The 63,995-nt window shown below is 41.3% G+C and overlaps 2 protein-coding genes across 3 annotated transcripts in view; both read left to right on the top strand.

Annotated features, from left to right (window-relative positions):
• Positions 1 to 4,698: 4,698 nt before the first annotated feature.
• Positions 4,699 to 40,756, top strand: LOC113407407 (transmembrane protein 56-B-like). The gene is made up of 6 exons (XM_026655897.1): positions 4,699 to 4,853; positions 14,743 to 14,832; positions 24,524 to 24,582; positions 25,809 to 25,903; positions 33,838 to 33,911; positions 39,862 to 40,756. Exons 1-6 carry the CDS (start codon positions 4,699 to 4,701, stop codon positions 40,175 to 40,177), a joined length of 789 nt encoding a protein of 262 aa, XP_026511682.1. The 3' UTR covers positions 40,178 to 40,756.
• A 22,285-nt stretch (positions 40,757 to 63,041) lies between these two features.
• The window catches only part of LOC113407406 (cytochrome c-type heme lyase-like), a 10,160-nt gene continuing 9,206 nt past the window's right edge, over positions 63,042 to 63,995 (top strand). The window contains exon 1 of one of the 2 annotated variants that reach the window (XM_026655895.2): positions 63,042 to 63,142. The gene's annotated coding sequence lies outside the window, so the exon portion shown is untranslated. The remainder of the gene's footprint in view (positions 63,143 to 63,995) is intronic. The other variant, XM_026655896.1, reaches the window with a different exon arrangement.

The raw sequence follows: 63,995 nt of genomic DNA, 5'->3' as shown, positions 1-63,995 counted from the left end.
TATAACGGCGCTAAAGTCGACATAAAAGCCTAGTGTAGACCAGGCCTAAGTCTCTGGGGGATCCACCTGTGAATCATTTTAAAGAAATTTTTCACTTCTTCACTTGCACAGATGTACAGTCAGGAAGGATTACAGTGCAAATGCTCCAGTAAAGAAAAAAAAATGAGAGGGTTTCTACACAGTCACTTCATGCTTGCCTTGGAAGTAAAAAGGAATGTGTCAATGCAATTGCCTGCTGGTGAACAACCTGGCACTGATGTTTCTAGTTCAAGCCTTTGTACAGCTGTGCAATAAAGGCTTAACAACTCATGTGGCTTGCTGCAAGTTGTCTGTGATAATATAATGTGTTTTTATTTTGTGGGGAGGTTTACTGTGAAGACAGCAGAATAGTCTAACCAAAATTTTTGTTATATTAGGTGGGGAAAAGCCAGAGACAGAAGACTCTGTGTATGATAGTCAAGAGAATGGGGACAGGGAGAGGAGTTGCGGCTGTGGAGGGGGGCAGGAAATGAGGATGGGTGGTAGGCAAGCCTTGAATTGGTTGTTTGGGAAAACCTGTATTTTACTAGCCCCTGGGGGAAGGGAGAGGTAGGGGCAACAATTGGCTACTTTCTGATCTTGGGGCAGATGTATGTGTTTTTTTTCCAAGACACATAGTATGGAAGTTTGGAACTGAAGCCCAGGCACCTGGACTTCTGAGGGGGAATAAATGTGTGTGCTGCCAGGGTTGCCACTATGTTGATTCTGGGTGATTCCTGGATCATGATGTTGCAGAAGTTTGCATGAGAGCAAGGAGTACACCATAACAGGGGATTGCTGACTACAGGCTGATTTGGGTGGAGAGAGCTGGCTAGTGTTGGCATCAAGTTTTGCCCACTCTACAGCATCTAACTGGTGATGAAGAGATTGTGATCTATCGGACATTGTGGTGATTCACTTGGATGGAAATGATCTGGGACTTATTCCTGGTGTACACCTTGGACAATGTATGAAAGGAGATTTGGACCACATCAGAGATTTATGTCCGAGAGCTGTGAAAGTTTTCTCTGATCTGTCTGAGCATCTGAATAATGACTACAGGGGCGATGTGAAAGCTAGTACTAAGTATTGGAAGAACACTAATTGGGAAATTGGAGGGTTCATGGATGACTGGAAAATGTGTACTGTTTGCCATAGAAACATTACAAGCTCTCTTGCCTCACTGTTTCTTGGAGATGAGGTACATCTGTTGGACAGGGATCAGAGGATCTTTTTCTGAGACATAAAATTGTCCGTATTTTGGAACGGAAACCCTATCTCTTGCTGGCACGGCCACACACTCCACCTTCCAATCATTCTGAAACATGACCCGGAATACCAGTCCACTATAACATAGTTATCCTTCACTCCAGTACTCCATGTGAGTCATGTTATTGGGGATAGAGGTTGGAGGAGGGAAGTAACAGCAATAGAAATGTTTGGATACCAAGGAGTGAAGACTTCGGTGGGATGTGTTCCCTGCTCGTTGGTGAGGGCCAGGGCACAGTAATGGGAAGCGGGCCAGGTTGGAGGGGGGAATGCAGTGAATGGGTCAGGAGTGTGGTTGTGGATGTGTGTCAAAGCAGGGCTGGTTTGGCCTTGGTGGATGGGGTGCGTAGGCCTTGCTGGCTTGGTATGCAAATTGTGGGACTTGATATGTACAACTGCCTAAATGACTACTGACTCCTACCAACAACTTATCTTTGCCTGTTCAAAAAAGCTAAAATTCACTGGCAAAAAACTACGTTAATGCAGAGTGAAGATTGCTTGGTGGTATGTCGTCTCCTTGCAGAATGCTGAGTTGAGCAAAATTCAAATTTCTGAAAAACATGAAATGTACAGTTAAAGTGCCCAGGCAACCTTAACTCTGTTGTCTTTTAGCAGTGTCCCAATACACCACGTTAATAATAATATCTTTATTCTGTCAACCCCTCAGTTGCTGAAATGTACAAACTCTTCCTCTCTTTTTACAACCCATTCACTCTCACCCGCAGCATTCCATTTAACACTATTAAAAGTTTGTTGTTTGCTTGTCTGTTTGAAAGTTCTCTATGCCACCTTCCCTCTACTCTCTTTGAGCAATACCTCATGCTGGCCGGTGGCACTATAAAATTCAGGAGGTTCCAGATCCTGGCATAGGCTCACACACTTGGTCAACTCCCCAGAAAGAATACCACACCTGTACAATTTAGAAGTCACTTCACAGCCTTTTATACCTCTCTTACACATACTCACATGATACTGTCTCAACCTACACTTTACTTAACCATCATAAGAATCCTCTCATATTCCACCTCACTGCTGACAATATCTCTTGTAGTAAAAGCCCTATGCTCTGCTACTGACATAACCTACACAATTCTGCATAGAAATTATTCATACTGAAGGTATACATGCATCCCTGTTTTCACATGAAGGAGCAAGATACAGATCTCTTCATACATGATCACAGCTCTGTCACACACCTCAAAGTATTCCACAGATTCACTAAACAGGCCCAACTACTGCTTCCACCAGTTAGTGTACGTATACCTAACACACTGACTGCAGATGGAGTGTAAGCAAATAATTCCCATTGGCTATTGCCAGCTCCAGGGGAACAGAGGGAAGGTGGTATGGGCATTTCCTGCCCTTTTTTTTATATAGAAAGACTCTACTTCTAGGACATTCTGGAGAAAGATGCTGACTATTAGACAGTTATTACCATGTGTGAAATATTAGTCAAAGTCTTGGTTAAGCAGCAGTGCTTTAATTAGATTTAAGGTCTTTAAAATACACTTAAAAGCTATTTCTATATGCTGGTCTCTTAAGACAGTTTAAGAATATTGCCTTTGAAAGTATTTAAATCTTTTAATTACTACGGGCAGGTCTTCACTACCTGCTGGATTGGTGGGTAGAGATTGAGCTATCGGGGATCAATTTATCGCGTCTCATCTAGACGCGGCTAAATCGATCCCCGAACACGCTCCCCGTTGACTCCGGAACTCCAGCTCGCAAGAGGTGGAAGTGGAGTTGACAGGGGAGTGGCGGCGGTCGACTTGCCGCCGTCCTCACGGCCAGGTAAGTGGACCTAAGATACGCCAACTTCAGCTACGCTATTCGCGTAGCTGAAGTTGTGTATCTTAGGTCAACCCCCAGCCCTCCTCCCAGTGTAGACCAGGGCTATGAGTTATCCTGTCTTTCTTTTGTTTAGCTTCTCTTGTGAAAGGGTTGGATTATTTTTGGGATACAGGAATGTAAATGGAGTTCAGTATGGAAGCTCTAGTTGGGGATAACTGGTTTTTTTCTCTCTCTTCTATATGGTGTATGGGAATTTAGTTTTGCAAATCCCTCTAACTTCTGTTGAAGTCAAATGGTTAAATCCCTGAGAATGGTGCTGAAATTCTTTCCATAAGTCTGAAATAATAGTTCCATAACTCAAGTATCAGGGGGTAGCCGTGTTAGTCTGTATCCACAAAAACAACAAGGAGTCCGGTGGCACCTTAAAGACTAACAGATTTATTTGGGCATAAGCTTTCAGATGCATCTGAAGAAGTGAGGTTTTTTACCCACAAAAGCTTTTATGCCCAAATAAATTTGTTACTCTTTAAGGTGCCACCGGACTCCTAGTTCCACAACTGGAGCCTTTGTCAGCTATGTCTGTCTAGAACAGGGGTGGGCAAACTTTTTGGCCTGAGCACCACCTCTGGGTATGGAAATTGTATGGCGAGCCATGAATGCGCATGAAATTGGGGGGTGGGGTGCAGGAGGGGGAGAGGGCTCTAGCTGGGGGTGTGGGCTCTGGGGTGGAGCCAGAAATGAGGAGTTCAAGCTGCGGGAGGGGGCTCTGGGCTGGGGGTTGGGGTGTAGCTCCAGCTGGGGGTGCGGGCTCTGGGGTGGGGTTGGGAGTGCAGGAGGGTGCTCCGGGCTGGGACCAAGGGGTTCGGAGGGCGGGAGGGGTATCAGGGCTGGTGCAGGGGGTTGGGGCACAGGAGGGGGTCAGGCTCTGGTTGGCGCTTACCTCAAGCAGCTCCTGGAAGCAGTGGCATGTCCCCCCTCCAGCTCCTACGCGGAGGCGCAGCCAGACAGCTCCCATTGGCTGCAGTTCCCGGCCAACGGGAGCTATGGAGGCGGTACTTGGGGCAGGGCAGTGTGTGGAGCCCCCTGGTTGCCCCTATGTATAGGAGCCAGAGCCGGGGGGCGGGGGGACATGTTGCTGCTTCCAGAAGCCACAGCACATGCAGAGCAGGGCAAGCCCCTGACCCCACTCCCTGACTGGAACGTCGGAGTGGGGCAAGCCCTGGACCCTGCTCCCCGGCGGGAGCTCGAGGGCCGGATTAAAACGTCTGAAGGGCCAGATGAGCCCCCGGGCCATAGTTTGCCCACCCCTGGTCTAGAAAATATCTAGGAATGTCCAAAAAATTGTTTGCGCTTCTTCCCCACCTCTCCTTCCCTCGCCTCAGGTACAGACTGAACACATTCACTATTTAATAGGGCAACTCAAATGGCTACTTAATATATCACTGTGTTACATCTGAAGATTATTGTGTTCTGTGTAGCACTACATTTTATTTTTGTTTCTACTTAAATTACTATCTTGGAGGCTTAAAATTCTTTTTGCAGCTACTTAAACAAAATTGATTAAACTATGTCTGGACTGAGACAGTAATTCTGCCATTCCAATTAACAGGCTGAAGAATAATGGCTACCTTCAACAAACTGATAATTGGCACTGCTGTTACCAGTTTTACCATATTTCAGCTTCTGTTCCATGTTCTAAGTTCTTGGGCATCAACAAGAATAACTCCTGCTTTTAATAATCTCAACCAAAAAAGGAAGATTGAATGGAATTCAAGGTAAAGTGTTTAAAAATAAATACAAATAATGAATTGATTCAGAAATTTAGTAATTTTCAAGCTCCCAAATATATAACAGCATATAACTGAGGATGTAAAAATTATGAAAATACCCCCATCTCCCAAAACCTATGTGAAGATATAAGCAAAATTCCCTCCAGTTTACTGTAAATGCTGGATTACATCTAGCTTTGTTAAGGCGTGCAAAGAAGGAATGTGTATGTAAGAGGTCTTCTTTCTTCTTTGAGTAGTGTCCCTCTTATGGGTGCTCCGCTTCACATGTGCATGTGTGGCAGGGTGACGACGCACTGGTGCGGCGCCTCCTGCTGGTTGTCTTGGGAATTAGCTCTTCCAGCCCAGAGTGCCCTCTGCAAGCCAGTGTCTCACCTGCCGCTGGCCCCTGTATCCCTCCCCGGACCCCGGTGCCTTTGTATACCAGGGTTCTGCCCCCAGCACTAACCCCTCCATCTCTGGGTCTGCCCTCCCAGGGGAGCCCCCAACCCCCTATCCCCCACCTTGCCTCAGTGGCTACTACCAGTCTTCATCTAGCCCCCACTCCCTGGGGCAGACTGCAGTCTATAAACTACTCATCATCGGCAAGGGGGGGTTGGACCAGCTGCCTCTGCCTATTCCTGGGCTGCCCCTCTGCAGCCCTAGTACCCTTGTGGACCCTTAACTTGGCCTGCAGTCTGGGACTTAGCTAGGCTGGAGCTCCCCAGCTCCTTCTGCCCTTCCCCAGCACTGCTCCACCCAAGGTACCCTCCTTAGCTTCCCAGGCAGCCAGGTCCTTCTCTCTCTAAGGAGCTAGAGAGAGAGTGTGTTTAGAGTTCCTGGCTCACAGCTCTTTTATAGGGCCAGCTGTGGTCTGATTGGACTGTGGCCTCAGCTGTGGCTGCTTCCCCAGTCAGCCTTTCCCCAGCCACAGCCCTCTCCAGGGCTGCTTTTAACCCCTCCAGGCAGGAGCGGGGTGACCACCCCGCTACAGCATGTGTTTTCAATTGGAGATTTCTGCTGGCAGTGTCCATTTGACTTGTGCATGCACCCTACACAGCCTCGTGCCCCGCACTGAGGCTACATCCGACTGGATGGGTGAATCACGCTTAGTTCTTTTTCATCAGCCTCAGCCTGAGATGGAGCTCTAGTGTGTCCACCTTGAGTATGCCTCATCTATTAAAATTTTATTGTTAGTTTAGCTTAGTATAGCTGTTTAGTTTAGTTTTACATTTTTTTTCCTCCTTCCTTTCGGAAGGTTTGCTTTCCTGGGGAGGATATGCTCAGCTCTTTTAAATGATGCCTCACTTGCTGGGAGGCCATCCCGGCTAGCAATGACCACTCCAAGTGTGTTCGCTGCCTGGAAGACTCGCACATCTCACTGGAGCGTAACTTCTGTTTAGCCCTTAAATGCAGGGTGAGGAAGAACTGGAAGATCAAGCTGAGGCTTATGATGGCGTGTTCTCTTTTATCTGCGTCAGAGGCAGGTCAGGAGACTTCCCCTCCAGTACATCAGTCTCCATACACATCCAGTGCCCTGTCAACCTCAGTTCATCACTCCCCCAGAAAAGGGAAGGTTTCTGAGACCTCCAGAAGCCCCAGGAAGAGGAACTCCAACTCACCTTGCAGGGAGTCTCTTCCTAAAAGACATCGATCTCCCACTGGGTCAATGGTCTCAGAATTGTTGACCTCTCTGCCCTGTACCATTCAGGCTACAGGCTACCCTGGCGGTACCAGTGGAGCCAGGAAACCCCATAGCTCTTCTAAGAACAAACTCAGTTCCAAGCAAGCTTTAGTACCATCTGGGCATGTCAGAGATGGCAAGGAGAGACATTCCTCCAGCCGGTATAACTGGACACAACCCTACCTCCAGTACTGCCCCATGACAGGTCTCTTGGTATGCTGTAAGTCGAAGCATCTGCCTCTGTCTGTGCCCTTGTTGGAGCAATCCAAACCTTTGGTACTGTCCACTTTGAGAGAGATCATCACATTGGTACCAATGCTTTATTCAGTACCTCAAGAAGTTAGGTACTTGAAGGACTTGACTGTAGCAGAGGAACAGGAATCGCTGCTGATCATGGGCACCAAATGCCTCTTGGCACCGAGACCCGCTCGGTCACCGGACATTCATATGTCACCAGTACTGCCTGACTCCTTGCACTGTTTTCAGCTGGGGCTCTTCCTCCTCAGAGTTCAATGGAAGATGAAGGGGACCTCCAATGAGTCCATTCAGCCTCTCATATTTCAGTGTAGGGCTCTTCCACCCACCTTTATAGGAACCCATTCTATGTTAGTCATAGAGACAAGGAGGAAGCCTGGGGAGGTCACCACAGATGGTGGAAACAATCCTGGATGCCACCTCCTCTCCCATATGGAGCCCCACAATGGCCATACTGGGATCCCTGGGCTGCCTGCAAACAGAAATTTTCTGGAGCTCTGCACCTAGCCCACCGGGATGATAGGGAAACACAATCTTTACCACCTCAAACCATTCCCTTGCAGGAAAAGACGGAACACAAAGCTAGGACAGATAAGGAGACCACCCCTCAAACTACCATTTCCTTGTACATAAGAACGGCCATACTGGGTCAGACCAAAGGTCCATCTAGCCCAGTATCCTGTCTTCCAACAGTGGCCAATGCCAGGTGCCCCAGAGGGAATGAACAGAACACGTAATCATCAAGTGATCCATCCCCTGTCACCCATTCCCAGCTTCTGGCAAACAGAGGTTAGGGACGTCATCCCTGTCCATCCTGGCTAATAGCCATTGATGGACCTATCATCCATGAACTTATTTAGTTCTTTTTTGAACACTGTTATAGTCTTGGCCTTCACAACATTCTCTGGCAAGGAGTTCCACAGGTTGACTGTGCATTGTGTGAAGAAATATTTCCTTTTGTTTATTTTGAACCTGCTGCTTATTAATTTCATTTAGTGATGTCTAGTTCTTGTATAATGAGAAGAGTAAATAACACTTCCTTATTTATTTTCTCCATGCCAGTCAGGGTTTTATAGATCTCTATCATATCCCCCTTTAGTCTTCTCTTTTCCAAGCTGAAAAGTCCCAGTTTTATTAATCTCTTCTCACATGGAAGCTGTCCCATAATCCTAATTATTTTTGTTGTCCTTTTTCTGAATCTTTTCCAATTCCAATATATCTTTTTTGAGATAGGGCAACCACAACCACATCTGCAATATTCAAGATGTGGGCGTACCATGGATTTGTGTAGCGACAATATGATATTTTCTGTCTTATTATCAATCCCTTTCTTAATGATTACCAACATTCTGTTCACTTTTTTGACTGCTGCTGCACATTGAGTGGATGTTTTCAGAGACCTATCCACAATGATGCAAAAATCTCTTTCTTGAGTGGTTACAGCTAATTTAGACCCCATCATTTTATATGTATAGTTGGGATTATGTTTTCCAATGTGCATTACTTTGCATTTATCAACACTGAATTTCATCTGCCATTTTGTTGCCCAGTCACCCAGTTTTGTGAGATCCTTTTGTAAGTCTTTGCGGTCTGCTTTGGACTTAAGTATCTTGAGTAGTTTTGTATCATTGGCAAATTTTGCCACCTCACTGTTTACCCCTTTTTCCAGATCATTTATGAATATGTTGAATAGTACTGGTCCCAGTACAGACCCCTGGGGACACCACTATTTACCTCTCTCCATTCTGAAAACTGACCATTTATTCCTGCCCTTTGTTGCCTATCTTTTAACCAGTACTCACCAGATGAAGTGGTAATACCCTCTCCTCCATCAATGGCTGATGAATTTAGACATTCCAAGATGTCATTTAAATGAGTGACAGACTCCCTTCAGATACTGCTAGTCTGATTTTATTTTTGATAACATCTTCACAATTCCCGTTCTTCAATACTGGTCCTCCAAGGTACACAATTTTTTCCCATGTGTTCTGGTTTTTTGTCTCTGAGTTTGATCTTTAGTTCTTTCTCTTGTCTTCCAGTTGCCATAATTTTTCTCTTCTCCATGCTGTTCTTCAATCTGAATTTTTTGCTTTCCTGATCTACCTTGTCAATTACTATCTGTAAATCCTCCTTGGCAGGGCCGGCTCTAGGTTTTTTACCGCCCCAAGCAAAAAAATTTTTGGCTGCCCCCCCCCACCCCAGCCCTGGGCTCTCACCCCCTAGCCCCCTGCCACCTCAGTCCTGGGCTCTCTCTTCCCGCCCCCCCCCGCACCCCCTGCCGCCCCAGCCCTGGGCTCCCCCCCTCGCCTCCAGCCAGTCCGGGTCTGGCAGGGTCGGGGTAAGCAGCGGGGCTCCTGGGCCGCGCCTCAGCCCAGGGTCCCTCCAGCCAGGGCTCCTGCCTCCAGGACCGGCCGGGACCCGGGAGGGCAGAGCCGGGGGACCGCCCCGGCAGGGGGCTGAGGAGCCGGGGCAGGGCAGTCCAGGAGGGAGCGGAGTCCCAGAGAGCGGGATGCTGGCCCCACGCGGCAGCACCGCGCCCTCTATGGCCCCGCTGCTGCTGCTGCTTCTGGCCGCCCTGCTGCAGTCCCTGGGTGGCTCGGGCCGCTTCCTCCAGCCCCGGCTGCGGCGCTGGGGGGCGGCAGCCCTGCGGCACCCGCAGGTGGCTCCAAGTGCCCCGCGGGGCGGCCCCCAGCCCGAGTGTCCCCTGCTCGGAGCCTGCCCAGCCCAGCCACAAGGTGCGGGTGCTGCTCCCCTGCGGCGCGAACCGCAGCGGCCCCAGGGCGCCCCCTGCACACCACGCGCTGCTGCTGCCAGGGCCGGCTCTAGGCTTTTGCTGCCGGAAGCAAAAAAAAAAAAATGGCCAGAATGCCGCCCTTGAAAATGTGCCGCCCCAAGCAGATGCTTGGTTTGCTGGTGCCTAGAGCCGGCCCTGCTCCTTGGTCAATATTGTCTGCGAATCTAAGGTTATGCATTATCCTAAAACGTAACATGACTCCTCCTGTTTCATCTTTCAGTACTACACTAATTACGGCTTCTAGTACCAAGTTGAACAAAACTGATTATGGTGTGTATCCTTGCCTCACTCCTACGGTTGTCCTGATCCACTCTGCTTCATGTCTATTCTTACTGCACTCATCAACTTGCTGTAGAAGTTTCTTTGAGATGCCATATATTGTCATAAGTTGCCATAACTGTTTCTGCCAAGTGCTGTCAAAAGCCTGTTTTGAAGTCTATACAGGTGTTGTAACAGGTCTGGTTGTGTTCTATGTACCTCTCCTATATCTATCTTATCATAAATAACAGATCTACTGTATATTGTTCTGATCTAAATCTGGCCTGTTCCTTTTCAAGTGCCATTTCCACACACCTCTTTGATCTCTGCAATGTCTTGGTGAATGCTTTTCCCAGCACAGTCAATAAGCTGAGTCCTCTGTAGTTCTTGCATTCACTCTTATCTCCTTTTTTATAGATTGGTATTACTGTTGCTTTCCCCCATTCGCTCAGCCCTTGTTCATGTTTGTAAATCTTGTTGAATAGCTTGTGCATTGCCTTTACCATGTGTTGCTTGCTTGCTTGCAGCAGCTTTTGGTTATGTTGTCGCTTCCCTGGCTCCTTTTTCTTTTTGAAACTTTCCATTGGGATATTTACTACTTCTTCTAAGAATTCCAGTATTTTCTGTCCCTCATTTGTGCTGGGAAGCTTGTTCAGGACCATTTCATCTTCTGTGTTCTGCACATTGTATGGCTCTTCAGAATATTTTTCCATCACTTATTCTTTGCTTGTTAATCCTCAGTTATGTATCCACACTTGTCTTTCACCACTGACATCTGCAATTCATATGTCTTACACAGTTCTCTTATCTTGCAATACAACCCTTGTGTTGCATTTCTCTTTGTGTATTCTTCTGCTTCTTTACAATGTTCACTTATCCAGTTGTTCCTGTCAGTCTTTGCTTTCTGTTTTATCTCTAGTCAGCCTATTGTACTAGCTCTTAAACTCTCCATCCTCCTCTTTATTCTCCTTCAGCTTCCTACACTTGTCACTCATTTGCAGTATTTAATCCATTTTCTACCTTTCTTTCTTTGTTTTGGCCTTATAGCCCAACATTTGTTCAGCCACTCTTGTAATCCCATTTTTTACACTGTTCCATGTCTCTTCAATGTTCATTTATTCTTTTACCAGATGTATGATGATTTTCTGCATGGCTTCTCTGTATCATTTCCTCATACCTGTCTCTTTCAATTTGTCCACATCATAGATCTTAGTTCTTGGCACTTTTTTTTCATCCCAATTGATGCCAGCACTAACTTATGATCAACTGCAAATGATCTGCACAACAACAACAATTGATTTCCACCTGTGATTCACAAGTACAAAGTCTATCATGTTCTTTAATTACCCATCAGGTGATTGTCACGCTGTCTGGAGTGGTTCACGACCATGAGTGCCAACCTCAGGGCAGACTGTCAAGAAACAGGGCAAGGGTCCCAAATTGGGGGGAAATCGATAATTAGATTTCACCAACCCAGTAACAAATGTGAACTCCTAAAGCACTATAACAGCCTTACAGAGTCACAGACAGTCTCCTTGGGCCTTCCAGTCCATCTTGCTACCCAGGCAAGCTGGACTTAGTGATAGTACACCAAAGATCACAAAATATTCAGGTTTCTCCCAGTCCCAGGTCACTTTGTACTTTAGATATCTCATCAAAGACAACACTTGTAGCCCATCCTGTAATAAACTAACTAAAGATTTATTAACTAAAAAATAAATGAGAGAGTTATTATAAGGTTAAGAACAAAAGAACGGGCATACTGGGTCAGATCAAAGGTCCATCTAGCCCAGTATCCTGTCTTCTGACAGTGGCCAATGCCAGGTGCCCCAGAGGGAATGAACAGAACACGTAATCATCAAGTGATCCATCCCCTGTCGCCCATTCCCAGCTTCTGGCAAACAGAGGCTAGGGACACCATCCCTGCCCATCCTGGCTAATAGCCATTGATGGATCTATCCTCCATGAATTTATCTAGTTCCTTTTTGAACCCTGTTATAGTCTTGGCCTTCACAACATCCTCTGGCAAAGAGTTCCACAGGTTGACTGTGTGTTGTGTGAAGAAATATTTCCTTTTGTGTATTTTAAACCTGCTGCCTATTAATTTCACTTGGTGACCCCTAGTTCTTGTGTTATGAGAAGGAGTAAATAACACTTCCAAGTAAACTTTTATACACAAATGAGTTACAGTCTATGGTTCCAAAAGGTGACAGAGTTGTAGTAATCTGTCCACTCTGAAGGTGTTTTAGGTTGACCATGGAGATCTGTGTTTCTGTTTCATAGTTCTCGCCCTGTCATAGTCCAAACAGCAAAAAAGATAGGAAAAATTTTCTTGTCAGCTATTCTTATTTCCTTCTTCCAGAATTCATGCTGATGGGATGAGCCCTTTTGCATGTAGCCGCTTCATGGGTGTAAAGGGGCAATTAACAAAGTCTTTGTATTGTGATGTCCCACAATCGCCCATTTAGTTTTGATAGCTGCCTTGATGAGCAGATTCAGTTTCAGAACAAACTTTTTTTTTGTTTTATAAAGCAAAAACTTAATTATCATCTTATACCGGGTGATAAATATACTATAAGTGAGATTAATGCATACAGCAATTAACAGGTGTTTCATAAATTCTAAACACATTGTTACAAGTTTAATACCCATTTTAAACATACTAAAGCACAGGTGAAACAGACTAGTTTCCAGCAATTAATTTGTCAGTGCGCGGCTGAGGTCTAAAGCCTTGGCAAGAGCTGACACCTGATTTGCCAGTGTCACAGTGATCTCTATGTCCACATCCTCTGCAGTTTTCTTTGTTGAAATAGCATGTTTGTTATCACCAGGTTGTTGCTTACGCAGAGATTTAGGGCTTGTCTACACCTGTTGCAGTAAATACACTTGTCCAATACAGCTATATTTAACTGTTATTCTGAAGATTAATTAAAACCGTATTCTATCTATTTGATAGAACATTCCATTAAAAGCAATTGCTGAAAGCAGCACAATAACACAAATTAAGTGGAGACCATCCAGACTCCTCTTATTGGAGATTTACAGTATAATCCATTGGGGTTGGAAAGAATGGCTTTTGTAAATAGGGAGAATAAGAAAAGTAACTTTGGGGAAAGGCTTGAGAGGAACAAGTAGTTTTCCATTTAAATCCTGCAGAGCTGTGTTTGGGACTCTGATGTTGATATATATGGAAAAATGATTTTTCCAAATTATTAATATTTTAAATGCACAAGTCAAAGATAGGGTCCCCCTTGCCTCCTTACACACGTGTGCGTTGCATTATATAGTGTTAATTGTGTAATGTCCGCAAAAAGAACAGGAGTACTTGTGGCCAGGGCCGGCTCCAGGCACCAGCCGAGCAAGCTGGTGCTTGGGGCGGCAGCTTGTAGGAGGCGGCATTCCGCCCAATCCTAGGGTGGCACAGCCGCTTTTTTTGTTTGTTTTGTTTGTTGTTGTTCTGCTCCGGCCGCCCTGTAGGGGGCGGCGGCGCGGAGGACGGGAGCGCCCTGCAGCAAGCCCGGCAGGGCAGCCCGCATCCTTCCCTCCCAGCCAACCGGAGTGATGTGGAGCCCTCCCGGCAGGGGGCACGGCGGGAGGGGCCGCGTGGCAGCGCCCTGCTGAAGCCCTGGCCGCCCCCCTTCTCTCTCTCCCCCCGCTCCCTCCCCCTGCCCCCGCTAGCCGGGGCCCATCCGCCCGGCAGGGCGTCCCCCTGCCCCCCGGCCCCGGCCGTGCCGCCGGTTTTTTTTTGGCCCTGCTGTGCTGGCCGCCGTGGTTTTTTTTTGCTTGGGGCGGCCAGAAAGCCAGAGCCGGCCCTGCTTGTGGCACCTTAGAGACTAACAAATTTATTGGAACATAAGCTTTTGTGGGCTACAGCCCACTTCTTCGGATGCATAGAATGGAACGTATATTGAGGAGATATATATATACACATACAGAGAGCATGAAAAGGTGAGAGTTGTCTTACCAACTCTGAGAGGCCAATTAAGTAAGAGAAAAAACTTTTGAAGTGATAATCAAGATAGCCCAGTACAGACAGTTTGATAAGAAGTGTGAGAATACTTACATGGGGAGATAGATTCAATGTTTGTAATGGCTCAGCCATTCCCAGTCTCTATTCAAGCCTAAGTTGATTATATCTAGTTTGCATATCAATTCAAGTTCAGCAGTTGTCAGACTTGAATCATTATCATTTATACTATAGCTTCTACTCCCTCAGCACACCTATGATGCTCATATTTGTGTATTGAAGTCTTGCAATTGCAGTCTTGTACTATTCAATTTTGTTCTGAGAGACCTAGAAGCTGGGTCATATGCACAAGACTATCCTTCTCTGAAGCTGTCAGTGCTAGAGTTTCTGTTTAATCTACGGCCTTCCCCACCCACCTAAAAAAACAAGAACAGAAAAGCATTCCAGCTGTTAAATTTGGTGCTTACAAACAGAAATCTGCTAACATAGCATATATGGGCCAGTTTGAATTCAGTATGAAGTACAAGAAGTCTCCTTTTGGTTCATTTAACAAGTTGATTACTGCTGGAAGAATGAATTTAAAGAGCTTAGTCATGAGTTTGCTTTTGCAGATAAGTGTCAGTAAATGGGACAGCTATCAAGGTATGTTAATTTTATGTTTTAACTACTTTGTCATTATAAAAAAAATGAAGCATTGATTGCACCAAAAATATTTTCCTCCTTCCCTATGTATACTTTTGCTGTCTATATTAAAAACAAGTCATTCCATGAGCTGATAGATATAATATACAAATGAAATGTCTTTATAGTACAAGAACTTCTGTATGTCATTCAGAATTTCCTTGGAAATATACCATCTTGCACTTAAGATGGTATATTCTAAATTGTGGTATCAGTCAGAATGGTAATCACAAATGTAATATATATTTCTTTTTTTCAGGACAGTATCCACCTTCCATGCCTTGGTGGTTGGTGCTTTTTGTGTATATATCTTGTTGTATGATGAAGCTGTTAATGCTGACCATGTCTGGTAAGACAAGTTATATCAAACTGACTTTAAGAATATGACTTTTTTCTTTGTTCCCATTTTCCCACATCTTTGTCTCCCAATGTTGCTATCGTGTTAGAGTATTAACTAGCTAAATTAGCACTCAGTTTCTCTTAAAATGTGGCGGGCCATTTATATGTCTGTCCTGATTATCTGGTAAAATCCAAATTATTTTGCCAATTAAAATGCCATTATAAGCCTACTGTATAACAGTTTCTACGAAGTAGTATGAACGGTTAGAGACACATTTCTCAGGACAGTTAATTGAAATTCAACCTCCAATTTTAATGCACAGCTCTGAAAATACAACCGTAAACAATCAAAAAGGTGACTGCAGATTTAACATCATTTGTGTCTATTTACTGTTTTGCTTGAAAAGTGAAACAGCGAAGATATAAAATTTTTATTAAAGCTAATGTTAAAAAAATTATATAATACACTGGTTGGGAAAAGAGTTAGTTTTTAAAAGTCATATGCTACATAGTGTACATAATCAGCAATAACCCAAATTTAGGTGAATAGATTTAACAATACAGTTTAGATATTAGAATCCGAATACTTGGGTACATCACTTATGAAAAGTTGTACAGAGATTTGGTTGTGGAAAGCAAAATATATCAATGAGTGGAGATTGTCCCTTAGTAATTGAGAATTAGGTTGGTTGCACACTCTGAATGTCTGTAGGGGGGAAAAATATGATCAAAAGTTAGATGAGATTTTAAGTGTAAAATGAAGACACTATATCAGTTTTTCTTCAGCTCCCCCCCCCCGCTCTGAAAAGGTTTTTCTCAATAGTGGTACAGCAGAGGTTCTCTCTCTAATAAATGCTGCTGCTCTCCTCCTGTCAATGATTTCCAGTAGTTCCTCAAACTAATTAGAAGATCTTCCTGCATTAGAACTTAAAAACTCAAAAGAAAATAAGTTTTGGTCCTTGGTGTTTGTCTCTCCCCCCGCCCCCAACAGACTTTTGCAGTATAATACAGGATTTTGTTTGAGTTGATTCATGAGATTGTTAGCAGAAAGTTGAAGCTGTTACCCTTTATTGGGACTGACTTTTTCCTTTCTTTAAAGCTATGTAAGAAGAACTGTTGATTTTACCTGTATAATTAAACTTATTTTTTTTTTAAAGCTTTAACTCCTCTTTCCACCATAACTTTATTTTAAACTGAATCACAACATGGGAATCAGACTAAACTTAAATGCAAAAAATATTTCATCTGGTTTTAAAAGAACAGAACAAAGGTCTGCATTTCATACTGCTCAGTTGTTTACAGATCAGTAATAGAATGCAATATGGTCTGGTGTACTGAACAGGACTGGATGCTATGAAGTTATGAGTTCTAATCACAGCTTTGCCACTGACTTGTTGTGTGGCTTTGGGCATGTTCTTTAATATTGCTGTGTTTGTTTTTCATTGGTAAGAATGGGATAATACTTTCACTATTTTCTCACAGGGATATTATTATAATTGTTTAGGGTTCTGTCCTGCAAGATTCTAAGCTCCCTTGATTTCCACTGGTTTCAATGGAAATTGAGAGCATGCAGCACCTTCAAGAAACAAGTCAAAATTTGAATTGCACTTTGAAGATATAAAGCGCTAAGTATTTTTATTTTGCATAAACTGATTATTGGTATTGGCCTGGAGCAGTCATTACAGAGAAAGTCCTTTGAAACCCAGTGTTCCTGGGCTCCATTGCTTTGTGGAGATGGTGCATGCGCAGTCTGGTCAGCATTAGTAGCTGCGAGAGGCTTGAGCATGCTCTGTGAGGATAAAATTTTCAGAGACTTTTAGCTGTTAAACTCTAGAAAGTCTCTACTGAGTACGTGCAAACTGCAAGTTTTCAAAAGCTTGTTATAACTTGGCCAAATGCTTCCTCCCCAATTTCACTTCCTTGCTTCTGCCACATGCCCTCTCAATGTATAGTTGTGGGTGGCTATGTGATAGTGTCCAAATCAACCCTGTCCTTCAGAGTTAGTTGTGTGTAAAATCTTAGGTCCAGGGCCTTTAGGGTAGCTTCGTCTGAAATGCTTCTGGATCTATGTGTGGCCCAGCTAGGTGGGTTAACTTTCAGGGTTTTAATGCCTGGATGTGAATCTTAAACTTAATTGTCCCTGCACCGAAGAATTTAGAATCTAATTTCAGGCATTACACATAATTAAATGTAACAAACAATAGGGATAAGTGGATGGACAAGAGTTATAATGAAACATCAGGTGATTATTCAACTGAGTTGTGTGTACTACTTGATGGTATAGAAGGTTCCATAGTAGTAGTTTTTCCTTTCTGCTTAATACCAGTTGTGACTTTATAGACTACTTAGGTATTGTTTTTAAGGTGATGAAAATGAGGGAGAAGTCAGAGGTTATGAGAATAGGAGAGAGAAATTGGTGGGAGGAAGAAGGTCTTCAGGTCATAAGTAAATCACTAACTGACAGGAATTCATATGAAACTTCACCAATGAGCAGGCTACTCTATAACTGTTCACTATGGAAGTTTTTGAACCTTCCTTTGAAGTATGATATTAGAATAGAAAGACCACTGGTCTGATGTGATATGGCAATTTTGTGTTTCTGTGAAGGAAAAGGAAGAACTGCAGCTCAGTCTAGGCAGCTCCAGGCAGGTTGAGATGGTGGTCTTTTACTGGTTATATCTGCACTTGCATATTGCTGCCTGATTCAGTAGCTATATAAACCTCCTTGGCAATATGTGACTCTTGTCCTACTGGTTCCTCAGGGAAATATCTTGTCCTTTTTGCTAAACCAAATCATTGTCAGTCTTAGGCTACATCTTCACTACGGGGGGGGGGTCGATTTAAGATACGCAAATTCAGCTACGCGAATAGCGTAGCTGAATTCGACGTATCGCAGCCGACTTACCCCGTTGTAAGGACTTACCCCGTTGTAAGCCGACTTACCCCGTTGTAAGGTGGCAAAATCGACCTCCGTGGCTTCCCATCGACGGTGCTTACTCCCACCTCCGCTGGTGGAGTAAGAGCGTCGATTCGGGGATCGATTGTCGCGTCCCGACGAGACGCGATAATTCGATCCCCGAGAGGTCGATTTCTACCCGCCGATTCAGGCGGGTAGTGTAGACCTAGCCTTAGTAACTTCCTTGGATCTGAAATCAGGCTACAAATGGCCTGATACCTTTCCTTAACCTTCCTGTCCTAGGAGATGGGTCAGCAAACCCAAAGAGCATTAGTGAGACTGTAGATTCCAACCTTTCAGACTGTGAGATCACCCTTCCTCACCCAGGAATTATGATAGGGAATTGCCTGCCAGATACTAGCAGGACTGGAAGCGACAACCTTTGACATCGCATCCATATTGGCCTTCCTCTAGGTATTACCCTAAATTTAAAAGGGTTGAAGAAAGGCAGCCGCAAAGAGAACCTTTTCCCAGAAGGGTCCAAGGGAAATGTCCTGTACCTCAGTGGTTCTCAAAGCCAGTCCGCTGCTTGTTCAGGGAAAGCCCCTGCCGGGCCGGGCCGGTTTGTTTACCTGCCGCGTCCGCAGGTTCGGCCGATAGCGGCTCCCACTGGCTGTGGTTCGCTGCTCCAGGCCACTGGGGGCTGCGGGAAGCGGCGTGGGCCAAGGGATGTGGGGAACCCCCAACCCTCTCACCCACCTTGCCTCAGTGACTACTGCCAGTCGTCATCTAGCCCCCACTCACTGGGGCAAACTGCAGTCTGTCATGGCCACTCATCATCGGCATGGGGGTTTGGACCAGCTGCCTCTGCCTAACCCCAGACTGCACCTCTGCAGCTCCAGTACCTTCTTTAGGCCTTTAGCAAGGCCTACATCCTGGGGATTTGCTAGGCTGGAGCTCCCCAGCTCCTCTTGCCTTTCCCCAATCCTGCTCTACTCCCAGTACCCTAAGCTCCCAGGCAGCCAGATCCTTCTCTCGCCACAGCTAGAGAGAGACTGACTTAGCACCTGGCTCACAGCCCTTTTATAGGGCCAGCTATGGCCTGACTGGGGCATGGCCCCAGCTGTGGCTGCTTCCCCAATCAGTCTAGCCTTTTCTTTCAGGAGCGGGGTAACTGCCCCGCTACAAGGCCCAACTTAAATGTATACCCCAAATTAAAAAACACAGTAAAAGAATTAAAAAAGAGCCACCGTGGCTCAACAACCATGTAAAAGAAGCTGTGAGAGATAAAAAGGCATCTTTTAAAAAGTGGAAGTCAAATCCTAATGAGGTAAATAGAAAGGAGCATAAACACTGCCAAATTAAGTGTAAAAATGTAATAAGAAAAGCTAAAAAGGAGTTTGAAGAACAGCTAGCCAAAAGCTCAAAAGGTAATAACAAAATGTTTTTTAAGTACATCAGAAACAGGAAGCCTGCTAAACAACCAGTGGGGCCCCTGGACGATCGAGATAAAAAAGGAGCACTTAAAGACGATAAAGTCATTGCAGAGAAACTAAATGAATTCTTTGCTTCAGTCTTCACGGCTGAGGATGTTAGGGAGATTCCCAAACCTGAGCCGTCCTTTGTAGGTGACAAATCTGAGGAATTGTCACAGACTGAAGTGTCACTAGAGGAGGTTTTAGAATTAATTGATAAACTTAACAGTAACAAGTCACCGGGACCAGATGGCATTCACCTAAGAGTTCTGAAAGAACTCAAATGTGAAATTGCGGAACTATTAACTATGGTTTGTAACCTGTCCTTTAAATCAGCTTCTGTACCCAGTGACGGGAAGATAGCTAATGTAATGCCAATATTTAAAAAGGGCTCTAGAGCTGATCCCAGCAATTACAGACCAGTAAGTCTAACGTCAGTACCAGGCAAATTAGTTGAAACAATAGTAAAGAATAAAATTGTCAGACACAAAGAAGAACATAACTTGTTGGGCAAAAGTCAACATGGTTTCTGTAAAGGGAAATCATGTCTTACTAATATTAGAGTTCTTTGAAGGGGTCAACAAACATGTGGACAAGGGGGATCCAGTGGACATAGTGTACTTAGATTTCCAAAAATCCTTTGGCAAGGTCCCTCACCAAAGGCTCTTACGTAAATTAAGTTGTCATGGGATAAGAGGGAAGATCCTTTCATGGATTGAGAACTGGTTAAAAGACAGGGAACAAATGGTAGGAATAAATGGTAAATTTTCAGAATGGAGAATGGAGAGGGGTAACTAGTGGTGTTCACCAAGGGTCAGTCCTAGGACCAATCATATTCAACTTATTCATAAATGATCTGGAGAAAGGGAGTGAGGTGGCAAAGTTTTCAGACTATACCAAATTGCTCAAGATAGTTAAGACCAAAGCAGACTGTGACGAACTTCAAAAAGATCTCACAAAACTAAGTGATTAGGCAACAAAATGGCAAATGAAATTTAATATGGATAAATGCAAAGTAATGCACATTGGAAAAAATAACCCCAACTATATATAGAATATGATGGGGGGCTAATTTAGCTATAACTAATCAGGAAAGAGATCTTGGAGTCATCATGGATAGTTCTCTGAAGATGTCCACGCAGTGTGCAGTGGCAGTCAAAAAAGCAAACAGGATGTTAGGAATCATTAAAAAAGGGATAGAGAATAAGACGGAGAATATCTTATTGCCCTTATATAAATCCATGATACACCCACATATTGAATACTATGTACAGATGTGGTCTCCTCATCTCAAAAAAGATATACTGGCATTAGAAAAGTTTCAGAGAAGGGGAACTAAAAGGATTAGGCGTTTGGAACGGGTCCCATATGAGGAGAGATTAAAGAGGCTAGGACTTTTCAGCTTGGAAAAGAGGAGACTAAGGGCTGGTCCACACTACCCGCCCAATTCGGCGGGTAGAGATCGATCTTCTGGGATCGATTTATCGCGTCTCATCTGGACGCGATAGATCGATCCCAGAAGCGCTCCCCCGTCGACTGCGGAACTCCTGCTCGCCGAGAGGAGGAAGCGCTGTCGACGGGGGAGCCTGCCTGCGCCGCGTGGACCCGAAGTAAGTAAATTTAGTTCGATATAGGAAACGTCGACTTCAGCTACGCTATTCTCGTAGCTGAAGTTGCGTTTCCTATATCGATCCCCCGCCCCAGTGTGGACCTGCCCTAAGGGGAGATATGATAGAGGTTTATAAAATCATGAGTGGTGGGGAGAAAGTGAATAAGGAAACGTTATTTACTTGTTCCTATAATATAAGAATTAGGGGCCACCAAATGAAATTAATGGGCAGCAGGTTTAAAACAAATAAAAGGAAGTTCTTCTTCATACAGCGCACAGTCAACCTGTGGAACTCCTTGTCTGAGGAGGTTGTGAAGGCTAGGACTATAACAGGGTTTAAAAGAGAACTAGATAAATTCATGGAGGTTAAGTCCATTAATGGCTATTAGCCAGGATGGGTAAGGAATGGTGTCCCTAGCCTCTGTTTGTCAGAGGGTGGAGATGGATGGCAGGAAAGAGATCACTTGATCACTACCTGTTAGGTTCATTCCCTCTGGGGCACCTGGCATTGGCCACTGTCAGCAGACAGGATACAGATGGACCTTTGGTCTGACCCAGTATGGGCATTCTTATGTTCTTATGTACTGGAGTTTTGAGAGAAGAGCCACGCTAGTGTGCTTTTATGGATTCTATAAAAAACTCAAATAAATATGAAGCTAAACAACTGTCACTAATTTACTTCTAATTTCCCTAATCAAATGTAAAACAATGCAATGATCAAATCAAGGTTACTATCAAAATTCTATCAACATTTAATCAGTAGATCAATGATTCAGTTTATCTGGCTTGTCAATTACTACAATGAGTAATTAAATCAACTTGTAAGGTTAACACAAGAATTACTTTAATAATTCAATGAAAAATTAAGAAGAAATGCCTTTCCTTTAATCTGACCAAGTGAGCTAAGAGGCTACTAAAATCAGAAGCTGACTCTTGCCTTTACTTTAAGGAAGTACAACAGAGGAGAGTTTTTTGTCCCAGAAGAAAGGTACTTGGAAATACTACAGGAGAAACCATGGCAAACAGTGATGGTCTTCCTCAAGCTGATGAGCCCTATGGATTCTGAAACATGCGTAACTCTACATGCAGATCTAAAGATAAGACCTCTTCAGTATTAGCTAGGAAGACTGTATGTTAATGAAATGACCTGCCCAATGTTCCTATCCTTCATATGGTGGACTTAACATCACACTGTCTTAAAAAAAGTTGTATTCAACTCCCCAGCTCAGTCAGCTGTAGTCACCTCTGACCCTTCCGAATTGCTGGAGGTCTCTTTACAAGAATTTGACAATTCACGGTATCTGGAATTTTTGAGAGAAAAATTTCCATTCCAAAATACACCTCTACCCTGATATAACGCGACCCGATATAACACGAATTCAGATATAATGCGGTAAAGCAGCGCTCCAGGGGCGGGGGGCCTGCGCACTCCAGTGGATCAAAGCAAGTTCGATATAAGACGGTTTCACATATAACACGGTAAGATTTTTTGGCTCCCGAGGACAGTGTTATACCGGGGTAGAGGTGAAATTACTGACATTACAGCAATGTTTTACATGAATAAGCAGAGAGAGCATGTTCCAACCAGCTGTATAAAGAGGCTGAAGCTCTGTGGGAATGGTGCATGGCATACCAAATTTATCATATAGCTCCTCACTTTGCAGACAAGGACAACATACTGGCAGATTAGTTGAGCAGAGACTTTCATGATCAGCACAGGTGGTCACTTGGGAACTCTATAGAGAATGACATCCCTTCCCCATGGGAGTACCTGGAGATGGACCTATTTGCAACAAGACGTAACTCTAAATGTTCGAGGTATTGCTCCAGAGCAGGAGTGGACAACCAGTCCATCTCTGATGCATTTCTTGTAGACTAGGGAGTAGGTTTCCTCCTCTGTGTCCCCTCAGCCCCAAATTCTTCTAATTCAGAGTTCTCATGAATATTTGAACAAGAGAAAGCTAAAGTTACTTTGGCCTGTGTGAGACAATAGCGGTTGTGGGATCTACTGTAACTATCATAAACAGTTTATCTGTCTCTCCCTCGAATTCCAGCCTCCGGGCCCAGCAGAGAGGTCAGATTTGCCATCTAGGCCTCCATTTGGCAGAATAGTATTTCAACAGATATAGAATAGTTCTGTTCTGAGTAAAAAGCACAGGAATTCTGTTAAACTCCAGAAAGCATCAACTTTTACAATCATAAGTGGAAAAGGTTCTCTTTGTTGGCAACTAACAATAAACCTAGATTCAGTTCCTATTAAATCCATACAGGAGTATCTCCTTAATCTGAAATGCTTGGGACTCTCCATATCATTGGTAAAAGTACATCTCGCAGCCATGTCTGCTCACTATAGCTTAGTTGAACAAAATACCGTATTTAGTCATGATATATTAAAAAGATTTTGAAGGGTTTAATGAACATCTATCATCTCCATCAATCCATAAACTTGCCAGTATTTTTTCCAAGGCTACATTCTTAGCTTTCTTTAGGTAAGCTCCATACCTTGGATGCTAACAGAACATTAGCCTTCTATATGAATGGCAGAAAATTGCCTGGACTGTTTGTCTCTTATGGGGAAAGAGTAAAGTTTGGGCAGTCACATCCCAACACCTTTCTACATGGGTTGGACTCTGTATTGAAGAGTGTGTTAAATACACATTTTCCAAAAGAGCTTAGAGTGCACTCTGTGAGAACAAAGCTGCATCTGTACAGCTTTTACTTAGTCTCAATTCATACTTCATAAAACATTCCTTACATGTGGCATCTAGCTCAATTTGGTAAAGCAGTGTTACAATCTCTTTTTAATGAGACCTCCTTGTATCACTGTACAGAGTGAAGAATACTGCTTGCCAGACTCCTAAGAGTGAGAATGTGCATAGGCCATTCAAACAACAAATGAAGGTTATTCACCTGTAACCAGAGCTTTTGGAGATGGATTCTGCATAATGACACTCACTTCCCACCTTTCCCTCTTTCTCTGAGTCCTAATTACAACTTTGGACTTGAGGTGGTAGAAAGAACTGAGAGGGTTAGCACACCACGTACGCTATTATGGCTTTGCCCTTTTGAGGAGCCATGAGGAGAGGTGCAGGGGGCACAAGAGTGCACCGGTGGGCATTGCTGTTAGAAGGTTCCATCAGTCCAAGCTACAATTTCAGCACATCCCAAGAGTAAGAATGTGCTGAGGTCCTCTTAAATAGCTTGGTTACAGAAGAGTAACTTTCATTTTCCCCTGCACTCTAGCTGTCAACATGGTATCCCATGATTGTGATTTTAAAAAAAATCTTTCTCACTCAACTGGTACTTATCATCCCAAACTAAGTTTTTAAAAATTAGGGCAGGATAGGAGACATAAAAGGGCGTGTTTAATAATGTCAGCAAAGGTGCTGACAAGCACTCTTTATTAGCTGACCTTATTATGCCTCAGTATGCCAGGGGACTTATTGAGTTTCAGCTCCATTCCCTTGTCAGCTGCCCAAGGCATGAGGTGATCCTTGCTGCTGGCCTCCCTGGGGCAGCAGATGTGTTCTGTCTTTGGAATCAGTCTTCCTAATTAGCAACTTCTCCTCTCCCCTCACCCAAATTTCCATGATGCTACATGGCTGGGTCAAGCATGAGTGGCCCGGCAGGAGGGGAATGGTTTGTGATGTTTGTATGTCCTATGCAAATTTAACTTTTTATTATAAAGGCTGGAACTGTACATCATTTTTTATGTTTACAGGGGTGACCCTTCAATTGTGAAACTGAATATTGCTATTACCACAGGCTACCTCATTTCTGGTAATTATACGTTGTCTATATCATAGATACATCTAAATTTTATTCTGAGGATGTGATGAGCTTCTATAAACAATATAGGGTCCAGTGTAGTTTTTAAAGCTACTGCTGTGTTTGTGGGCAGTACAATGCCTGGAGGCAACCTGCTAGTGGAGGAGAGAGATGGAAATACTGCCTTATTGGGTGCTGAACACCCTTCAATCCTCACCTCTGGCCCTCCAGCCAATTCAGAAGAGGTGGGAGTTGTGACCCCAACCCCTTTTGGGATGTTTACTGCTGCTGGCAGCTTTAATGTCCTCAGTCTCCCCTGTGCCCATAGAGTGCAAGCGGCAGGTTTTTAGCAATCCCAACAAAGCTGGGGGAAACAGCTCCATACTTACTCCTCTCCCCATTGTCCTTGTCTTCCTACACATTTTAAGCCAGAGTCTGATCCTATGTGAAAGAGGTTGAAAATATTTTTAATAATTTTATCTGGTGTGGCTGTCATCCTTACATACAATTGTGCTCTCTTTCACTCAATTATTTGTTCTTAATGACAACCTGTGTCAGGTTATTTATCTTTTGTGATCACTGGTGGATTATGACTAAATGAAGCCAAGAAATCAAAGGGCTCAACAAATCAAAGAGCTAATGTTTTTAGCATTAGGGGTCCCTGCCCTGCTAATAACATCTGCTGCTCCACCATTCCCATAGTGGACCCAGTCATATTTTGGCAGTGTCCTCAAGCCCCTTTCTCTCTGGGGTTCTTGATACAATTATTGTGGGCTCATGAGTCATCTTCCAGACCAGGACCTAGAACTGGGGGCGGGGTGTCCCTGGATCTATCCTTACTCACAGTGTACCTCCTGCTAAAGCTGTGGCCAGGCAGCTCCCTTCATGTAGGAAATATAAAGATTTATGAACATTTTTGGAAGAGCTAAAATATTTTAACCAGTGCTTAGGCCTAATTTTTCCTTTCACATTTAATGTCCATCTGTGGAGCCGGGAAGTAGGGGAAGGGATACAGAAGTCTTGAGCTTAGAAATGCTGAATTCAAAGACAATTCAGATTTGTTTTTCTTTTTGTGGGTTGAGTTGGACACCATTTGCCATTAAAAATATATGCATAGCTCAGATAACCAAAAAGGTTTTTCCTTTTAGATTGCAGTAATACTGAAAGCTTTAAAGAGAAATATTATAGTCCTTAGGTAGCTTATGTTGTAATAATTTAATGTTTTTTTTCTCTTACAGATTTGTTTCTTATTACTTACTACTGGAAGGCAATTGGTGATAAATTTTTTGTAATTCATCACTTGGCAGCTCTGTATGCCTACTACTTTGTACTGGTGAGTGCCATATTTTTCAATATCCTAACAAGCAGACAAGATAGTGACTAAGGGTGAACGTCACTGCTCTGAATTTAGGCTGTTTGTAGTGTCTCAACAGTGTTGCCTCAAGAAACTCCAATTTTTGTATTTCTACATACAAGTAAGGGTATGTCTACACTGCAGCTGGGAGTGTGCTTCCCAGCCTGGCTGGACATACATGCGCTAGCTATACTTGAGCTAGCGTATTAAAAATAGCAGTGTGTCTATGGTGGCTCAGGCTAGGCATCCAAGTACGAACCTGCCTGACCCTTCTCCTCATGAGTACGGACTTGTGTGGCTAGCCCATGCTGGTGCGGAAACACAGCTATTTTTAGGACACTGGCCTGAGCAGAGCTAGTGTTTGCCTATCCACACTGAGAAGTACACTCCCAGCAGCTGCATAGGCATTCCTAAATATACACAGGCACACTTACTTTAAGACCTTAAATCCCACATAGATTAACAAGGGCATAATAATCTGATATCCTAAAATCCATTAATTAGACTTTCACTGAAGGCTTGTGCATTCATGTCCAGAATTCTATTATATGTGTCTCTTCATCTCTAAACAGTAAATCAAACAGCATGGATTTAGCTAAACTGTGAAACTGGGAAGTAATGAGAGTGCCTCTAAAACTCCAAAGCTGATGGATTCTAATGCTGGCTTCAGTAGCTCAAGGAGGTTGATCCCAATTTGGCTTCTGAAATAGGGTTTATTATGTAAGTTGTTTAAAAATCAATAGACTAATATTAGAGATGTATTGAGCTACATAATGGTAGCATACGTTGTTCTTGGTGGTGTTTTTCTATCCATATTTGCAATTTTAGTAAATTAAGTTACAGTGACTCATCCTATAAAGTATTTCTCAGTGTTATTTTTTGGCCACCAGATAAAGGTTTGAGTTAATTGACCCAGTATGTGTTTTAAACTGAACATTTTTTCTCTTTCACAGATTAAATTACTGTATATGCCTTTTAGACTGTTTTTACAAAGTTAAGACTACAGCTTCATTTCTAATATAAAGATACTTTCTCTACGAGTTTATTGCTTGTCAGTACAAAAATATGCTCAGTGTTAAAATGCTGTAGTTTAAGAAGAACATTTCAATGTCTCTCAGTCTCCCACTCCCAAAACTCAAATGTCTTCAGTTTAAAACGTGACATTTAGGTGACTTAAACAAAACCATTAGAATTTACCTTGACAAAAGGTGTTGTGAGAATTTATTTATAAAAGCACTTTGAAGGTAAGTGCTCTGTCAGTGATAATCAGTCAGAGACTAACAAATTTATTTGGGCATAAGGTAGTCTCTAAGGTGCCACAAGGACTCCTCGTTGTTTTTGCTGATACAGACTAACACGGCTACCACTCTGAAACCTGTCACCATGTTAGGTGACTTAGACTCTGAGTCAGCAAAACACTTAAGCACATGCTTAACTTTAAACTCATGGGTAGTTGCTTTGATGTGCTTAAGTATCTTGCTGAATCAGGATCTTAATACAATCAGATTTTTTTTTTAGAATTTTTTTTAAATCTTAAGAAAACTTTCCATGAATGTCACCAATTAAGACGAATTTTCAAAAGGATTTTTTCTACATATACGGCATAGTTTGCAAAAAAAAAGTCTGAATAATTCCAATGACCTAATGACTATTTTGTTAATTGTGTGCTTTTTACAAATTATTTCAATATATTTTTATGCAGTACTACATAATGGCTGTGGGGGAGCTAACTTGAGCTATCAACTGATATCTAATACATAAGAGTTTATTTCCTGTTCCTTGGCGGGGGAAGGGTCTGTAATTTAATGTCTTTAGTTTAAACATATATAATATTTTAAGGATATAGCTGCAGCAAGAATATATGGCTGCTTACATCAACAAAAGCTGCAAAATTCAGAGTGAATGCTGAAAATCTGCACTTAAACAGCACTATTTATCTAGGTATTATAGCACATATTGCCTGTAAAAACAACCTACTATTCAAAAGCCTTGTAATAATTTTTATTTCATCTTGTATTTTGCACAGCTTTACAATTATTAAATGTAATTTAAAAATCTCAGGAAACTATCAGCTTGCTGTCTGATCTAACACCTCCTCCCTTTGTAGGAGTTTTGACCCTGACTTCAATGAGATCGGGATCAAGTCCATAGCTGGTAACGCAGAATGTACTACTCATCACTTGCATGCACAAGAGAGGTTTGACTCTGCCAGATATTATCACTGACAGTGCACTTACCTTCAAAGTGTTTTTATAAATAACAAATTCTCACAACACCTTTTGTCTAGGTAAATTCTAATGGTTTTGTTGTTTAATATGAACGACGATGCTTATATATTTACAATTCTCCTACCAAATAATAACAGTTTCACTAAAGCTCGCAGTTTGTGTTTAGCATCTGCCTGCTCATTAAAACTTTTTTTTGGTCATAAACTTCCTGCTGGGGAATAGCAGTAAAATAACAACTCTTATTGAGATTCTCCAGCGCTAATCAAAATGCTATATATTTATAAATATGTAACTCTTTTACAACAGCAACTGGGATTTTTAAAACATTTTTTTAAAGTTCAGCTTTCGAGTATACTGAATGTAGTATATTAAAAAAATAACTATTCTATGTAGCCATCTAATCTATCCCAATACAGTCACCAACATGCTATACACGTGCCCAGGTGAAGTATTACATAAAAAATGCTGTGATTATTTGTATGAAATGTCAGTATGAACGCTGAAACTTCCTTACTATTGTTTGTTTCAAAGAGACCTTCTAAAATTTTAATTTAGGACTTGAAATAAACCTCAATCGCCTTTTTTTCATATTGTACTGTGTTTTTTGAAGTTTCTAAACTGTTTGCTAGTCTGTACCAGCATTGTCCTTTTGCATACCTTCTTATGAAAGACTCTAATTTTATGTCAAGAATATATTGTAATTTGATAAAATGAATGAATGAAACATTGATGCTCTTGTATTTCATACTTAACTCTTGGGTAGTGCTTGATCTGTAGATCACAGAAGAGGTAAGTATCATTTCCCCCATTTTACAGATGGGGGAACTGAGGCACAGAGCGGCTAAGTGACTTGCTCAAGGTCACCCCATAGGCTAGTGGCAGAGCCAGAAGTAGAACCCAAGTCTCCAGAGTGCCAGTCTAGTGTTCTATCCACTAGGCATCACTGCCCATCATAAAGTTTGGAACAAATATCTGTTTAAAATGAAGTACTTCAGCACACTTTGGAAGAAATCCACATAACATACAAGGATGCATGCACATTTTAATCTTCCAAATCATGAGTAACAGTGAGTTTCATTTTATCATAGGCTTATTACTGCCTAAAAGTGTAGACAATGGTTATAATGAGGATGGGGTGGGAGATTGCAGCTGCACTTCATTGTTATTGCTGTGTACTGTTCTCTCCATGTTTATTTATGTATACCTAATTACTAGGTATATACCTAAATACTAGGTATAAAACTGGTGTCAGTTTAATATTTTAAGTTGTAAATTTGTAACTGGACATTTGACTTTAATCATCCACAGAAGTTCAGAAGTACTAAATATTTTTTTAAGTTAATGGCAGTTTTAAATATAAAATATCTGTTGACTTTTCAATGATCACTACAGTTTGGGGTTGTTTTTTCGGGAGGGGGAGGGGGTAATATGATTTCCTAGCAATAACATTGGAGCCATTCTTCTTCTTCTAATATCTTTGGATCTTCTGTCTCTAAAGGATAGCCACATTTTTACCTGATCCAGACTTGTTGCATCTAGTAGACCTTGAAATCACGGCGCGAGTGCAACAAGTGATTTTGAAACCTAGGAATTAAGATACAAGAGGGGATATATAAAGGCAATTCGTGATGGAGAATTGACAGTATATGGCTTCTGCAGATCCTACTTCTTTGAAGCCCTGACCCAATGTTCTGAATTTGGTGAAAGGAATGAAAAATTGTGTGGATTTTTGTACTAGACATTTTAGGTCTATGAATAGAGTTTCATTCATTGCTTTCTAGATGGTTTGGGGGCTGCTTGTTCCCAGGCATATACTCCCCAGTAGTGTGATTTTTGCAATGGAAAGGTGCTCCAACTACTCTTGCAAATGAGTAGCCTCTGTCCCCTGACACTCCAAAGACACTAGAAGGAGAGACTGAGAGGGGGGGGATGCGGGACGGGGACTAAACAAAAGAGGAACAAACAGATGGAAAGTGCGAGAGACTGAAGGAACCAGAAAAGGGATTAAGTGCAGTCTCTGTTTTGATTGTGATTGGGATATGATTTGGGAATCATTGGTTTAATGAGATGAATTAAAATTCTTAATTTTTGTAAAACCAGATATTTGATACATATTATTTAGGTGACATGTACAGCTGCAGGAAAATATTTAAAATAAATCACTCTGTCCAAAAGTAGATCATAACTTTTAGCTGTAGCTTGCTGCACATAGGAAGAAGACAAAACAGCCAAAAGCTATTGCATGTTATTTTCCACTTTTTATTATATTTCCAATGCATTTCCACAAGTCTGTGATCTCTAAGTGTAGTGTATATATATCCAGTGTTTTTTCTTTTTTACTGTATAAAAAAATCCAATTGTGATGTTTATAAAAGGGATTAAAACTTTTTGTCCCACTTTACTTTTTTCATATTTTAGCCCAACAATACTTTTCATTGTTAATGGAACTCTGCCCTATTTTGGCAGACTTCTGAAATTAATCCTACTTTAATTTATGTTGGTGTCTAATACCTGACACTTACTTTATGTTAATATTTAACGTTGGTGGTACAGTGCTTTGAAGATGTAAATTGTTGTGTGTTAAGTATTTATTAAAGAGACACTGTCAACTTTTTGACATAGGCTAATTTTAAATGGTCCAGATTTTGGTATGGAATCCTTTAAATAAAATGTCCCAGAAAATGTAATTTTAATATTTTTTAAATGTTATGTAGACACTTTTCTTCTTTCCTGTTGATAAGGGTGCCTTTAGCAAGGAAAAAATTGACTTTACTGGGTGAACAGCGGGATTGACTATACACAAAGTGCTGTTTGAATACACAAATTAAACTGAAGGGAAATAGAAAATCCTACCCACTATAGTTAAAAGTAATACATAAGAGTAAATGATTTCAGTTAGTTTTTCTAAGTGCGTAGATGACCACAAATCCCATTGACTTCCAGTGGGAATGGTGTTCCTAAATCACTTAGGCACATTTGAAAATCCCACACAATAAGTACAAAATTTTCAGAGAAATTACTTTTTTCCCCCTTCAAGCTGATGGTATTCCTCGTAAGTAAATATGGAGAGAGCAACTAGTATACAGTAATACAAATATATCAGCAAGCTTTTACTTGTTACCTTCTTCCTGTAAACATCAGGGGGAGGCTATATGTAAATAAAAGCTGAGGTTGTCTTTTTTGTTTATAATAAAATTAAAGTTTGACATGACTAATACACTTGACTATTAATGCCCCACCCTGATGTACACAGTCCTAGCAGGAGGTGCGGAAGGAGCGGTGGACGCAAGAATTCATACACTGTGGGAATGGGGGTGTGGGAGAGACCGCAGCCTTCCCATTGGCTTGGGATGGAGGAATGGGCTAACCAGTTGGTACTCACAGTGCTCTCTCTCACCCCCACTTATTGAGACTTCCCCCCCAGGGTTTTCAAAAGCCTCTTTTTCCAGCTAGTTGCCCTGCACTCGCTCCTCGTAGTTGTAGCATAACAGCTGTGTTTTTAGGATGCTGCAAGTCTGACTTAACTGCCTGCTTTTGGATCAGTAAGGAATTTTAACCATTGGACCTACTTAGCAAAAGTGTGGTGGATTTTTTTGCCTTCCTCACAGCATCATGAAAGCACAGTTAGGTTATAAGAATTAAGATTTAGCAAGTTTAATATGAGGAAAGGAAGACTGTTTTAGCTTTTTGCAACTTGCAGCCAGTGTCCAGTACAGATAAAGCTACAAGGGACCAGTTCTCTGAGGTAAATGAGATCCGGGATTTCACTGGTGATCCATTTGCCTATGGGAAAAAGGGGAGACAAGAAGTCTTGATGCACGGAAGTCCTCCCTTGGTAACTTTTACACCTTCTATGGGTGGAGGGTGGGAAGGGGCAGGGGCTGATAAAGAAGATTCAGAAACAAAAGTACCCTCAGTTATTGGTTTTATGGTAGGAATCCTGTAACCCTGTACTGGGCCCAATTAAATGCCTGGTATGTGAGAGTAGGGGGTGGCATATAATGCTTCCCCCCCCATGTTAAATAAAGTTGCTCACTGTCACTTGAAATCATTCCATGTGCCTGTTATTAATTCATCTGCATGTCCAAATCTTTAGTTTGGATTTAGTCTCAGGATTCCTATTACCTGGATCAGAGAAGATGAAACTCTGTTTCTAGCTGAAGATAATAGATGTATCAGTAGAATCATAGAACTCTGGGACCAGATTAGAGAAACTCAACAATATTATCCCTTGCAGGGTCAGTCATATATGCAAAGAATGCCAAATATTTAATTTTTACTGTCTTCCTTTAGTTGCAATGACAAAACAATTTCCAGAGATTTAAGAGGTAAATAATAGGCTTTCTGACAGTGATCTTGGTATAAAAAAAATCATTGTCATCACTGAATCCAGGTTCAAATTCTGCCCTCAGATATGTGCATAAAATTCCCATTTACTTCAGTGGAAGTTGTGCACATATATCTTATGGCAGAATTTGGTCCTTAAAATGTAAGATCACTGGATGTACAATTTTTCTGTTTTTTATACATGCTAAGCACACTAATAGAACTCCTACAGCAATACAGTGGTCATCATTAAGAAGTCAATATTTGCCAGCAGTTATTCCCTCTTTCCAAGTATAGGGGAAAAACAGTGGCACCTCACATTCTGCTGTTTGGCAAGTGTTGATGAATGCTGCCTTTTTGATGGGTTCCAGTGTAGAATTCAGCCTCATAAACTGCTTCTCCCACAAACATTATTTAATTGCTGCTCTTAGGAGCGTATGATGCTGCCAAAAAGTAATAGAGATGAAGAATATATCTTTACTCCTCTGTAGACAGAAAAAACCAGCGCAGATGATCACGAGTGGAAGATTTGGTTATAAATGGAAACCTCAATCCAAAGTTGTACTGGGTAATTTGACAGTTTACAAAATGCTCAGTTTAATTGTGCAGCTGTGCTTTGGTGCCATTCTGCCAGCTGCAGATTACCAGAGGACAGCAAGATTCTAGCCACATGCCCTTCCTCCAACCCATCCCCTTTGCTGGGGGCTGCAACAAGATTAGAGTAGAGCTGTGTGATGGAGCACTGCAAAAAAGTTGGAACAGGACCAAGGATCTGGCCTTCAGTCTCTGTTTTGGCAAACTAACTAACTTACTAAAACGAGTGCTCATTTTCTGTGAGTTTAGTATGGTTCTGCTGGATTTATTTAAAACATGAGAAATTCAAAATATTCTTGAATCGTTTTAGATAGTCACCGTAAAATATATCCATTTTAATTTATCATAACTTATCACTATTTTTATGTTGATTAGGGAGTGCCATCATTTGTTAGCCAACTTTCTGCATCTGTTTAATCTTCCACAAATAACTATAAGTATTTTGAATACTTGGTCAATGACTTGGAGTCACAAGACACATTGCATATTTCCCTGCTTTCTTAATTTATCACTAAAAAAAATTCAAAGGGCAGCAGTATTATATGTTATAAATGATTTACTTTAAAGTTTTATAAAGAGGATTACGAAATTTATTACATTTACTTGACACTTTCAGTTTTGGTAAACTATTTGAGATCCTATACAATTTTACAAATGCTGGGAAGCTTTAACAAAATGGAAATGGTCAATGCGTTCTTCAGATTAAATTTATGACTCAAGTTTACATCCCTGATTCTTCTTTTTAATATTTATCTTGCTATATAGGGTGAAGGAATGTTGGCATATTTTGGTAACTTTCGTCTGCTTGCAGAGTTCTCTACTCCTTTTGTGAATCAGCGGTAGGTGGTTGTTAATTATTTTACTTTAACTTGTGTCTTGCCTTGTTAGATAACTGAATTTAACTGTAAATAACAAATAGAAATTTGATTCATTTTCTGTAGTCACACTTCAACATAACCACATTTATAAGCTGGAAAAAGCTTGCTTGCTATGAAAATTTTGGGCTATTGTACTCCTAGAATTATGTTCCAGTGCATTCCAGAGGAGTTCCTCCTTATTGTAAATGGTATTCTGTATGCAACATGAAGCTGGCATAAATCTTTTGAACAAAAGAATATGCAGAAGTGTATAAGTTAGATGGGTATAAATAGGTTATTAGATAAAAAAGTATGTAATACAAGTTTTCATTTCCATTATGGGTTTCTAACAGCATCATGAACACAAGAAGAGGTTCCAGGTAGCTTTGTCATTGAGTGAAATTGTGGACTTGTATTATAGATTCATAGACTTTAAGGCCAGAAGGGACCATCATGATCATCTAGTCTGACCTCCAGCTCATTGCAGACCACAGAACCTCACCCACCCATTCCTGTAATAGACTCATAACCTCTGGCTGAATTACTGAAGTCCTCAAATCATGATTTAAAGACTTCAAGTTACAGAGAATCCACCATTTACTCTAATTTAAACCTGCAAGTGACCCGTGCCCTATGCTGCAGAGGAAGGAATAAAAATACCCCCCTGGTCTCCGGCAATCTGACCCCAGGGGCAAATTTTTTCCTGACCCCAAAAATGGTGATCAGTTAGACCCTGAATATGTGGGCAAGACCCACCAGCCAGACACCTGGGAAAGAATTCTCTATAGTAACTCAGAGTCCTCCCCATTTAGTGTCCCATCAGTGGCTGTTAGAGATATTTGCTGCTAGCAGTCGCACATCAGCTACATGCCATTTTAGGTAGTCTCATACCATCCCCTCCATACCCTTAGCAAGTTCAGTCTTGAAGCCAGTTAAGTTTTTTGCCCCCACTGCTCCCCTTGGAAGGCTGTTCCAGAATTTCACTTCTCTGATATTTAGACACCTTCATCATTGTTCTAGATTACTTGAGGTCTATATTTTATATATACTGCATGTGAGTGTCTGACATACCTTTACAAGTTGCAAAGCTGTGAAAACCTGTAATTTAAAGATTCATGGACTCTCAACCCTAAAAAGGACACCCTAGGTTATCTAGTTCACTCCTTCCCCATGGAAATACTTGTGTACATTGCAGAAATGATGGGGAAAAAACACACAAAAACTATAATAGATAAAATATTAAAACATCTAAGTAAGGCCATACTGTGGCTAAACTTAGAAATACCTCGAAACAGAGCTTTCACACTCTTTCCTTAAGTGTAGTGTGATATAGTAGTTTGGAGTAACCAGTTCTACATCACTAAAGGGGCTTGCTACCTACCTCACACACCTTGGTGGAAAACTCTGGAGAGAGTGATGGGGGACAGCATAGTTTACATAAATATTTAGTATTTATTATGGGTGATCTCAGAGCACAAAAACCATCAGGAAGAGGTAAGGAAGTCTCTCCTGTAGCCATGTTTCCTATTAAGAAAATTTTAGAAAAATCAGAACTATCTTAGGGTACGTCTATACTTACCTCCGGGTCCGGCGGTAAGCAATCGATCTTCTGGGATCGATTTATCGCATCTTGTCTAGACGCGATAAATCAATCCCAGATCGATCCCGGAAGTGCTCGCCGTCGACGCCCGTACTCCTGCTCTGCGAGAAGAGTACGCGGAGTCGACGGGGGAGCCTGCCTGCTGCGTCTGGACCCGCGGTAAGTTCGAACTAAGGTACTTCGACTTCAGCTACGTTATTAACGTAGCTGAAGTTGCGTATCTTAGTTCGAAGTGGGGGGTTAGTGTGGACCAGGCCTTAGTCAAATAATGCAGAACAATTCCTGCATGCTGTCTTTAAGACTGCATTTTTTCCCCCTTAAACAAATCCAGCAATGTCTTCCCATCCTTGATTAAATTATTCCACAACCCAGTAGACTAGCAAAAATGCGTATTGGTAAAATCAAATTTACTCTTGTTTCTTCAAATTTCAGGGTGCTAACTCTTATCTTTCTTTTTAATCACCTTGAATAATTCATCCCCTCTCTTCTAACTCTTTTGGTACTCAGAAATACAGTAGATCTGATGTTCCTTCTTTTCACAAGCCTTATGTATCCAATTTCTTTAATCTCCCCAAGTGTTGTGTTCTAATTTGAGCTATGTTTCCGGGATGAGCAATACAGAGGTCAAATGTCTTCAGTGGCAATTGCAAGAGCCATAGTTAGAGTGGGAAAAGGGAAGACTGGGTCAGGGGAGATAAAGCATATTGGAAGCCATAAGGAAGAAAGATGCAGAAAGGTTAGGGCAGATGTTTTATTGGAGGTTAAGGAGTCCTTGCCTCATTCTACTTCGATATTCTGAATAGCTTTCAGCTGTGTTGTTGCTAGGCATCTGTGCTATGCTTCTCCTTCACAATCCTCAAGTGCTCTGGCATGCAGTAGAGCAGCAGTTCTTAAACTGTGGGTTGGGACCTCAAAGTGGGTCACAATCCCATTTTAATGGGGTTGCCAGGGCTGGCTTAGATTTGCAGGGGCTTGGGGCCAAAGCCCTGGGGATTCAGGGCGAGGGGCGAGGGCCTCAGGTTACAGGCCCCCTGGCAGGGGCTGAAGCTTTTGGGCTTCGGCTTTGACCCCTTCCTAACCCGGGGCGGTGGGGCTCAGGCTTTGTCTTTGTCTCGCCCCCCTGGGGCAGTGAGACTCAGCTGGGCTCTGGCTTCAGTCCCCCCTCCTGGTGTTGTGTAGTAATTTTTTGTTGTCAGAAGAGGGTTGCGGTGCAATGAAGTTTGAGAACCCCTGCAGTAGAGTATAGTATGCTGCATAGTCTCTAGTAGTTCTATGAGAAGGTGCCATGTCAGGGTCTGCCTCAAACATTGGGTTGGCAAGTTCAGCTTTTAAGTTAGGGAGAAGGGGTAAGATTATAAAGGCTACTTTTGATCAGAAACTGCCAGGTGGTGATTCCTGCTTTAATCTATCAATATTACTTCTGTACTGAGGAGTCCAGAGGAAAAAGATCCAGTTGACTAATTTAATGCAAAAAAAAATGTATAGTACAGGACACCAAAGTCTTGCTCTTATAGAGCAGATTTCTGCTCTTTGAAAGATGTATGCTTTTTTTTAACCCATCTGACAGAACCTACATTGTTTGAAATAGCTGATCTATAGAATTGAATTGTCTGCCTAAAATTTAAAGGTTTAAACCACAGTCTAGCAGAGCACTACTCTGCTCACTTCACAAAAACCACTATCACAATTTGCTTCCTTGTTGGCCATGTCGGCATAAAGACAAAGATCTGAATGGACCTAGAGACTGAACCTCCCTCTTCCCTAGTGATGGTCACTCTTCTCAGCTTTAAGCACATAAGTAGAATATTGAGGGCAGTATGAACTGCCCTGACGCTGTCTGTGCTATATCTGTTCTATAGTTAGTTCTCCAGCACTGTCTAATAATCCAGCACTTTCACAAGCATTACATTCACTTTTTAAAAAATTACAAATAAACTGCACAATTGTTATAACAGTAAATAGAGGTTTTACTTTTTCTTAAATAATTATCTTGCATCTCCTTTTTGTTCTTTGACGGGAGGGATAGCTCAGTGGTTTGAGCATTAGCCTGCTAAACCCAGGGTTATGAGCTTAATCCTTGAGGGGGTCATGTAGGGAACTGGGGTAAAAATCTGTCTGGGGATTGGTCCTGCTTTGAGCAGGGGGTTGGACTAGATGACCTCCTGAGGTCCCCTCCAACCCTGCTATTCTGTGATTCTATACTGGTTTCTGATTTGGGCATGTCCATATACAAGGCAAGTTTAATTTCAGCATTGATTTAGTCAGTGACGGGCAAACCATAAATTGTCGTTCTGACTTTGGTTGTGAGCAGTTGTTCTATTACCATTTTTTCATTTATTTAAAAAGCATTTATAAATTAATATGCTGGCACAGCACAGTACCTAATCATCATCTTGATGCAGATCTAAGAAAATATTTGACTTTGATTATCTTACTAGGGATCTATAATGTTCAGTCATATCACAAGTATCTGTCAATATGGCTGTGCCCCTTAGTAATAAATTTGTAACAGGCTATACTATTAGTTTTACAAAGGGAAAGTTCTAACAATCACTACACCTGTTGCTTAATGGTCAATATTTTAGCTGATTATGCCTTCAGAGGTTCAGCAGTTAAGCTGTTTTCTATGGTTTGGTCCTCTCTGTCCTTTCTCTGACTTGTCACTGCTATACAAATCTTCAATGGGGTGATTTTATTGGGTGAATGAAGGGAAAGAGAGGAACATACAATAATGCAAATACTTCCTTAAGAAACCAACCCACAGGTTATACTTGCCAGGCAATAGACTATATGTAATAGTTACACCTGTCTAGTAGGGCCTCAAAATATAGAAAACCTACTCAAAATTACTCCTGCACACTGACATTTTTCATACAGCTAAGCATTAACATAATAATGCAATGCAACTTGTAATGTTTAGAGCTGAGGTTTTGGCTTGGGACCAGACTGATCTCTAAGGATCTTATTAGGACAGTAACAAGGCACCAATCACAAAAGCCCAAATCCAGCAAATGTGAAATAACAGATGGGGGTCCTACCTACAACACCAATTCCAAACTTCTTTCTTTCCCTAAAATTAGGCCCTACCAAATTTACGGCCATGAAAAACTTGTCACGGACCATGCAATCTGGTCTGCCCTGTGAAATCTGGTCTTTTGTGTTCTTTTACCCTATACTATACAGATTTCACAGGGGAGACCAGCGTTTTTCAAACTGGGGGTCCAGATCCAAAAGGGGGTGCAGGGTGGTTGCAAGGTTATTGTAGGGGGGAGTCGTAGTATTGCCACCCTTACTTCTGTGGTGCTGCCTTGAGAACTGGGCGGCTGAAGTGTAGAGGCTGCTGGCCGAGGACCCAGCTCTGAAGGCAGCAGCACAGAAGTAAGGGTGGCAATACCATACCATGCCATGTTTACTTCTATGCTGCTACTGGTGGCAGCGCTGCCTTCAGAGCTGGCTCCTGGCCAGCAGTCATCACTCTCCAGCTGACCAGCTCTGAAGGCATCGCCGCCACCACCAGCAGCACAGAAGTAATGGTGGCAATACTGCAACTCTCCTACAATAACCTTGCGACCCCTGCTCTAAAGCTCTCTTTTAGGTCAGGATCCCTACAGTTACAACATTGTGAAATTTCAGATTTAAATATCTGAAATAATGAAATTTACAATTTTTAAAATCCCATGACCATGAAATTGACCAATTGACTGTGAATTTGGTAGGGGCCTTAATCTATAATTTTGAGGAAGTTTGGAGCTACATTTCTCAGCTCAGTTTCACTTCTAAAAAAAAATTGAATAGCAGTTTCTCATCGGGCAGTGCAAATTAAAATGTTCAAAGAACGAAAAATAAATTATTTCACAGTAGTTATTTTAAAGTTAATTTACAAAACAAATTATCTATGCTCTACAGCAGTGGTTTTCAGCCTGTGGTCCGCAGACCCCTGGGCGTCCACAGATTGTCTAAGATTTCCAAAGCCTCCATTTGACATTTTTTAGGGGTCCACAAATGAAAAAAGGCTGAAAACCACTCCTCTACACTACAGTAATAGCAACTAACATGTACACTTATTAGTTTACAATTCAAATTAGGAGATTATTGTACATGCTGTTCCTTAAAATATTGTTATGAAACTTTTTTATGTAGTAATGGAGATTACACAATGCTTTGCACCAAGATAATTAACAGGCCTAGAGAGATTTTAGATGAAGTGATAATAAAAGGCAGAATTTTAGATTGGGAGGGCTTGGGGATAAATTGATGAATAGTGACTGGTCATAAGAAGGGATTTGAAAAATCTGAAACTTGTTTGGTTTTGTGAACACTTCTCTCTTGCAGGTGGTTCTTTGAAGTGCTGGGGTACCCCAAATCTTCAAAAGCCAACATCATCAATGGGGTGCTGATGACGATTGTGTTCTTCATGGTGAGGATTGTAGTCATGCCTGTTTATTATGCCGACGTCATTTCTGTGTTTGGAACAGAGGCTTTCCACAGAGTAGGAGTTGCAGCCCAAAGCGCCTGGATTATCTCAAGTGTTGTCTTGGATGTGATGAACTTGATGTGGATGGTCAAAATTACAAAGGGATGCTACAAAGTTATTTGTCTCATTGGACAAAAGGAAGTCAAAATACGTAAGAATGGAAAATCTGACTAGAAATCATATATGTAAAACTGAACTTCTCTATAAAGATCATTTGGGTTCATTGAAACAATGCACACTTTTGCCACAAAATGCTCCTCTAAGGAAACAAGGTATTGCCTCTTTATTGATCTTAACCTTTCTCTTGCCACACTGCCTGCATGCCCAGGGTCACTTCATTTAAAGACAATCCCACTCTATGGAATGGGAAACAATGGCATATGACATACCGTATGTATAGGTTCATACAAATGAGTCTAGCTGTGTGTTCTAAGCACTTAACTGACAAATGAACTTAAAAAGGAACAGACTGATTAGTTGGTGGTCTTCTATCAATATGTTCCTAAAATATTTTCACTCAGGTTTCTCAATGTGTTTTTTAAAGCCTGTGAATGTTAGGATCTTTTGTTGTAAGTTATGCAGATATGGCAAATTTCCTGCCATGTTTCTGTGCTTTCTCTTATTAGTATTTGGTGTTAACAATCAAGATTTCATCCTTGACAACTTATTTTTTTGCAACAAAGGCTAAGAATTTAGCTTTGATGCTATGAAATATTTGACTGACTTTCTGCTGCCTTATATGCATGGACACAATCTTTTGGGGGATTTATGAAACAATTTTACAGATACTGGTATAATGTATTGTTTTATCTTTTAAAAAATCTTTTATGTGGAGGGATGACTGTGCTGCTGTGCTAATGTACTTCTAGTAGTATTACTGTTAAATCTGATCAGAATTCTGTCACAAGTTAACATGGTAAACAGTGTGTGGAAACAAACTCATTCTTATTATAGTGCTCTCTCCCTGTGAAGGCTGCTGCTGCTACTACTTTTGAAAAGTATTGCAACTCTGCTTCTAAATGTATTATTATTATTTAACCAAGAGACTTCTAGGGTGTAAACAACTTAAGTATAGGAGACTAAATACTTTTGTATATGTGGCTATGTCACAGTAACCCTCTCCCCTCCAGAGCCGTCTTCTTAGTATGAAAATGCTCATATTGTGCTCAAATGCTTATATAAATATGTATTTGTCATATTTTTCTTGTTATTCATATGGCTGGAAATTTGAGGTGCTGGCCAAAGAAAGCCCATCTTGTAAGCAAGAAGACTTATCAGTGGACCCAACAGAGAATAGTTTCCTTTATTCTCTTCAAAACTGTTGAGAAGACCTATAGACTGGGTCACAGAAGCAGCTAACATCATCAGGGACAACATTCTGTTTTTGGATCCACATAGTCCTTGGCAGATATTCTGCTTTCTCTTCAAGCATAGAACTTCCAGTGATGTCTGTGGGAGATGGGGGAAATTAGAGCATGTGGAAAGATCAGAATATGAAAGAGATGCCAACCTGAGAGATTTGTTTTCTCCCATATAACTGTTGTGGAGCGACTAGGTGTGTTTGTGGTGGTTTTGTTTTTTGTTTTGTTGTTTGTTGGAACAATGCTTTCTTCACTTGATTTGTCATCACTTGCGGTTTGTGACACCATCTGCTAGTATGTGCTGCTGAAACTGCTTTTTCACACACTAGTGTGGTGCTATTACATAAAAACATTGTAGCAAACTACTCAAGCAACTTCTTTTGTTTTTGTTTCTTAACATTTATCAAATTCTTGCCCTGTTGGGATACGTTTTTGTGCTGTTCTCTTTAGCAACACCCCTCAAAGTGAAATCTTCTTTCCTCTAAACAAATGCAGGTGTCTGGCTATTAGTTAGTGTGGGCTAGAAGGGAGAGCTGTAAAACAAACAAAAAATTTCCAGGAACTAGCTGTCCCTTTATGATTTACTGAGGGCTTGTCTACACTTACGGCTTTGCTGTAGCACTTAGTGAAGACTGCCTACAGCGATGGAACAGCTTCTCCTGTTGGCAGAGGTACTTAACCTCCCCAAGAGGTAGTAGCTATATCAATAGGAGAAGCCTTCCTGTTGACATAGCACTGTCAACACTGGAGGCTAGGTCGGTATAACTACATCGCTCGGGGTGTGGATTTTCCACACTCCTGAGTGCTGCAGTAATACTGACATAAGTTTGTCGTGTAAATCAGGGTTTTGTCTCCTTAGGTCACCAAGAAGACTTCACAAACTGCTAGCAAAGGTCTTTTGCATTGTCTTGCAGTATAGCCAAGTCAGTTGTGGCTAAAGCAGTTCAGTTCTCCTCTTTGAAGAGTACAATAGAGCATTATATGGGCTGATTTAATACTCACTTTTACAGGTGTAGTTACATTATTTAACTAACAGTAATTTTTTTCAGTACTATCTCTTTATTTTTCAACGGGTGGGAAGCAAAGATTGCTAATGCATTCTGTTCCTTACACTATATTCTTGGCAGTCCTGTTGCCTTATTATGTTAGATGAGTTGTTCAGTCCTAGAAAGCATAGTAACAGAAGTGAGTCTTTTGTTTTCTTTAATTGTCATTCTTGAATTAGCACAGTGCCTTGTCTTCGGTACCAATAAATTCATATTATCAGTCAATTGACCTCCATTACATTTTTTATTAAGGAAAACCTTTTTATCAACATGTAGTTTCAGATACTTTTTAAAATAGTGATTTAATTAAACACATCCTGCACAACATTCAATATGCACACAAAGGCAGTTCTATTGTATTAGTGTTTAAGATGGTAACTAGGTAACTAGTGAAAGAGATTTTTTTGTGTGCTCTGATTCAGTAACTAAGTATGCACATTTGTAATAACTTATGTTTACATTTTGGTTCTCTTAGCCAGTTTCAAAATCAGTAATTTAGTAGACTCAAGCACTTTGGTGAAAATACACCTTGAACATAGAAGTATGATGTTTACTAATTCTGAAAATAAAATATGGTAGGATGAAACATTTTTTCATAAGGAAAATGATTTTACAGCAAGTAAGGACTTCATGAAAACTGCACTGGAAGTCCATCCTTTTTTAAGCATTCATCTTTAATGGCATTTGAATCCTACATACAATAAGTTAAATTCCTAATTTCCAATGTAGAGTCTTCACTAGAGCTATAAACTTTAAAATGGTCTATTCCCTTTATTCTCTATTATACATAAATCATAGATAGTGATTAAGAGAGTCAGGTTTATCATAAAAATATGAAAGATTATATTAAAATTAGATTGGACAAAGTCCTAGAAAATGAAGTGTGGGGAACAATCTACAGTGGAAGAGGAATGGGCTAGATGACCTACTAATCCATTTGGTCCTAATAGCTTTTATCCTCTATGATTCAATTACATTGTTATAGAAGATCAGCAAATATATCCAACCATATTTGCTATGTCCATTTGGTTTGAATTAAGTTCTGATTTATTTTATTTGGTGTTACAAGTTTATACTATAACCACACAGCAGTTGTGTGCTAGAATCATTTTAAAATGATCATGAATGCCAATGTGTTGGGCAAGGACAGAAATATGCAGACTGCACATATGTGATGGACGGAATACACCTATCCTTTATTTTTAGGGCTCCTTCACAGGCCACTAAGATTATATATGATGCAGCATATTATATAATACTGACACCAGTTGCTGTTTGTTCCTCTGCTACGCTCATAGTTTAGTAGTTACATTTCTCTATCTGAAATATCAGTCTAAAACTGGACAGATTAAATTGTCCCCTTTATTCAAAGTAGAATTGTTGCTAGAATTTGCGATTACAAGCATCTGTCTTTTAAAGAACTTATGATTAATATCTAATACACATATGCACCTTAGTCTTGCAAAATTTTATAGGTCCGTGGTGAGCAGTGTGGAGTTTTTTGGTTTGGTTTTTTCCCAGGCAGGGGGAGGAGGAGTTGCAGGGGGTTTTGGTGGGTGTATGTGTCTGGGGTGGCAGTTCTGAAAGTGTATGTGCAGACATTCATTTGGAACTAGATTTTTTTCCCTTAGGATTTTGCCATCCTAGGAGGTAAAAAGAAGTCAGTGATTCCCTCTTTGAGCTGAGAGGTAGTAACCTGAACAGCCTATTGCAAAGCACCTTTCTGCTGCCATCTTTGCATTCAGCAAACTCTACTGGCTGAGATATTAAGAGAGGATACCATGGCACTTCCCCTTATTAAATACTTGGTACTCAGTGCTGTAGAGGACATAACACTGAGGGTATATCTACAGTGCAATGCAAGCCTGGGCTCAGACTCAGGCTTGAGCTCTAACCCCACTTCTGTCTACACACAAAGCTGACTAAGGCCAGTAAGCCCCTGGACTTAGACCCTAGGATCCAGCAAGAGGGGTTCATCCAAACCCAAGTCCCACTAGTCCACAGTGCATCATTTTGTATTGTGGATGCAGCTTGGGCCTCGGTCCCCAAGACTCATGTCCTGATAGTCTGCCAATTCTATCACACAGTCCCATGGGCCAGTGTTCCTTGTTTTTTCTATCTCAAAACTAGCCAGTTGACTCCCAGGAAATGGAAGCAACCCCCCACGTTCAAGTACAGCTGCTCAGTGTTTTACATTGTATTCTGACTGCTGAGCTGCAAACAGAGTGAACCATCTCCTGCACTAGCTATGGCAACCAATAAGAAGTCCATTGCCAAACACGTTGTTCCCTGGTGACAGGACCACAGTCAGATATTGGTTAATCTCTGGTGTGAGGCAAGCAAGAAGTTTCTCTTCACTACAAAACTGCAGATGAATTGGCAGCGTGGGGGATTCACCAGACTGGTGACCAGTGCTGGGAGTGGATTAAGCAGCTCAAGACTATTGGAAAGCCAGGGTTGAAAACCACACCTTTGGGAACTCCCCAACATCCTGCCTCTTTTATGAGAAGTTTGACAGGGTGTTGGATATTGCACCAAGCACTGAGCCAACAGCAGTTCACGACAGCCTGGTCAGCCGGGATGGTGACCTTCTGACCCCTGAATTACTCCTATACTAGAGAGGAACCAGCAGGCACCAGATCCAGCTAGTGAAGTGACTTGTGCTCACACTGGTTTCCAAAGAGGTTCTGCCACTGGAGTAGCTGCAGCACATGCTGGGTCCATGCTCAAAGGAGCTGTCTGATGATCCCCCCCCAAGGGCGGAGCCTGCTGCAGAACTGGCAGCAGAAACAGAAGAGACATAAGTAGCCCCAGAGCCTGGTATGTTTCTGGCTCCATGTTTGTTGCTCTTAATAAAGGAATGGGAGGAATTTCAGATTTATGACCCGATGTAAAATGTGTTACAAGTAGGGCTGTTGATTAATCGCAGTTAACTCATGTGATTAACTCAAAAAAATTCATCGCAATTAATCGCATTGTTAAACAGTAGAATACCAATTGAAATTTATTAAATTATTTTTGGATGCTTTTCTACATTTTCAAATATATTGATTTCTATTACAATACAGAATACTGTGCCCACTTTATATTATATTTTTGATTACAAATATTTGCACTGTAAAAATGATAAACAAAAGAAATAGTATTTTTCAATTCACCTCATAGAAGTACTGTAGTGCAATCTCTTTATTGTGAAAGTGTAACTTACAAATGTAGATTTTTTTTTTGTTACAGAACTGCACTCAAAAACAAAACAATGGAAAACTTTAGAGCCTGCAAGTCCACTCAGTCCTACTTCTTGTTCAGCCAATCGCTAAGACAAACAAGTTAGTTTCCATTTATGGGAGATACTGCTCCCTGCTTCTTATTTACAATGTCACCTGAAAGTGAGAACAGGCGTTCGCATGGCACTTGTGTAGCCGGCATTGCGAGGTATTTATGTGCCAGATATACTAAACATTTGTATGTCCCTTCATGCTTCGGACACCATTCCAGAAGACATGCTTCCATGCTGATGATGCTTGTTAAAAAAATAATGCGTTAATTTAATTTGTGACTGAACAGCTTGGGGGAGAACTCTTCTGTTTTACCCACATTCTGCCATATATTTCATGTTATGGCAGTCTCGGATGATGACCCAGCGTATATTTGTTTTAAGAACACTTTCACTGCAGATTTGACAAAACTCAAAGATGGTACCAATGTGAGATTTTTAAAGATAGCTACAGCACTCGACCCAAGGTTTAAGAATCTGAAGTGCCTTCCAAAATCTGAGAGGGATGAGGTGTGGAACATGCTTTCAGAAGTCTTAGAGGAGCAACACTCAGATACGAAAACTACAGAACCCGAACCACCAAAAAAGAAAATCAACCTTCTGCTGATGGCATCTGACTCAGATGATGAAAATGAACATGCATTGGTCTGCACTGCTTTGGATTGTTATAGAGCAGAACCTGTCATCAGCATGGACGCATGTCCTCTGGAATGGTGGTTGAAACGTGAAGGGACATATGAATCTTTAGCACACCTGGCACATAAATATCTTGCGGTGCTGGCTATAACAGTGCCATGCGAACACCCGTTCTCACTTTCAGATGACATTGTGAACAAGAAGTGGCCAGCACTATCTCCTGCAAATTGTAACCAAACTTGTTTGAGTGATTGGCTGAAGTAGGAGTGAGTGGACTCGTAGGCTCTAAAGTTTTACCTTGTTTTATTTTTGAATGCATTTATTTTTTGTACATAATTCTACATTTGTAAGTTCAACTTTCATGAAATAAAGAGATTGCACTACAGTACAGTATGAGGTGAATTGAAAAATATTATTTCTTTTGTTTTTTACAGTGCAAATATTTGTAATAAAAATAAATATAAAGTGAGCACTGTACACTTTGTATTCTGTGTTGTAATAGAAATCAATATATTTGAAAATGTAGAAAACATCAAAAATATTTAAATAAATGGTATTCTATTATTGTTTAACAGCGCGATTAATCGGGATTAATTTTTTTAATCGCTTGACAGCCCTAATTACAAGCTGTGGCTAGCAGCGTTTATCTGCCAATGGCAGAATGCGTGCCTGCACCTTGGTGTCCCCCCACCTCCCACCACCCTGGTAATTCAAAATGGTGACTGGGAAGCACAAAGTGCAATTCAGCATTTAAAATTTAATTTTTACGCAAATGTACGGAATTTATTTATTGGCACTGGTTTCGCTGTTTGCACTGTTCAATGTTTGTTTTGTGCACTTTATTTTATTACTGGTTTTGGTATTGGTTTATTATTGGTGTTGTGGTGTTTGTAATGGCAGCTGACTTGCCTGATGATGTTTTAATATTGTTTTTCTGTAATACAGCCATGTTCACACATAAAGGCTTTTATTCTATTAAGGAAGTTTATTACCATCCCTGCATCACATCATATAATGTGTATTTCAAATAATAAGGATAAGAACATGATAGGGCATAACTAGGAAGCTGTATCCAAACACAATTTCTCAATACATCTATTTACATCAATCCATAATGAAAATTCTGTTCTTGCCAGACAGTACACCGCCCCCGCATTTCATAAGCAGTCATTTCATCCATAATTAAAATTCATTACAGTCCCCTACCATTCATTGTAATCAGTACTTCATATACTGTTAACTTTGATGTAAAAACACATTCATGAACTTACTATTCTCCCTCATCCATTGGTCTATACAAGTCCACAATATGGGAGCATAGAGCATCCCTGATTTCTGTTTACACGTGCATCCTGTCCTAGCTGTCATAGGAGCACTTGTTGGGCTGAGTGTATTGGTTCAACAATCCATTACTGTCATAGGTCCATTCAGGGGCAAATGGCCCACCTTTGGCTTAACAAAAATTGTGAAGAACACAGCAAGCCTCAGTATTGTAGACAGCACTGATGACACTGCAATCCAAAGTTATTGAAACAGCACCAGCAGGATTTCAGTCTGCCAAATGCACATTCAACCACTATTCTATACTCACTGACAATGTAATTAAACCTTCTTTTCCCTGGGTCTCTGAGATCAGGATACAGTTTGATAAGGCAAAAGGGGGCATATGGGGTCCCCTAGAATAACAGTGGGGACAGTTACTCCATTTATGACAATGTTATTTGGTGGGAATAGTGTCCTGTCCTGTCCATGAAGGTAGACTCGCTATTGGCCAAAAACGCTGGCATTAGCAATCTTCCAGTACAGCCCACATTGGCATCCATAAAACCTCCTTTGTAGTCCACAAGGGACTGCATAACTATGGATTTGTACCCTTTGCAGTTTATGTATTCGTGCTCCTTGAGGCCAAACTATGGACACACAATTCCCATCAGTGGCCCTGGTGTAGTTTAGAAACCCCAGTCTCTCAAAAGTAGCAATTACTTCACTGATATTGTTTCTTTATGCCAGCCACCTTTGGGTAAATCACATGCCTGATTGCCTCTGAAACTTCTGCCATCATTTTACCCAAAGTTGACTTTCCAACACCAAACTGGCTAGCAATGGACCTGTAGCAGTCTGTGATAGCTTCCAGATTGTTATAGCAACCCACTTTGTGACTGGCAATGCAACCCTCAAGTGTGCGTTGTGACACTGGAAGCTGCTCACATAGCTCCAGAAATGTAGCTTTCTTCATGCAAAAGTTCTGGAGTCACTGCTGGTCATCCCAGGTTACATGACAACGATCCCACCAGTCTGTGCTTGTGTCCCTAGTCCAAAAATGCCAGTCTACATAGGGGGCATCAGGAACAATACTCAGAGTCATGAGCAGCCCCAGCCAGTTCAAGTCCATATCCTCCTCCTTCCTCTAACAGGTGCTTTCGGGAGGTCAGAAAACACCACTTAAATATCCACCACTGTCTCATGGATACTCTGCCCATTTCCCGAAATGGGAGTGAAAACAAGTTCTTCAAATGGTGACTCTGCCATCGTGGTGGCTCTACTTGATGGGAGTGTGCAGACCCAAAAGATGGCTCAGCAGGATGTTTTGGCAGGCTGTGACAGCTTCCTGTAACATGTGGGTTGGATATTTTTTCACAGTGCACCACAAACAAAGGGCTAGAGCATCTACAGTTGGGGAGGGTGCTACAAAGCCTGGGATAGGGTAGTTTGATTTGGGTCTGTGTAATGCAGTGTAAATGCCTGAGCACAGGTATGAGACCAGGCTGCAGAAATTCTCAATCTGGGGTCTATGCTCAGTGTGCACGCTCAAGCTCAGGCTCACAACATTGAGCCTGGGCTTACATTGCAGTATAGACATACCCAAAGATGGTCCCTGAGGAGCTTTTCCTGCACACACTTTCACAATCAATACGTAGAATCTTGATATAGAAGACTTAAATATTTGCTTTATTTTTCTGTCTACAATTTGCCTATATATCCTAAAAAAAACAAATTGGCTAAATCCGTTTACAGTAGAACACTATCTTCATAATATAACAAGAAATATGAACACATTTTTTGAACTTCCATATTTAACAGTCATTGTCTTGTATATCAAAAGGTTGCTATGGCATCAGATGTCTTGCTCCTAGCACATCTCCATTCATTAATGTAGATTAATGGAGTTAGTCATGTATAATATTCTGTGCCTAAATAACTTGGGTTGGTTTTTTTTTGCCTTTTGTTCTGTGAATAGCATGTGGAATAGATGTAATATGATGTGGGAGGATTTTACCAGTAAATGTTGAAACATAGGTTCTCTTGCATTGATGTCCTATTTTCTGACTCTTTTTTGCATTTTTGAATGGTCACTTTCAAAACAATTGGATGTGTCGTGGCATATTTGATTGTACTGTTATATCCCACTCATAATTATGTATACTACACATAGAGAGTAGAGAATTTGTTTCAAAATGTTTATTGAAGGAAAAGATTTTCTGCCTGATGTGTATGTTATAATAGATTTTCAGCTGAGTTAGGAGCCAGAGTTTCATAGCCTTATGTCAGAGAGCTTCTTAATGGATATCTGTATCCTACTTTAAAGTGGTAAGAATTCCATAATAGTTTTTCTTTCCTAGTCTAATTTTAAGTTACGCATGTGGATCATACTGTGTCTTTACAAATATATGCCCATACAAAGGAATTCAGTAAGTTCTCAGCCTAATTTCTAAACTATAATGTACTATCTCTTTATAGCAAAAAATATTCCATTGGCAGAGAGATGAGACAAACTGACCTTAGTTCTTAATCTCTAATTTCTGTAAGATTTTTTTTTTAAATCTATTAAAAATTGCTCTAAATTTAAGGTCTTCTTCTTCTTTGGCTATCCCTCGATGCGAGGATGATGTGTGCCAAGGGGGTTCATTGGTGAGTTTTTAAGTGGCTGAGGAGCCCGATTCTTGCCCTGCAGATTTTCCCACAGAAGTGACAGGAGTAATCTTGGAGGAGACATAGTTGTTGGCTGGAGTGTTGTGCCTTTTCTTTCCTCCTTTGTCGCTTCTCTGTCTCATGAGCACATCTGTCCTCCTCAAAGTGAGCTGTGGCTTGGTGTATGGTGTAGCGCCACTGTGTTCTGTTCTGTGCCAAGTCCTCCCAGTTTGTTGGGTTGATGCCTCCCTTTTTAACTTGTACTTTTTCAGTATGTCTTTGAAACGCTTCTGCTGCTCTCCGCGAGCCCTTCTTCCCTGACTTAATTGAGAGAAAAGTACTTGCTTCGGAAGGTGAGTGTCAGGCATACAGTCTTCCCAGCTGATCCTGAGAATACTCCTGAGGTAGCGCTGCTGAAACCACTCCAGCCTCTTGAGATGTCATCTGTAGGTTACCCAGGTCTCTCACCCATAGAGAAGGGTGGGGATGACAACTGCCTTGTAAACCAAGATCTTGGTACCTGTTTGTATATCCCTATCATTGAAGACTTGTTTGAGTAGTCTTCCAAAAGATGTGTTGGCACAGCAGATCCTGTATTCAATTTCTGTGTCAATGTTGGCTGAGGTGGCTGCCAATGTTGGGAGAGGTGGCTGCCAAGGTACGGAAAATGGTCCACATTTTCCAGGGGTTCTCCACTGATGGTTTACAGTGACAATGTTTAAATAAAAATACTTCTAGATTTATTTTGAAAATAAATTGAAGAGGGTTTTCTAGTATTAAAAGCTACTGTAATCAGCAAAAACAAACAAACAAAACCTCTTACACAAGTAACAAACATGAGTGCAACACTACTGTAAAAAGGAAAAAGGGAGTGAAGGGGTCCAAGGCATAAGAATCCAGGAGTCTATATATGCTCTTAGTAGGATGTTTATAGAATGGCAAATAGCAGGGAAGGGATATATCCCTCTTATCCTCAAACCTCATGGATGAACCTATGTGACAAAAAGAATTATACTTGAATGGTGTGGGGTCTTTTTAGAATGTAAACACACTCTCTTGATATACACTATGTATGATGAATTACCAGTCACTGACAGACATATGGAAGGGGTTTTTGTCATGGCTATTGATCAGTTTGTAGGTTGTCAATGAAAGATGATTAATCAAAAAATCTATAAGGTTTTCTATTGTTTTTCCTGCTTCATGTTCAAGAAAAGAAGAGTCACTTCAAGATGACTCCAAGTGTGGCCATGTTTATCACCGAGAAAAAATATGTCGGAAACAAACTTTTGAAGGGGAATTGTCAAGATTCTGGACCTAAAAAGGCCTGTTCTACAGTTTCATCAACTTACAACAAAGGATGAAGAAGCATTCCTTGTTCCTAACCCATTATAATACAACCTATGTATTATATCAAATAATTAATAAATGGAGAGAGAACTAGTGGGATCCTGATGTCAATAAACTGGAAATGGTGGATCTACATGAACTTTAACATTCACCCAACAATGAGCGAAATCTGTCACTGCCTGATTCAATTTCAAGTTTCTCTGTACAGAGAAGTGGTGTGCCACTCGACGCCATGTAGAGCTCCAGGGACATACATATCTGTATGACATAATACCAGCAGAGACATGGTGGGTGAGGTAATAAGTTTTATTGAACCAATTTCTGTTGGTGCGAGAGACAAGCTTTCGAGTTTACATCAGAGCTTGAAATAAAGATATTACCTCACCCACCTTGTCTTTCTCATATTCTGGGACTGACATGGTTACAACAACATTGTATAACATCAGCACACAGATTACTCAGGATGTGTTTGGGTTTTAAAAAAAAGTGTCGTAATCAGAAACCTCCACTAGCCACCTCCTTACTCTCTACATTTTACCCTGAAATTTGTTGTTTGTTTGTTTTTAATAGCAAAAGGGAAGGCATGCTGCAGCCAGTGATGAACTGAAGGTAGCTATAGAGCAACTGATTTTAGGAAACAAAATTATTCACATGCCTGGCTGATCTGAGGTCAGTGTCATAGTGTGATGCCTGGCACCCAGGAGTATAATAGTAAATGTCTACTTTAAAATAGTTCATTTTTTCTCTTCATAAAGGAAATGCCTGTGAACAAAATTTTTTGAACTCAGTATAATTCAGTCCTTACTGTCTCAATGTGAACCGTATTATAATTCAATATACATTAGGGCTATATGCTACTGCCTGGAAAGTGAAATCTAAAACATGGACACAAACAAAATCCTTTGTAGTATATTATCCTCGTGTAGACTTTGACTGTCAAATATTGTACTGGTTTTGTAACACACTTTTTTCAGCATCTGAAATATTAGAGCTCTGAGGACTTGCTCCTGACTGAATCAAGTTGCATGAGGATTGTTTTTTAAAGTTTGCAAGTTAGTATTTTATATAGTGTGACGGGCATAAAGGCAACTTCTGAATGTAATGAAGACTTTATTTTAAAGTTAATTACTATTTTAATTTATCCTGAATTTGCAACTGAAAGCAATTGGCACACTGAAAAAAAAAAAAGATTTTGGCTACTAATGAACTCTGGCATAAATATATATCTCATATGTGTAGTATACGTATACTCAAATTCCCTAACAAATATATTTATACACATACACCATTAATGTTCACAGATCTTTATCCCAAATACCTATTTACAATTATTAACATTTAAACTAACCAAATACAAAACTGATTTTACAGATTGTTTAAAAAAAAAAAAAGTTGCAATTTGGACAACTGCAGTTGAGTCCTTAAAGGCCTTACATAGGTCTTTGTCTAAACACAAACTTGGTAAATACAGTATGAAATGCCTTATATGTAGAGTGAAGTTAAAAACTAAATTTTGCTACGTTGACTGCCATTAATTCATTACAGTTTTGTTTGAAGTAAAATTAATATTGCAGCATTGCCTGAGAAGATCAAGGTAACATTATTAATTGCAAACTGTAATGTATCTTGTTTGTATGGCAACCATTGTAGTGTTCAAGAATTTAGGAAGGTAGTGGTAATACTGTGGCTTGATTACAAAAGTCATACATTGTAATAAGATGAATATGTGAATGATTAAATGTTACGGGTTTTGCTTGTAGAATAATCATATGAACAATATGTTTGTATTTCACTGGGATTGTAAGTATTTCTACATTTTAGTTGAACAGCCTTGCAGTTTGTATAAATTGATGTAAACTGACTTTGTAGGCTGAAATTGACGTAGGCAATAATGTCAATAAGCAATAAGTTGCATGTTGTACACAAGGAACTGGTACTTCATAATAAAGGAAGAGAATGCAGTTTTAACTTGTGGGATTCTTTCTTTTAAAATGATAGTGTGGTGTGATTAGTAAAATAACTGCCTCATGGATTGGGATTTTTGTGCTCCTTTCAGAAAGGCTTGTTTTTGTACAGTAGCTAGAAACTGTGCATGTTATACATCATTCATAAAATATAGTTCTGTGCTATGAAAGAACGTAGCCAGAATTTTGTTGTGATGGCTAAGTTTTAAGGTTACGTTTTAAGGCTGCATATGTATGCAAGATATCACTGAGGCAAAGAGTTTAGAAGGATTCAAAGAAATTTACACTTTTATATGGATATTGAGGATGTCCACAATTACATCAGATAGGATAAATATATCACATGCTTCAGAACATAAGTACTAAATCACAGGGGTTAAGAAAAATGGCAACTAGGCAGATCATTCCAAATGTGATTTGTTGCATCTTCCTTTTGGAGGCAGGATACTGGACTAGACAGACCACTGTTATGATCCAGTATGATAACGTATGTTCTTACATTCTGTTCATATGCAGTTACGTGCACACTGCCAGTTATCTTGATAACGAAGATAATTGTTCTAACAAACATAAAGTGACTGTGTGTATGTATTGTATCAAAGTAAGATTTTTTTAATAGTAAATGGATATAATAGGTAGGAAGCTAAATCCCTGGAAAGTTAATTTCTTTAGATGCCTACATATAACTGCGCATGTATAAATAAACTGAATATCTGGATTTCAGTTGGGCAAAAACCAATTAACTACTCCCTTTGCCGTTCCCAGCAAACACCACCCTTAATTTAGGCCATGCACCTCACTCCAGTCTTTTTTTCACATCTCCTGGAGCTCCTACTATTATAATCTCCTCTTGACTTGAGATTACTTAAAGGCTCCTCACTCTTGCTTTCAGGCCTCAGGTATTGTCTCGCAAGTACCAGACAACTATTTTGCCACCTCTTCTGTCCTCATCTTCTCCACACCTCCTCACATCTCCATCTTTCTAAGCTTAATTGTGGTTTTGAGATCCACAACTTCTTCAAAACCTCTATCGAGTAGAGATCTGATTAGAAATGCTGCAAAAGTGAACTGACAGTGTAAGAGCAGCATGAACATTTTTCAGACTGCCCAGTAATGGGGAGAGCCTGCCAAAGGAGTAGCTATAGTTCAAAGCAAATATAGCACTTTAAGGTTGGGGAAGAACATGAGGGTAGAGACAGGGAAATGAAGTTGACTTCAGGAGACTGTACTGAAGCTTCAAATAGTGAGGTGGTGGTAATTTTTAAATATGAGCATGTGAGGATTCCTTCTTATGATTAAAACCCACCTGGATAGAGAGATTTACACAGTGATATTTACTGGTGGATGAAAAGCCTCCTCCCTGCCTCCACAAACCCCCAGGATCAAATTGAATCCAAGGAATATGGCATCTAGTAGAATGCCATATGGTCAGGCGATTATAGGCCTAGAACAACTCCAAACCTGGCAGCACAACTGCTTGGGCAGCTTCTAAAGTGCCAGAAATACTAACTTTTGGAAAAGTAAAAGTAAAAAATCAAGTGTATCAATGGTACCATCTTATGCCAGCTTCTTCAACTACACTACACTACACTGAACTTAGAAATTGCATTATTGTACATTGTGTGGTTGCCATTAAAAAGACCAAAAATTGAGTTTATTTATTGAAATTCTCTGTTTAGGATGCTCATCTGAGATTCTACATCTTGATTATGCTGTACTTCCAGGGGCAGTTTAGGTTTAACTGCAATACAAAATAATTTAAGTTGTACTTAACTTGAGTGTCTAGATAAATGCCACCTAAAGTGTGCAAGAACAAGCAAATACATACTTATGGATACTGTTTAAAGCTAGTGAGCATGAGGGAAAAGGGAAAGAGATCTAAGAGTAGGGATTCTGCTGCCTTAGGTGAACATCATTAGTGCCTGTTAGTCCACAGTTACCCATGCAATCAGTTACTGAACATTTTGAATGACCTGTGTGCCTATTTTGGGCTTTGTCCAAAGTCCATTGAAGCCAATGGGAACCAGAGGACATTTAGTCAGGCACTTTGCCTGTATTGTAGAGCCAGATATTATTTAACATTTTGTAGCGTGATAGTGCCAAATGGGAGCAATCCGGTTGGACCCTATAGTGCTGTACAAACAAATAATGACAGTCCTTGCCCCCAGAGTTTACAAATCTCTGAAGTTCTTGACAAATGTACATGACCAAGATCATACAATGAAATTGTCTGTGTAACTGATCAAATAAAAAGGCATCTTTCCAAGTTGAAGTGATTTGATTTAAAAAAAAAAAATGCAGGCTCTGATCCTATTTCCATTGAAGTTTATAAGACTTTAACTATTGACTTTAATGGAAGGTGATTCCATCTGCAATCTTTAACCTGATAGCTACAAGAATTTTTATAAAGAATTCATGAAATGACTTGCTCAGAGGAAGCTACCTTTTATTTTACTCATTAATCTCTCTGACCCCACAAATGTTCTTGTGTTGCTTTGAATTTTCTTTAATATTATACCACAGATTGTTTACTAGGAGAAAATATGAAAGCACTCCAATGCTTCAAGGGTTTGATTTCCCCCGCTAGTGTGATTTTTAAATCTGAACTATGTAAAATTACCTAAACTGGTAGATGGCATTCTTGGGTAATAGTTTTTATTTATTAAATGGGTCCTCTTCTACTTGTTTACTAAATAATTGGTCTCCTTTTAGAAGTTACTAGGCATTAAAGCATGCTGTGGAAAACCTAATTGCCCAGAAGTGCGATTTGGACAAGTGTCCTATTTCCCTGTTCAGCAAGCAGGAAGTCTCAGTCTCGGGAAGGCATTAATATCAGCACTGAGCTGTTGGATTGGGACTGGGAAAAGTAAAAAGGAGGAGCTAAATGGAATTAGGACAAATGTATGATTGATTCAATTCAGTGAGATTTTCTTGTCATGACAAACTAGCCAAGCGTAAGATATCTTTCTTGTACTTCTTTGTATTTGAGATATGGACAAAAAAATGTTTGTATCTCAATCTCTCCTCTATCACATTTGGGTGCACAGTTGCTCTTCTTTGGGATTAGACTACTTAGTGCCTTCCAATATCCACCTCTAGTTCACGGTCTAGATCCCGTATTTGGTGAGAGTCTGCCTTAGTTTACCACATTTCACTGTGGTGAGATAGTCTGCTAGTGTGATAGTTAATATCACTTACCGGTAATTAAAAGTGGACAAATGTAATCATGTTACAAAACTACTCGTTGAAGTGATAGTCAACAGCTGTTATTTTATTATTTAACTCTAATCTCCCCAGATAAACAGTTATATACACCCCTGTTATGTTAAATTCAAAGATGCAGAAGAGGTTCCAGTTTGCTCACAAGAAGCTCTTATTACTAGGATTGCTCTCTAAATGCAACATAAAGAGAGGAGAGCCAAATGTTTGCCTTCTTGTTTAACAGTGCTTATACAGCTGCTAAATATAAATGTAGTCAAAGCTTTTGGCAATACTCTGCAGCTTGCAGTCACAAAATTCTGGGCACATTTGATCTAACTATAACCCTGTGAGTGAAAGACTCTATAGAGGCAAATGTAAATTCTTTCAGCGAAGTGTCTTTAGAAATCCATGTAGAAAGTTATTGGGCTTGCTAGTGGATCCACTGACAGGTCAGTAACTGAGTGAGAGTCAGTAGTATACATCCAATTTCTGCATGGAGGGAAACCTTATGCTCTCTTTGCTGACATAATATATTTGGAATTTGAAACAGCTGATGGTAGTGCATAAGGAATAAAAACTGATTTGGGATTACTGCAGAAAAGCTCAAATCAAAACTGGCCTGTCTGCCTGATTTAAGATGGTACAGCAGTAAATATGAGCTATTCTAGTAGTATGCAGCCAAAGATAGACAAGACACTTCTCATGGTGGTATTTGTGCAGTACACAAACCACAACCTTGAGTTTGCTTATTTGCATCTCAAAATAGATGATCTCTTTCTTAAAAACGGTTGAGTTTATTTTGAAAGATGTTTTCAATTTTTTGGCAACTTCAAGCCCTTGCTGATGCCTCTGAGGTGGCTAAGAGCTAGGTATTCATGATATACTCTGGGCTTGTTTGTCAGGACTGAAGGCAATGATCAAAATTATCATTTGGCTGTTGCCCATGTGGGGATTTGTAGAAATTGACTCAGAGCCTGATGTAGCGTGAACAATAGGCATTCTTAAGGAGATCAAGAGAAGCAAATTTGTGGGCACACTGTTTGTTGTTTTTAAGATGGGCTTAATCACCATTATGACTGAAATCTCCCTCTCACTTTTTAAAGAGAAGATCTGTTCGAGGTTTTGCAAAAGCTAGAAAGTGCTATACTGGAATTCAGTAATGAAAGACAGACTTGGCCCTTATATCTGAAATACACTTAAGGATAGCAAATTTCTAGGGTTAACTGTTTCTGTATCTTTAGAGGTAAAGCTGCAGAAAAATCAGATACGTATGCATAAAGCTGCCATTGAAATTATGAATGCCAGATTTACCAAGCACCAGTAGCAAGCATTCACATGATTTCAGTGCTTTAACTCCACATGGGCCTCATGGGCGGGGGAGGGGAATGATCTATTAGGATTGCTAGAGCACTTCATACAGGTATTGATTGAGGAGGAAAAGGAGAGTGCCCTGCTCTAAAATTTCATTTTAAATACCATGAACTTCACAACAAATGACAATGCATTTGCCTGTCTAACAAAGCTTTTGGAGGGAGATTTTCAAAGGCACAAATGGGAGTAAGGCACCTAACTGTCCTTTGTGCCTTTAAAAATCTCCCCCTTAACCACCAGGACACCTGAGATTTAGGATCTATTGCTGTTACAGGAAATTTTGTCCTTCAGTGGTAGAACATGGGTTTGCTACAGTTAACTTAAGTCAAGCCTATTTTCATATATGTAGCAAGGCACACTCCAAGACTTGTTGCAGATAGTAAAGGCCAAAGTAATAGCGTTCTAGTCCCATCAGTCTGTTCTCTGCTGGTATTAAGAGTGACTTAGAAATGAATAGATTTATGGTAAATAAGGATGCTTATGGAAGTGGAGAGGAGCATGAAGGTCTGATTCTCTTGTTTCAAAGCCTGTGAAGTGGAGTATTTTAGGTTAGCTCCCCTTGCTTATCCTACAGGATTAGAGCTTTTATTTTTTTTATAAAAGAACACCATCAACTTAAAAATCACACTTCTGTCTGAAATTTGTAATACCCAAGATTTCTTTAACTAAGATTAGAGGGAAATAATTTTTCAGTTTCTTTACTTTGTTTACTTGACAGCACTTTTTGTACAGACAATTTAATTGTTTTAATGATAGTCTGTTTTCACCTTGGTGTATTTGTAGCTCTTCCTCACAGCAAAAAAGATGAGACTTTTTCTTTTATATATATTTTTAAAAGTGATTAAAATGGCAACAATTGGTAAGGGAACTTGGGTAGGTATAACACATGACACTCTTTCTAACTCAATTTTTGAAACTGTCCACATTTCAAATTGTGGCAGTGTTCTTTTAATGAGATAAATTCTAATCTGGCAAGGTTAGTACTGGAACTTGATCTTATAAACGAACTACTTTTAATTTGAATGGGTTTATTGAACAGTTACTCCTACCAAAAATGGGAGATGGTGAAACATATTTGTAATTTGAATGTGTAAAGCATGTTTCTTGACTTTCTCCTGTTGCATCTAGCAGTATATTGACCATTTTCCTTGGTAAGTCATTGGTGGGCAGTCTTATAGTCTCATTAGTTTTGTATCCCTCTCTTCCCGTTCCATTTACTTGCATATCTAGGTTTTACCATATACAGGAAAAAAATTGGAGTTGGGGGGGGGGGAAGAGGTGGTAGTAGTCTTTCAAGCTCTAGCTTCAAAATAAGCACCTATGTGAGACACCAAATTGCAATGCTACTTACAGTTGCTTATAATCATGCTTCCTTTGTGAACTCCACTGTGCTCATTGAGCTTGGGTCACCCCTTGGTGAGGCTTGAATATGCCTATAGGATTTGGTGGCTCCCTCAGCTTACCCCTTTCATGGATGTGTGTGTGTGTGGGGCACCTGCTTGTGACACCAAATTGAGATATCTCTTGCAGTAAATTGTGCAGATCTGTAATCCTCCTGCTCCTTTCTAACATGAGCAAGAAAATAGTTAACAATGTTGACATTTAAATTATCATCTCAGGAATCTGAGGCAATGTCTATATTAGGAGTACTTTCCTGAAGTAGGAATACTACGCTATACCAGCAAAGCACTCTTACAGTAGGTGCAGCTATACAGGCAAAGCTGCAGTTTGTACTGGAATAGTAAAACTGCTCCCTACAAACAAAACAAACTGTACTGCTAAAAGCAAATTTTATTGGTATAACTGCACCTGCACTAGGGGCTTCTGCTGTCATGGCTATATGTCAATCAGGGATCACACCTCTTCACACCCCTTGACCAATATAACTATGCCAACAGAAGTTACTCCTGGGGGAATTCTGTGCCAAAAAATTAAAAATTCTGTGCACAATATTTTAAAATTCTGCATATTTTATTTGTCAAAATAACACAATATAATCACGCCAGTTTCAATTATTTTGATAATTTATTTCAAAATACCTGTCAACAACTATGTCTGTAACAATACAGACAACAAAAAAGATTCAGGAAATGTTTTTTGACAAATAGATTCCTTACTAGGTATATTAATACAGAACTTTGAGTAATGGTTCATTTAAACTACAATACAGAAACATATTTCCCGCACCCCTCAGAAGCAGTGTAAATGTTGGGGAGTCAGGGGTAATGGGGGAGCTGAGGGAAAGGGAAATAATTTCTGGGAAGGAGCCTGGGAGTGAAAGTGAGGGTTGTTGGGTGTTGGTGCGAGAAATATGAACAGGGGTTTTTTTTTGGGGTGGGGGGGAGGATTGTTAGGGAGTTGGGGAGCTCCTCTGCCCATGCAGACCCTGGCTGACCCCCAGCCTCTCCCATTCAGTCAGGCATATCTGCCCCTGTCCCCATGTGTCCCTTTCTCCCTCCCCCCCATCCCCATGTGTCCCTAGAACCCCCCACTCAGCTACCCCCAGTCCCCATGTGGCTCTGCCCCCCCCGCCCCTGCATCCCCACTCCTATTCAGTCCCTGCTCCAGTCTGTCTTCCCAATAGCCCTTCTGAACCCCAGTCTATGTGACCTCCCAGCAGCCCCTTGTGCTCCGCTCTCCTGCCCCCAATATCCTGTGCCTCCTCACCTGGCCCCATGGACAGTGCACGGTGAGGAATGCAGCCTCTGCTCTCTCCCTATCAGCTGCTGACTGCTAAGGCCTGTGAGTGGTAAGCCAGCTGCCTCTGTTCTGGTGCCACAGCAGCCCCGCGTGAGCGAAAGGCATAACTGCAGAGCCTCTCTGGCAGAATGTATTTTCTGCAGAGAAAAAAAAATTGCAGGGCACATGAATTGTGTGTGCGCGCAGTGGTGCAGAATTCCCTAGGAGTAAGAAGTCTGTAGATGTAGCCTGAGTGAACATCTCATTGAGATGAATGTGGAGTGCATGTCTTTCTGAGTTATTGCTCCAGGCTCTCTGTAGGCTCTAGTAGACATCTCTGTACTATTTATAGAGTTCAGATTTTTTAATTTTTCTGTGCAGTCATAACAGTGAGAGCCTTAATCTATTTTTTTAAACTGAATACTGAGATTCTGGAGAAATAGATAGTAGCCTGAGTACTAACTGAATCTGAGCCCTGACATACATAATCACATTAGCAGATGTTTTGGCAAATTTCAAAGCAATTGGTGGGGCATTGACCCCTACATGAATCATAAGGAAGTCACCCACTACACGAGGTCAGAGAGCCTATCCCAAAATTGAGAGAGATTTGGTATTAAGGAAGAGGCTTTCCTGAGTGCCTCTGAGACAACATCCATGCTTCCTCTTTATAGTACTAGTAGATGAGTAATACTTGTGTTTCTGTTTTGCCATACACAATGAAGCAGGTCATGACTGATCCATATTTTTCCTCAAAACAAATGTATTCAAGTGGGTGGCCTTAACCGAGCATGAAAGTTGCCTCTTAAATGAGAGCGCTCTGGTCATTCCTGTTGACCGCTAGTAAGGCTAGAACCAGAAAATTCTATAGCTATTTTTGGTGTATTCCGTTACTAGTCACACTTAACTATATAGGGTAAAATGCATCATCTAGTTACATTCTCTTTACTGCTTTAAATTAAAACTTTTTCACCAGCAGGCAAGTGATTGGGATAGTTTCCTTCTTCCATAGACAAATATTTTGGCATCCAAAATGCTAAGTGCTCAATGCACCACTCCCACATTGTCCCTCCCTCTTTTTTTTTTTTTATTTTCCCTCAAAAAAAATCCCCCCAAACTGGCAGGTGTGTTGATTTCAGCACAAGATTTTGTGGCTTGTGTACTTGGATTTTTTCTGTAACTTTTATAACTACTACTACATTGTTAAATAGGCATCTCTCTTTGGTATAAACATAAGGTAAATACTATCTCTCTCTTTCTCAACCTGAAACTTCATCTGAAATGTAGTAGAATAGCATTGTACTCTCAGCCAATAGCAATGTAATGTGTTTTGATTTCCTAGTGATAATTTAACTATGTTCAGTTACACTTTACATGTTACTCTATCATAGTAGTGACCTAATTATTAAATTAAGAAATAGTAGTTGACCTAGAGAATTCATCATAACAATTTTCATGCTACATGCTTAAATGCAAGGGGAAGAATTGGTTCCTTATGTAAAAATCTGCGTCAACCTTTCCTGCTTCGATCTGCATTGCAGCATTTTTAAATAAGCTGCCCATTTCCACTTGTCTGCGAGAACGGAACAGAGCCGAGGAAGCAGTTACACACATGAGAGGTTTCTTCGGCTACTTTAGGTTATAGGGGCTGGACTACCTTTGTAAATCCACGAATAGTACTGTCATTTTCCAGCTTCCACGAAAGCTGAAGGAGCTCCAATTCTAAATTATTATGAAGTGTTGTATTAGGTATTACAGATTGAAAACAAAATCAAAGGCTAGTAGAGCAGGAAATCCAGCTGCGCAGTAAACACAAATTTAAAAAAGTGCAGCAGAGGGGAACGAAGGGATCACTCAGGTCAGGCCTCGGGGATCCGCAGCTAAAGGCAGTAACTAGGCAGCCCCTTTAATATGAGGCGTTACCGTTTCTAACCACCCTGCGGCTGTTCCGGGCTGGCCGCAGCCTGACACCACTTGGGAACAAAGGGAGGTGTTTACACGACACTCCTTTTTAAAGCAGTCTGAGAAAATACCTCCCCGCCGGCTGCTGGGTCTCCTAAAGCCGCTCCGCAGCACGTCCCCCACTCGCACGGGCAAAGCTCAGCGGCTCACCCGAGGAGACGGGGCGGGGCACCGCACAAGGCCCGCTACTGCTCCGTAGGCCCCGCCCCTTCTCGCCCACCTCTCAGCGCGTTGGCTACACCGCCCCTTTTTCTTGTTTGGCGCATGCGCAGATTGAGCGGCGCATGACGGCTCGCGCGAGAAGCAGCGGCGCGCGTTGGGTTCTGCTTGCCGCGGTGGGGGGCTGGTAGCCGCTGCCGGCCGGGCCGGGCGCGTTGGATGTTGAGGTACCGGGGCTGGGCGGGCGCGTGGGCCGCTCTCCGGGGAGAGGCGCTGGCCGGGCGGTGCGGGGGCCAGGCAGGAGGCGGCCCTGACCTTGCCATGGTCCTGCTGGGAGGAGCGGAGGCCGCTGGGCTCGGGGGGCCTGGCACCCCCGTGCTCCTGCCGCCGACCCGAGCGGACTCGGGGATCTGGGCACTCGTACTCCGCGGACCCCCTCGCCGCTCCGCCAGGCCGGCAGGGCACCGCCCGCAGGAGACCCGCTCTGTGACCTCTGCGTGCCTCTGCCCCTCGGGCTCCCTGAGCCGCGCTTGTGTTGGGGCTCGGGGCTGTCTGCCCCCCTGGGAGGCCGGGGCTCTCGCCTTCCCCACGGCACTGCGAGGGGCGCCCCTCTCCGGAGCGGATTAGGGCCCCACTCAGACCTGCGCTCCCGCCTGTTCAAACTAGGCCTTGGGTCACGGCTGGATGTGTACGGCCCCATCACCGTAGTATCTAGGCACCTGCTGGAGACTCGCACACTTGTTCTCCTACCAACCCAGGGCGGTAGAGAAGTATCTTCCCCGTTTTACAGCTGGGGACCCGAAGTGCAGAGAAATCTGGGTGACCTTGGACAAATCACTTAAGTCTGGCAGAATTAGGAGTTGAATGCAGATCTCCCAAATCTACGTACAGTGCTTTAATCTGAAGACTGTTCTTCTCTCCAAATTAGGCTATAGTACTGTGAAGGTAGAATTTAACCTTACACATAGAATTAAACAAGTAGTTTTGTTGATATAGGAAATAGCATAAAATTTAGTTCACTCTCTGTTACAAGTATTAATTCATTCAGGTCTAAAAAGAACAGCAAAAGGAATTATTTTT

This window comes from Terrapene carolina, unplaced genomic scaffold (assembly GCF_002925995.2).
Source record: "Terrapene carolina triunguis isolate 2854851 unplaced genomic scaffold, T_m_triunguis-2.0 Scaffold211, whole genome shotgun sequence".
Classification (NCBI taxonomy): domain Eukaryota; kingdom Metazoa; phylum Chordata; order Testudines; family Emydidae; genus Terrapene; species Terrapene triunguis.
This window is presented reverse-complemented; position numbering and strand designations above follow the sequence as displayed.

Coding starts and splice junctions, on each gene's coding strand:
- LOC113407407 (XM_026655897.1), top strand. CDS start 4,699: ATGGCTACCTTCAACAAACTGATAATTGGCACTGCTGTTACCAGTTTT. Junction 14,833..24,523: donor GTTAATGCTGACCATGTCTG/GTAAGACAAGTT, acceptor TTATGTTTACAG/GGGTGACCCTTCAATTGTGA. Junction 24,583..25,808: donor CACAGGCTACCTCATTTCTG/GTAATTATACGT, acceptor TTTCTCTTACAG/ATTTGTTTCTTATTACTTAC.